Raw genomic sequence first — 72,089 nt, forward strand, 5'->3', positions numbered from 1 at the left:
GAAGGTTAAAATTTAAAACGGGTGAATGAACCAAGCAAATGAACAAAACCAAGAGTACAAACCAACGACAAAAAGCCAACATGGTACAAAAACCCAAATCTGTTGAAAGCGAGCAAATGAGTCCATCTAAATTAGAACCCAAGACCAATAAAAGACTAATGGATGAATTAAACCATGTAATAAGGCCTAACGAGCTTGATTTAAAGCTGATCACGATAGGGAAATGGCCAACTCGAAAGTTATTTTATTTCCAACAACGAGCAGTACACACAAGACAAGGCAAGCCAATAAACATCGAAAGGTCTAGGAAAATAAATTTTGAAAGCAAAAACTACATAAAGCAAAAACACAAACTGGTAGTGGTCGTTCCTACTCATCCTTGTCATCATCCATATGCTCACCAACATTGCATTAAGCCATAAAACACACTGAAAGGAATAATCCATTCCAGGATGTACATTCGAGGGTTGATGAAGCAACCACGAAACACCACAGTCCATATCGAAATTCTACAGATTAACATAGTTCATAGTTCTCTTGATCTCCTTTGCTAGAAATTCAAAGTTAGAGACTTGGGCTTTTGCCTCGTCAAGCTTCATCTACAGGTCCGTTATTTCGCCCTGAGACCTTCTTTTCTCAAACATAAGCTCACGTTGTGTGCTTTCCAGCATGTGGCTTGCTCAGTACATAGAAGTAAGGACTTGGCTTAGCTCGTCTAATTGGAAGATATCACTATGTAGGTGAACACCTAAACAACATAAAAGAACACGAGTCAAAATACAAAAGGGGAGGGGAAAATACTAAGCATGTGATGGAGATAGAGTGATGCCACCCTAGTAAAGATTAGTAAGGCATGAATTGATACCCTGTTGTGGATCAAAATATCTAAAATCTGGTGCAAGGGGTGTTTCACCGACTCCGTACCACAGACTGAACGCCCTTTAAAGGTAGGTCACCTCGCTAGTATCACAAAAGTACGGCTCCTGGATGGAGAAAGCCAAGACCCATGAGGTGCAATATGTATTGCCATGAGAAGAGAGGGGTGGACTCGCAATGAATATAGGCTGAGCGACATGGAGCAATCGAAAGCATCGAAGAATAGGTGTGATAGTGATGGAGTGAAGGCTGATCAGCGGTTAAATCTGTAATATAAATCTTTGAAGCTTGACTCGATCTGACTCAGCATTCATATTGTTACGCATCTGTTCTCGTTCGAACACTGAAGTCAAGCGCCTCAACATCCCTGAAAGTAGTGAGGTTGATAATAGAAGGTCTTCACCAATAGGATGCATAAACAAAACCTAGTAATAGACTCAATGGATACCCAAAGCTCGCCGAGAAGGTACAAGATTAAAGTCAACCAAGTTTTGCTCTTCATGAAAGTCGGACCCCATCAGTCTCATTCGTCAAGGTGGATAACAACATTGTAAGAAGCAAAGACAGCAGGAGTGAGATCTAGATGGCGGGGAACTGTAAAAAAAGAAGCAATATTAATAAATGAAGAAAAAGAATACAACCCTGATAGAGCAAGGGAAGATACCGACCTAAATCCCTACACTCAATCGATACCAAGAAGTGTTGCCCATTTTATTATCATGAGCAAGCCAATCGCCACAAACGAAAAACTACTAGACTTTCCAATTTATTATAAATGAGGGACCAACAATCAAAGCTTGTCTTCGAGAGCTGACATAAAAATGAAGATCGTCCTCATGACTGTGCTTCATATTGTAATGCAGCGTAAAGGTGGTGGCAGTCAAAGAGAGATTGTCCCCAAGGAAGGAACACGAAAAATAACAACTAATCAAAGTGCACCAACCATTAGGAACGATTTGCTCTATAGCAAGTTGATTTAAATTTTAATCACAACGAAGGATATCAAATCTACGGGCTGTTCAATAAAAATGATCAACCCATGAACAACACGGTATTCCAAAACCAAACAAGTACTTTCAATTTAGAAGTCCATCATTTTATCTAAGGTTATTATCTTTTATTTTGAGAGTGGGGGCTATTGTTATGAGAAGAAAAAATTAGACTCGATAGGCAAACAACACCATAAGTCCAAGGCCCAAAGAATGACTAGATCTAGGCATGACCAGACTTAGGGCGTAACCCTCTTGGGTGTGTTGCACTAAACTCGTAGTTTGTATATATGTAAAAATAAATTTATATTCAATAAAGTTATATCCAGTCAATTTGTTGTTGTATTCATAACATCGCATTGTCTAAATCCAATAAGTTAAACATCCAAGGTTATTGTCCCGAGAATAACCTAAAGGGTCTACGGTATAGGGATAAGGCTAGGTACCTTATCCTGACAACACTATGGATATGATCTACTTTGTAAATGTTACCGACGACCCGATCCAGGTCGTTCGTGTGAAAACATGGAAGTGAGAGTATCTTATACAATGAGTTTGTATAAGACTGGATTGCGAAATAGTCAATCTTTAGATGTAACGCCGTTGACTAACAGATTGTTATTTCATAGGATGACCATGCAACTCATTCTCAATCCTGAGTGAGTTATGGACTCCTGCTCGTGAGGGCTCGTCCTTTGATATGTATGAGTGAGAGTGGCCCGAGTCGCTGACTCAACATTCCTACCATATTGGGGACGAGACCGAGTTGGGAGCTGGGAACATAACTTTACGAGATGGAATTCACTCCTCCCCAGTTGTCGGGGAGTAGATAAGTGTTCGCTTAAATGCTTACTTCGGGACTTGAACAAGGGGCCCCGCCCTCTGGCTGGCTCCAGAGGGATTTTCGATTATTGGTCGGACCATAACCGGATTGTTCATTAGTGGAGTAGTGGTATTTAAGGAGTAAGATTTAACTCAGGGGGTAAAACGGTAATTTGACCCAACATGACTTACGAGCACTCGTGAAGGATTGACTTGCTATTAATTGATGTGATCATAATTGGCCTCGAGACCTTGGAACCCGATCATGAGAAAAGGAAGGCACCATCGTGCACGCAACGCCACCAAATGCGTGCCAATCTCGCATGGACAGAGCCCATGCGTAAACGAAAGCGGCTTTCGCACGTGTACCTACGCCACCGACGGCGGGCTAACCTCACAAGAGCTCCCCCGCCCGCGCTCGCCAGCGTCCAGCCCACACACGCGATGTCGCTAACCTCACAGCACGTCCCTACCGCGCACACCGTGCGCCACTAACCTCATAGCGCGCATGACTGCACGCGCTGCCACCCGTCCACGCCTATGCCAGACGCCTCCGCCCGCGCGCCAACACGCCCTACACGGCCAAGCGCCCACGCATTATACCGCCACCCACGCACCCTACCGCCACCCGCGAGCCTATTCCGCTACTAATGCCCATACCCGCGCGCGCCGCACGTTCAACAGCGCCCCTGCCGCCCATTATCAACGCCCGTGCCGTACATCGCCAACACCCTCTGCCACACATCACCAGCGCCCCTGCCGCCCAACGTCAGCGCTTGCCCCAGCACCCAGCGCCCATGCCGCAATGCCTAGCGCCCATGCCGCACACCCAGCGCGTCCCACTCCGACACCCATACGCGTGCGCCACCCTTGCCAGCCATGCCTTGCCGCCCACTTCTCCTAAATAAGGAATGTCTCTCCTTATGAATTTGATTTATTCTTGGAAGATTTGATTTAGGATTTATTGTTTTATTTATCAAATTTAAATTTCATCTTTAGGCAAGTTTTAGACTTTTTAGGAATTTATCAATTTTAATTTTCTTTATAATTTTGTTATTTTATTTTTTAAAAGGCAAACGGCGTAGCCTATAAATAGGCTTATACCCCTTCATTGTAACACACCCTGGGATCATTGAAGTTAAATAGAATAGAGAGTGTTTCTCACCTGTTGCCTCGTGCAAATCCTTCTCAAATTTTGAATCCTTTTGTGTGGTTGAACCTAGGCCTTCGTATTTAAACCCCTTAGAGCATGTTTGTTTCATTGGTCAACAAACTCGTGGACTGTTTCCGGCCTCGAGCATAGTGAGTCATCTGTCTGCTCAAGGTAATGACTGCAAAGGTAATCCCTCTAACCTTGGCCTTCCGGGTTGAACTAACTATATGATTGGATTCAAGTGGCTTGTGGCTCGAGTAGCTCAATACGCTTGGGTTGTCGCGTATCATTTGGTATTAGAGCTTAGGCTCTAGATCGGGATATATGTTTATTTTTTGTCTTTAAATTCCTGTTATTGTCTTTACATTTCTTTATCCAAAAATCTCATAAAAAAAAAATCATTGTCTATTGTCTTCCGCGAGCCAACTTTGTCTATCATTCTTGTAAGGAACTTTTTATTTCGCAAAATTGCTTTAAAGTGTCCGAAACTTGTTTGCTTGTGATTTGCACCTCAAAAGCTTTCCAACAAACCAAGTTTCACTTTAATCCGAGCTCTATAGCCAAAGTTATCAATTTTTCTTCGAACCCCAGATTTTGAGAGAAGCCTGCAGAGAGCACAATCCCAGAGCCAAATTTAAACATCCATAACTTTTTCCTCAGAAGTCCAAATTGAATGAAACTGGTACCATTCGAAAGATCTATACGTTAGCTTTCCATTGAGTCTATAATAGATAATTTTCGATAAGTGGTTTGGGAGTTATTGTTTCTACGAAAACACTGTGCATTATGGAATTCCTGCAGCCACCGAAGAAACAGTGTCCCAACTTCGACGACTCATATCTTACTGACTTTTTTGCTGAATATAGTCAAATCAAAAACCAAATTAAAGGTCTTTGAAAGAGCTTTTCAAGGGAATATAGGCCTCCATCCGAGGTCTGCAGCAGAAGTTATCAGCTAAAGAAGAGAAGGTGTCCAAGTAGAGAACTTTCCAAATTTGAAGCTGGACGTTTTTGGAAAAATTATTTGCGCTATCAAATCTTGTCCAAATCAATTTCTTGTTGACAAATTATTCTAACACTGATTATACTTTGATTTAAAATTATTGTTGGATTATTTTGACCTATTTGGACAGCCCAAAAGATGGAGGAAAGCCGCATAACCCACTGGGCCACCCGAGAGAGTCCAATTGTGCAGCCTCAGAATTTTCTTTGAGAGAGCAGCCCCCTCCAACGAAATTCAAACTTTTTGGTAGCCTACATACTCTAAGTACACTTGTTATGCTTACTTTTGCCACTGGTTGGAGCCTTATTTAAGTTGTATACATCACACGCCCCTCACCCAAAGTTACCTAAATTATCTCAAAGTTCACTGTTTGTGTTGGTAAGTTTATTTGTGTGTGTGTTTTCACTACAATTTTGTTTTGTACATCTTTTTAGTATATTTTTTGACTTCATTGATTTTATTTGCATGTTTATTTCTTTCTTTAGCTTTAACTTCAATTTTCATATTGTAGTTGAGTCCATAGAACCAAGAGCATTAGGCTTAAGGTTGTCCTATCATTCTTGTTCATATCTTGCCATATTCGTTATAAATATCATTTTGTGTCATTATAACCATCATTTGGTATTCCTTTGAGTCTTGTCTTTGTTATCATCTATACCATTGATCTCTTAGTAAAAAAAAAAAAAGAGGATATTTTTGCTGCTTGTAGGCTTATACTCACTTGTTCTAAGACCGATTCTCCACGAACATTCAAGTGAGCATCTCCAAATGGTATCCACACCAAAATCTACCCTACCAAAGGAGAGGAAGCCAAGAGGACAAGTAAGAGAGTGATAGTAAATTATTATTGTTTATATAACCTTTACTTGTGTAGTGATGGCAACAAGAGGCAAATCTGAAGGAGAATGAACAAGTCCACGATGCACAAATTATAATAACCATGTTTTCGATGTACCTTATCAAAGGAAGAAAGATCACAATGCTAGTGGCTACCTTAGACACACAACTCCTAGACTTTCTATGTTGCATGGAAGTACAAAGCCACAAGAATATCTTCATTGGGAAAACCAAGTCGAGAGCATCATTGCACAACACCATTGGAGTGAAAGCATCAAGGTAAATGTTATTATCACTTGTTTTAAAGATTATGCTATAACATGGTGGGATGCTTTGTTTTTTAGTAGGAAAAGGAATCGAGAAAGTCGAATCACCTCATGGAGAGAACTCAAGCCATTAATGAGGAGACAATTTGTTCCTAAGTCATTAGTCAAGTTGAAAAACTTGAGACAAAAGGACAAAAGTGTTGAAGCCTACTATGAAGAGATGTGCTCATTGCTTGAGGAGCTTAACGTTTATGAAGAAGAGGAGATCACCATGGATCGATTTTACAATGGACTCAACGGAGAGATTTCCAAGGTGATTGCAGATAGAAAAGAAATTCAACCTTGTACTAGGTTGGATGAAATGTTACACCTTGCCAAGAGGATTGAAAGAAGGCACCAACAAGAATCTTCAAGGTATGCTAATCCCAAACCTAATAATCATGAAATTCCTACTTTAGGAAAGATTAGCTTGTCTACTTTAGTCCCAATAGTAGAAAGTAAAGAGCATGATATACTTTGTGGAACTAAGTGTGGTATACCTACTACTAGTACTAGAAAGGTATTGCATGACTTTATATCTATTGTTAAGGAAGAAAGTATTAAGATTGAGAATGAAATACTTTGTGATGCTATGCATGCTGATTCTATTTGATTAGATTGCAAAGTATTACATGATTGTATGCCTATTGGTGAAAGGGTAAGTGGAACAATTGAAGATAAAACATCTTGTGAATCCAAGCATGAAATTCCTATGAATTACAAGTTGTTAACAGCATGACATCGTACCTATTGTTCAGGAAAAATGTGGTGAGGTAGAAGAAGAAATTCTTGGAGAAATCGTGCATAAAATTGAAAACCAAGCATCGCATGATAATTTGTCACTTGGTGAGAAGGAGAGTAGCACATTAGAAAATGAGATACTTTGTGATCCTATGCCTAACTTCCCTAGTCATTTAGATAACAAAGTTGTTTTTCATTCTGAGATATTTACTCTTGTACCATTAATGTATGATGAAACATTTGTGGATATATGTGAGCCAAGACATGTGAAACAAAAAGAAGAGTTGAGAAAAGAGTATGTGGATGAGGAGGAAAGGGAAGAGAGCAGGATCCAACATATTTGGCCTTACAAGTCAAATCTCATAGAAGTATTGCATAAAGATCCCTACTTACAAGCCAACATGTTTTATCCCAGCGCTTGTACTCTCCTAAGATTTTTACAGGAAGTTCCAACTCTTCACATTAATCATGGCCGAACACAATTAGAGAAAAAAGCCATGGAGGATCATGATCACATGGAGCTTAAAGGACTCATCCTATCGTCATCTCATAACTTTAAGATCGCCCCTCAAGGTAAATATAAATTAAATCTTAAAGATTTTACTAACTTGATTTTTTTTTTTTTTTGCGTTGATTTTCAGGATTTACATAAAGAAGAATACAATATGATGACATGGAGCCAAATGGAGGACGTCGTGGAGCAAGAGTCAACCTTATCCAAGTTTGAAAACATTAAACCGAATCCAAAGGAAAGCATATTCCTAACATATGCTAAAGACTTCTACCTTGAGTTTGAATGAAAGAGGAGAATTTCTTTCCTAGTGATAGCAATAATGCATGAGGATGACTACAAAATAGCACTTCAACGTGAGTATAGTGTTGATGGTTTGTTACTTACTAGGCTACTTTTATTTATAGGTAACATTTTTTATTCGAGGACGAATCCTTTTCAAGAAGGCGAAGATGATGTGATCATAATTGGCCTCGAGACCTTGGAAGCCCATCATGAGAAGAGGAGAGCACCACCGCACACTCAACGCCACCAACTGTGCACTAATCTCGCATGGACACACCCCATGCGCACATGAAAGCGCCCTCCACGCGTGCACCTACGCCACCAACGATGGGCTAACCTCACAAGAAGCTGCCCCGCACACACTCACCAACGTCCAGCCCGCACACGCCGTGTCGCTAACATCACAGCACGCCCCTTCCGCGCACGACGTGCCACTAACCTCACAGTGCCCATGCCTGTGGGTGCTGCCGCCTGCCCACGCCTGTGCCAGACGCCTCTGCCCGCGCGCCAACACTCCCTGCACGGCCAAGAGCTCGCACATCCTGACGCCACTTGCGCGCCTGTGCCGCCACCAGAGCCAATGCCCGCGCGCGCCGCACACTCAACAGCGCCTCTGTCGCGCATCATCAGCACCCCAGCCACCCAACGTCAGCGCCTGCCCCAGCGCCCAGCGAGCATGCCGTCCGCCCCAACGCGCCTGACTTTGACACCCATGCGCGTGCGCCACCCTTGCAAGCCATGCCTTGCCGCCCACTCCTCCCAAATAAGGAATGTCTTTCTTTATGATTTTATTTTATTCTTGGGAGATTTGATTTAGGATTTATTTTTGATTTATTGTTTTATTTATCAAATTTATATTGGTTATATATTTTGTAACCACCAAAATAATAATAATAATAATAATAATATATAAATATACATATATTTAAATTAGTATTTTTTAGTTGTTTTCTTTTATTTTCTCAAAGATAAACTTTTTTTGTTTTAGAAATTATTTTTAAAAGATAATTTTTTCTTAGAATTTAAAAAATAAAAAGAAAGAGTTTTATTAAATTTCTATCTTTTTATTATCCTTTTTAAATAAGGATTCATTAGGGTTTGTTATAAAAGCCCTTAAACCCTAGGTTTTATTTTCTTAAACTGTTAAACCTAGTTTTCTCTGAAAGAGAAAAACAAAAGAAAGGAAGAAGAGTTTGATATTTTCTCTCAAAGATCGGTAAGATTTTCTTCTCATTGTTTTAGTTTTATTTTTCTTGATTTGTAGTTCTTTAATTCAGTTTATTGGGAAAAGTTTTGAGGTCTTTGTTTTTTAGAATAAAAGATTTTAAGGACATTTGCCCTAAAAATTTTCCAGAATATTTGGTTTGAATCTTTTTGTTTATGAGATTGTTTTTGGGCTATTTTGAGACTCTTTTTGCATAAAAAGTTTACCTATTTGTATCCTATAAATTATAGTTTGTTGTTATGATTTTTAGATGAAAAATTATATATTTTTACCAAGTTTTAAAGGTTTTATATACGGTTTTCAGATCTTATTTTTCTATAAAAATTAGTAAATTGTTAATTGTTTTATGGAAAATTCTTGGAAGTTTTATTTTATAAAACGGAAAATTTTTCAGATTTAAAATCCCCAAATTTTCAATTGTTTAGAAGGTTATTAAGCTGGTTTTATTGAGAAACTTTTTGTAAATTTAGTTCGTATTGATTTACATCGATTCTTCTAATTTTAAAATTTGTTATTGTTGAATTTAGAGGCTTTTTAACCTAGTTTTCAGATTTGGTTTTGTAGCCCCAAATCCATACTTTCCTAATTATTTTACATAAAAAAGTGTCTTGAATGGGAAAATTGGGTAGATAAGATTTGAGTTAGTAATTGGTTGAATTTTAAATCCTTGGATAGGATTTAAGAATTGATTTTTGATATTGGTTGTTTCTAGGCCTCTAAGTTGACAACTACCAAGGAAGAAGTAAATTAGATTCGTAGGATTTCTGAAAGAGGTAAGTAATCTGTCATATCCCTTCGAAAAAGTATTGTAAGTAATTTACTATATCCTTTCGAAAAGTGTCGTAAGTGATTTGTCATATTTCAAAAACTAAAATGTATTTTGGATTTGATAGGAAGATTTGAAATTGATATCTTGCATATGAAATTCAAGTCTTATTATGGATTTGAAAACTAATTTGGCAATTGAAATTATGTTTATTTGCAAAGTATTTGAAGTATTGTTAAATGATTTGATAAAGTTTTGTTTAGATTTATTTAAAGGTTTGACATTGATATTTTGTTTATTTGTGAAATATTTGAAATCACATTTTGGAGGATTGATAAAATTTGTTTTAAATTATTTCAATGTTTTGAATTAATTTAATATTGAAAGTAAGTATTTGTTTTGCATTTTATTTGAAAGATATTTTGATTGATTTGATAGGGCTATCCGGATATGTCATGATTTTGTTTTGAGGAATGTTTTGCTTATTTGGGGTAGCAGCCTAATTATGGATTTCTGTTTTGGCTTATTTTTGGGAAGACACTTTTGTGGTTTGGCATTCCTTGGGAATGAAGATTCATGTGTGTGTTATTCACTCACATGGCCTCACACTTAAGTAACTTTGTTCTGGTCGATATTATTTCGACAACTTTGTTCTGGTCGATATTATTTCGACAACTCTGTTCTGGTCGATATTAATTCGACAACTCTGATAGAAGCTTTTGATTGATTTGGTGTTACCGACGGGTAACCACATATGTTTTGTAGCCTACCCAAATAATGCAACATTCCACTCTGATTTTGAAAGTATGAATGAATGTAAGATTGTTTTGAATGTTTGAATGATTTAGTTATTCAAAAGTTTGAAAGTTGTAACAAGTGTTTTAGAATGAACTTTGAAAGTTTTGAGTGAAAGAAAGTTTGTTTTGAAGGATTTGAAGTTTGATTGAATGAAAGTTTGTTTTGAATGAATGAAAGTTTGTTTTGAAAGAATGAAAGTTTGTTTTGATTGACTGGAAATTTTATCTTATTTGAAGACTTTTGTTTCTGAAAATCTAGTTTATTTTGAAAGTTTTGAAAGTTGTATTAAACATTTTAAAGGACTTTAAAAGTTTTGATTTGTTCATATTTTTGTTTACGAATGTTTTGAAAGGAAAATGAATTTCGAAATTCGATATGGAAATTACTTATTGAGTATTTTTGTACTCATTTTTTTTCTGTTTTCTAAATGTTTTCAGATGAAGGTTCAAGTGACTGCTCAGATAGTGATTGAGGAATAGCATTTTGGCATGAGGAGTTGAAATCTTGAGTATTTTCCATTGTTATTAGCTTATGATAACTTAGTTAGTTCTGGTAGTTATTCTTTGGCTTTATTATAGTGTAGGTTTTTTTTTTCAAAGTTGGACTTGTCCTTATCTTTTGTCATAGTATAGTATTAAATAAAGAAGTCTTTCCGTTAATTTAGTGTTTAGTTGTTTACGCTTCCGCATTTTGTCAGAATGACCGTATTGGAAAATACGGGTTGTTACATATTTGATATACTCCTGATATACGAGGTATATATTTGATATATCCCTGATATACGAGTGGATAATGTCCCGTGAATAACCTAAAGGGTCTGCAGTATATGGATAAGGCTGGGTACCTTATCCTGACAACACTATGGATCTGGCTCACTTTGTAAATGTTACAGACGACTCGATCTAGGTCATTCGTGTGGAGATATGGGAGTTGGGGTATCCTATACAATGAGTTTGTATAAGACTGGACTGCAAAATAGTCAATCTTTAGATATAAGGCCGTTGACTAACAGATTGTTGTTTCATAGGATGACCAAACAACTCATTCTCAATCCTGAGTAAGTTATGGACTCATGCCCGTGAGGGCTTGTCCTTTGATCTGTATGGGTGAGAGCGGCCCGAGTTGCCGACTCAATATTCCTACCATTTTGGCGACGAGACCGAGTGGAGAGCTGGGAACATAAATTCACAAGATGAAATTCACTCCTCCCCAACTTTAGGGGAGTAGATGAGTGTTCTCTTAAATGCTGACTCTAGGACTTGAAAAAGGGGCCCCACCATCTCATTGACCTGAAAGGGACTTTCGTGAAGGGATGTGAATCCCGAAGCGGAAGCGGATTTTCGTTGCTGATTTTTGGGACACAAAACCGAAATAGAAAGAAGAAAAAATACAGGGGAAATTCTACCTTTGAAGAACGTTTCTTCAACGAGTTTCCCTCGAACACCACCACTATGTCTTCCTCGCTATCCTCTTGGGTCTTGGGATCGTGCTGGTGGGAGCAACTTGTTTTGAATGTTAGGGAGAGCTAGATTGAGAGAAAACTGGGAGAGTTCTTGCCATGTTCTGTATTCTGTCTTTTTTGCAGAATAGCAAAGAAAACAAAACAGTGACGTGGGGTAACTCCTCACGTCACACTAACCTCCCACTCCCCTGCAATTTTGTAGGGGAGTTTAATATTATTAATATTAATAATATTAATAATATATATATATTTATATAAATAATTAATATATATATATAATATATATAATAATTAAAATATAAAATTAATTTATTAATTAATAAATAATTATTAATTATTAATCCAATTAATAATTAATATAATATATATATATATAAATCAAATAAATAATTAACACTTAATTATTTATCATAAAAATAGAATCATATTCTATAACATTTCTCTCGTATAACCTATAATTCTAATGTACATCTTATGCACATTATTTTTAACCTATAGTTTTAACATGAATCTTATTCATATTAATTTTATTTGAATCTCATTCAAATAATTTCTCTCATAATATATAGTTTTAATTTATAATTAACTATATATATTATAATGTATCAATATACATATAATCCCTTAAGTAATTTGAACATTGCAAATTCTTCCAAAACCTTGATCCTCGTTGTATCCGTTATGAGCTAGCAAGGGGACCTAATGGACCTACAGATCAGAAGCTCCAACGATGCGAGATTAATCGGCCAAACTCATTGACCGAGTTAATCAAGATTCGTTAACTACGGGTCATTCCACTAAAGACCCGCAGTTGCACTCTTCTCACTGCAGAACGTTTTCGTGTCCACGAATATACGACCATAAATGACGAGTCAATCCTTCACAAGTGTTCGTAACTCAAGTTGGGTCAAATTACCGTTTTACCCCTGAGTTACATCTTACTCTTTAAACACCACTGCTCCTCTAATGAACAACCCGGTTATGGTCCAACCAATAATCGGAAGTCCCTCTCGGCCAATGAGAGGGTGGGGCCCCTTGTTCAAGTCCCGGAGTCAGCATTTAAAGGAACACTCGCCTACTTCCCTAAAGTCGGGAAGGAGTGAATTCCATCTTGTGAAGTTATGTTCCCAGCTCCCCACTCGGTCTCGTCCCCAAAAATGGTAGGAATGTTGAGTCGGCGACTCGGGTCACTCTCACCCATACAGATCAAAGAACGAGCCCTCACGGGCAGGAGTCCATAACTCACTCAAGATTGAGAATCAGTTACCTGGTCATCCTAAGAAATGGCAATCTATTAGTTTACGGTATTACATCTAAAGATTGCCTATTTTGCGGTCCGGTCTTATACAAATTCATTGTACAGGATACCCCCACTCGCATGTCTCCACACGACGACCTGGATCGAGTCGTCTGTAACCTTTACAGAGCGAGCTGTATCCATAGTGTTGCCAGGATAAGGTACCCAGCCTTATCCATATACTATAGACCCTTTAGGTTATTCACGGGACATTATCCATTCATATATCAGGGGTATATCAAATATATACCCCATATATCAACTATATACCCAGTATATACTGTCCCAGTTACATCAAAAATAACCTTGGATGTTTAGTTTATTGGATTTTGGACAATGCAAAGCTATGATTCAACAACAAATTTATTGAATAAAACTTTATTAAATAGACATTTGTTTTTACAATATATAAACGACGAGTTTAAGGCAACATACCCAACATTTCGGTTATTAGTCCGATCATAACCAGGTTGTTCATTATAGGAGCAGTGGTATTTAAGGAGTAAGATGTAACTCAGGGGTAAAACGATAATTTGACCCAACTTGAGTTACAAGCACTTGTGAAGATTGACTTGTCATTAATGGTTGTATATCCATGGACACGAAATTCTGCAGTGAGAAGAGTGCAACTGCGGGTCTTTAGTGGAGTGATCCGTAGTTAACGAATGTTGATTAACTAGGTAAATGAGTTTGACCGATTAATCTCGTATTGTTGGAGCTTCGATCTGTGGGTCCATTCGGTCCCCTTGCTACCTCAAAACAGGTAAAACGAGGATCAAGTTTTTGGCAGAATTTGAGCTGTTCAAAGTACTTAAGGGATTATATTGATACATTATAATATATTGTTAATTCTAAATTAAAACATATATTATGAGATAAATTATTTGAATGAGATTCAAATAAAATTAATATGAATAAGATTCATATTAAAACTGTAACGCCCCGCGTTCTCGGACTCGTTTATTTTTGAATAAATGGTGTCCTTGGATTTTTCCCTAAGTTGATAACTTTAATTCTTGGATCTTCTAACTTTGAAATTCTAATTTTTGGCTAAATTGGAATTAATTTTAATTTCATTGGATTAAGATAATTTAAGTTCTCGACCTGTGTAGGAGATTTTTAGTTAAATCTTAAATTCAGGGGTTTTAGGATTTTCCTTCATAAATTCTACTTTTCTTTGAATTATTATTCTTGGGTTTTAGAGTTTAAGTTAACTATTTTATTTGGGTTGTTGTGAGTTTATTTGTTTTTCTAAAGTGTAGTTTTGGGGCTTCTTGTTTTGGGCCATTGTTTTTAGTTAGTTGTGCCCCTTTAAAATTTGAGAAATAAGGCCTTTGGCTTTAAATGAAGGTTAGTAAATAAAGTAATGAAAAGGGAAAAAGGAAAACAAAACCCTAACAACATCTTGTTCTCTTTTTCCCCTTGCCAGCCGCCAGCCCCCCCCTCCAGATTTCTTCTTCTTCTTCGAGCAACCCAGCCAGCACCTTCTTGTTCTCCGGTGAAGCGGCCCAACAGCGGCACCTCCGACGTGGCGTCCCTCCACAAACATCTCGACGGCAGCAGCGATTTTTTCTCCGACATCGACAACGAGCTCCACGGCGGCGTCTTCCCCGGCGGGTTTTCTCCACGAGCGGTGCCAACATCGATCGGTATCTTCCTCGTACACGGGTAGCGTCGGCGTAACTCCTTAGCAGCATCCACGGCAGCCTGACCGACGACGTCTTCCTTGCGGGTTATTGCGTCGGGTTTGCGGTGGCCTGAGCGTGGAACAGGTGCAGCAGTGACGGGCCATGGCGTCTCGATGATTTTTGTCTCAGTTCGTAGCGTTCAGACATCTTTTGACAGCTGAAACGACAACGCGACACCCTGATTAAGCCATATTTGAAGCCGACAGCCCATCCCAACTCGAGCAGTAGTATTCCGGTTCATTTTGATAGTTACCCATACCAAATTGAAGCTCAATTTGTGATACCCATCCTTGTTCTGAGCTAGAACTAAGTTACCCATTTCTTTTCGGTATCGAACCAGCAAGCTCGAAGCTTCTCGGACCCGAATTTGGAAGCTCAAGCCTCCTTGGCGTCGACTCACTCCTTACCCAAGAGGTTTTATGGTGAGATAGTAGGTAACGGATCATCTAAACTCACTTTCGATGCAAACTAAGTGTTTCTAACATGAATTCTAATCAAGTTTGGTTTGCTTTTGGATTTAGGAACCCTTCGGTGAACTTGGTAGCGCATTAGAACTTTGTTGTAAGTAGTTTCTTACTGGAGGGATTGGTTGTTGTGTGCTGATATGATATGGTTGTTTGCTCGTGTGCCCATGTGTGATACTTGCATGTCGCTTGTCGTTGTTATCATTTAGTAAACGTCATTGTTGATAAAACTGTTGATATATCTTGGGAAAAGTATGTGGTTGTGTGAATAAATTGTACCCAGGTAATCCTGGATGACTATGATTGAATTGCTATTATGTTCTAATTGGTTTTCATGATGAAATTTGTATACCGGTACTATAATCTATTGTTTCGAAAGCGTATTGAATATTTATGAGAAATCGGTTGTGTTTGATGTATGCTGGGTATTTATCAATTATATTTTGGCTAAGTGGTTGATTGTGCTTTTTCTGTGAACGATACCTGCTGGAGCTGTTAGATCATGTTGGACTATTTTAGATTGATTGGCTTTTACATATGATCATTTTGGTGTATCGCATATTGGACTGTTATGAGATTGTTAATGCATGAGGCATGGCGTAGTAGCAAGTAGAGCTCTTAAGAGAATTTTGGGACATAACAAAGTAGTAGCACGGGGGCGGGTGCGTGCGTTGATGTTTGTTATTTTGTTGCCGATGTGTTGTTTATGATGCTTAATATTGGTTTTGATACGTGGTTGTGCAGTGTAACTCTTGTTTATGTTGTTTTGTATGCCTGGTTAGTGTTGAATGTCCGTCGGTGATAATAGTGGGAATTTTGTATTGTTGAACTGCTGAGATTTGTTGTAGAATGATGTATGATTGTAGGGAATGTTCGTTAGAGTGAATTTATTTTGGAAATGTTTGTTGTCTGAATTTGTATGAAGTGTTTGGCGTGTCTCATGAGTTTTTATTATATCTAGCAGTGCTTATTGAATATGGACGTTGGATATTAAGTGTTTGGATGAATTGTGTTGGGCTCCAATCATTTGCAATTTGTTGACTATGCTTTGTTATGACTGAACTCATTGTGGCGCTGTTGTTAAGATTTGGTATGTTGTGAAAGCATGTTTGGTTTATTGTTTTGCTATTAGAATGATGTTTATGTTGTGGAAGCATGCTGAATTGTGTTGGTGAGCTGAGAGATGCATTGAAATCATACTAGTGGTGGTGTTGTTGATGGGCATTGTGGTGGTTGGTGTTATTAGGGAGTTAGTACTGGAATCTTGGTTGGAGGCTAGAAATGATATGTGGAGTTTTGGAAATTATGAAGTGAATGGGTGAGTGTCAGGGCCTCGGGTATAAATGGTCGGGGGCTGATACGTCACTAATTGGGTATCGAGGCCTCGGGTATAAATGGTCGGGGGTCGATACGCCAATATTGGATAAAGATGAGTGTCGAGGCCTCGGGTATAAATGGTCGGGGGTCGATGCGAGGAGTCTTTCGAAAGGAGAACTATTGGGGCCTTGGGTATAAATGGTCAAGGGCCAATATATTGTAAGACATCGAGGCCTCGGGTATAAATGGTCGAGGGTCGATGCAGAGTTCAAGGCCTCGGGTATAAATGGTCGAGGGCTGATGCTGCAGGGTCGGGGCTCTGGGTATAAATGGTCAGGGGCCGACTCTGCTCGAAGGAGTTAACTGTGGAAGGGTATGATAACTGAGATAAGCTTAGAGGTACTGGTAATGTTAGAGAGAGTAGAGGTCGGTAGTTAATGTGTTACTGGTTGTGGTTGTCACCGAAGTTTATAGAATGTGTCCATGTTTGAATGCATAATGTGATGAAAAGCATGACTGTGAATGTTTCATGATTTGGTTGAGCATGATGTGTATGTGTTGATTCTTTAATAAGCATGACATGTTGTTCCTTGATAAGTATGCTGTTTGTGCGTGACCCTTCAGATAAGGGCTGTTTACTGAGTACTGTGGTTGTACTCATCCCTCTTTTTTTCCCCTCCAGTTTGCAGGTATCGAGCTAGCTCTTGGGATGGTGATGGCGAGGAGGAGACTTGATCGGAAAGACCATTAGCTATGCTGCGTGCAATTAATTTCTTTTAGTTGGGATAGTTGTGGCTATTTAATCGTGTAGTTGAGTTGTTAGCGGTTGGTCTTGTTTAGTTTTATGGTCTAAAAGATGTTGTAAGGTTGCCGATTCATTATGCTCTTTTAGAGCATTAATTTTGTTACCTTCTTGAACTACGAGATCGTAACCCACTCAGGATATTTATGAATACATTTGTTTAAGTTGATCGTACTTGAATTAGCTTTTGCTTCATTGTCATTCGAGATGTTAATATTCATTTAGTAGATGGTTTATAGTTAGTAAGGTTTCCTTGAAGGGTTTGTTTAACGTGAAGTCGGTATTAAATGGTTTATCTGTATAGGATGTGAGTTTCTCTTAAAACATTAGTGTTGTTGTTCTAATTGTTCAAGCTCTCGTGAGTGTTGGAAATCAGAGTAGCACAGCATAAGCGTGGTAGTTTTATTGCTTAGTGTTGTTGTGAAGAAAATTCTCTTGTTTATGTGAGAATTTCAGGTAGGCTTGGTAACGGTCCCTGTTTGGAAATGGTGAAATTCCTGGGCGTTACAAAAACTATAGGTTAAAAATACAAGATGTACATTAGAACTATAGGTTATACGAGAGAAATGCTATTGAATATGATTATATTTATGTGATAAATAATTAAGTATTAATTATTTGATATATATATATATGTTAATTAATTATTAATAAGATTAATAATTAATTAATCTGATTAATTAATTATTTATATATATATTAATTATTATATAAATATATATATATATATATATATTAATTATTAATATTAATATCAAACTCCCCTACAATTTTGCAGGGGAGTGGGAAGTTAATGTGACGTGGAGAGTTACCCCACGTCATTTTCTTTTTTCTATTTTGGTTCAGTAGTGTGTGAAGGGATGTGAATCCCGGAGTGGAAGCGGACTTTCGTTGCTGATTTTCGGGATACAAAATCGTATTTTACAGAGGGAAAATAGAGGGGAAACCATTACTTTGAAGAACGTTTCTTCAACTTTTTCCCAACGAACACCACCAAAATATCTTCCTTGCTATCCTCTTGGGTTTCGAGAACCGTGCTTGTGGGAGCACCTTGTTTGGAATGAGAGGGAGAGTTTGAGAGAGTGATCTTGAGAGAGAAATTGGCAGTGCCTTTTTTGTGTTCTGTACATCTTTTTTTTTTCTGCAGAACTGCAAAGGAAGAAGAACAAAAAGCAGTGACGTGGGGAGTTACCCCACATCACTTAACTGCCCACTCCCCTGCAATTTTGCAAGGGAGTTAATTATTAATTTATATATTAATTAATAATAATAATTAATATATATATATAATAATTAATATTATATATATTAATTTATTAATTGATCATATTAATTAATAAATATAATTAATTATTAATCCAATTAATAATTAATTAATATATAAATATATAAATCAAATAAATAATTAACACTTAATTATTTATTATAAAATTAGAATCATATTCTAAAAAATTTCTCTCGCATAACCTATACTTGTAATGTACATCTTATGCACATTATTTTTAACCTATAGTTTTAATATGATTCATATTCATATTAATTTTATTTGAATCTCATTCAAATAATTTCTCTCATAATATATAGTTTTTAATTTATAATTAACTATATATTATAATGTATCAATATACATATAATCCCTTAAGTAATTTACCCGTTATGAGCTAGCAAGGGACCTAATGGACCTACAGATCCGAAGCTTCAACGATGCAAGATTAATCAGTCAAACTCATTGACCAAGTTAATCTAGATTCGTTAACTACGGGTCATTCCACTAAAGACCCGCAGTTGCACTATTCTCACTGCAGAATGTTTCGTGTCCATGGATATACGACCATTAATGACGAGTCAATCCTTCACGAGTGTTCGTAACTCAAGTTGGGTCAAATTACCGTTTTACCCCTGAGTTACATCTTACTCCTTAAATACCACTGCTCCTCTAATGAACAACTCGGTTATGGTCCAACAAATAACCGGAAGTTCCTCTCGGCCAATGAGAGGGTGGGGCCCCTTGTTCAAGTCCCGGAGTCAGCATTTAAGGGAACACTCATCTACTCTCCTAAAGTCGGGGAGGAGTGAATTCCATCTTGTGAAGTTATGTTCCCAGCTCCCCACTTGGTCTCGTCCCCAAAATGATAGGAATGTTGAGTCGGCGACTCGGGCCACTCTCACCCATATAGATCAAAGGACGAGCCCTCACGGGCAGGAGTCCATAACTCACTCAGGATTGAGAATGAGTTGCTTGGTCATGCTAAGAATTAGCAACCTATTAGTTAACGGTGTTACATCTAAAGATTGCCTATTTTGTGGTCCGGTCTTATACAAACTCATTGTACAGGATACCCCCACTCGCATGTATCAACACGAACGACCTGGATCGAGTCGTCTGTAACCTTTACAGAGTGGGCCGTATCCATAGTGTTGCCAGGATAAGGTACCCAGCCTTATCCATATACTATAGACCCTTTAGGTTATTCACGGGATATTATCCATTCATGTATCAGGGGTATATTAAATATATATATCCCGTATATCAACTATATACCCAGTATATATACTGTCCCGATTACATCAAAAATAACCTTGGATGTTTAGTTTATTGGATTTTGGACAATGCAAAGCTATGATTCAACAACAAATTTATTGAATATAACTTTATTAAATAGACATTTGTTTTTACAAAATACAAACTACGAGTTTAGGGCAACACACCCAACAGTGTGCTGTAACACAAAGAAAATTGAGAATTCTCAGCATCTCTCTCAATCTCATGCACTCTCACCTCCCTCTTTTTCCAAACAAATTGCTCCCACAAGCCCGATCCCTGTACCCAAAGGATAGCACGGAAGACCATTTGGTGTTGTTCGGGAGATTGAATCGTTGAAGAAGAGTTCTTCAAATGTAAGGAAAAACTAGTTTCCCCCTGTATTTTCATTCATGAACGTTTTGATTTTGTTTCCCAAAAATCATGAACGATGGTCCGCTTCCGCTCTGGGATTCACATCCCTTCAGTATATATGTGGACACGAAAACATTCGGCAGTGAGAAGAGTGCAGTTGCAGGTCTTTAGTGGAGTGACCCATTGTTAACGAATGTTTGTTAACTCGGTTAAGGAGTTTGACCGATTAATCTTCAATTGTTAGAGCTTCTGATCTGTAGGTCCATTCGGTCCCCTTGCTTTCTCACAACGGGTAAAAACGAGGATCAAGAATTACGAAATAATATGAAATTTTCAAATTAGATTAGGGAATGTATATATATGTATATTATGAGATTAAAACTATATATTATGAGAAAAATTATTTGAATGAGATTCAAAGAAAATTAATATGAATAAGATTCATATTAAAACTATAGGTTAAAAATAGCATGCATAAGATGTATATTATGACTATAGCCTTGCATGTGACAAATATTTTTTTTTCTTTAATTTGAAGACCTCTTTAATACACAGTTGTTGCACTATATAAAATTAGGATTTTTTTTTGACAAATAAGATATTAATTTTTTTTAACTTATCACTAATCGCCCTTAATTTATCCTTAAGTTATATTAGGATGACGCTATACACTATGACATCATCAAATAAGTTTGATCAAAACTAAAGTTAAAATGTATCAATTAGAACCTCATTATTATTAAAGCCACAAATATTTGAATGACTTAAAAAGATGAGGAGACACCCTCCAACACCGACATTATAATGTATTAAAGTGGTAACAAAGAGGGACACATACAACCCTACAAAATAGAGATTCATTATTTAAATCGTTAAAAAAAATTGTTATCCAATTGGCTCTAATTTTTATTTCTATGTTATCCAACATTTAACTCTTAAATTAAAGGCAATATGCGCCTATACTCACAAATAAATGGCATCTACTAATTACATTGAGGTTAGAGGTTCCAATCCTTAAACTTCATACCCATCGATAAATGACATCGACTCATTTATTGAGGTCAGGGTTTAAACCTTCGTACTGTCGATATGTTGTACTTTAAGGGGGAAAAAACCCTTAAATGAAAGATCCATCTTTTAACAATGAGATATAGACATGTAACTTTTTCACACAAAGTGTCTTTACCTAGTATAAACAATTTGGTCTCCTTCGCTAGCGAGGAGCCTATCCTTCGATCCTTGGCCTCAACATCGACATTGTAAAATACTAATGATTACAAAATTTATAATATTTATGTTAATAAATTAATTAATAATACTCTAGATTAAACTACATATTTATAGGAACCAACAACTTATAAATATGTTAATAAAACACCTAAGATTATTTATATTTTAAAAAAGAATTTCTACCAAAATCATATTTGAAAACATAAAATAAGTTCCTTTTAATTGAATGAATCTCTGATTCTCTGTTTTCACATCAATAACCATCCTAAATTTTACATGGTAGTTTTAATTTGACAAAGTAATAAGGTTACATGAGAAAAATTCTTCTTCAAAGAAACTGTAATGCTTAAGATTTGATCTTGATCCCTCGCTCTAGATGCAACTATTTTTTAGTTATTTATAATTAATATTAATATTTTTGAAGAAATTGTTGTTGGACATTTTTCTTTTCAATAGTTGATGTTTCTATTTTTGCCATTCTAATGATTGTTTTAGATTATGATTGTTTTGAATTTAAATAAAAATGTAACATATTAGAAAAATGTATGAAATATAAATTTTAATACAATTAAATTACTAAAATTATATACTTAATGCACATGTGTATTTATGTATTTAACTTTATATGTTTATGTTTCACACTTACTGTAATGGAAGTTCGATGTCTTTAGAAAAAAAATTGTATTTATGTTTGATTTTTTTATGCTAAAGTTTGCTCTTGCCATTCTATTTTGTAATATCACGTATTTCAAATGTTTATTCATGTTTAAATTTTTTTTTTCGGAAAATTTGTTAATTTCATTTTTACTATATTAATTGTATTCAAATCTAGCGTTAGTTTTTTATATCAAGTTTTATTGTTTTGTTGAAAAAATATCAATACATTTTCATCTTTAAAAATAAAATTAATCTTCATAAGTTAGATAAAATTAAAAAGATGAAAATTGTAATGTATGGGTGAAAAGACTAGTTTATTTAAAAATGCAAACCAGCCAAATTTTCTATATATAAATAATATAATGTGCTAATTGGTTGGATAGTTTTTTTCAGGTAGAACATGTGGGGTCCGAAATCGAACTCACTACCTCTCGATTAAGATATACGTCAATTACCGCTGAGTTGTTTAGATAGTGGTTTACTTTCCTGGATCATTATTAATGAGCGAAGAAATGACCCAAGACTCTATGAAAGCTAGCTCTCTTGTTTAATTAAAAACGACATAGAATTTTTTTAGTTCTGATTTATTATCAATATTATATTATAAAATCATCTATTTTCATCTTTTATGCTTGACATCATGCATATTTTTCATTTTATTTTATCTTTTAGATTGGTTTTTTTAGTACAACAAATTATGTGTATAGGTATTTGAATCTCTCATATCTCAAGGGAAGGAGTAGATACCAATTTCTTTCGTTTTCTTTTTTTTTTTTTTTATCTTTCACTAGGTGCTTGTTCTTTTTATTTCACTTGTGTTTACACGCACTTAGTTATAGTTTAATATTTTAGAAACAAACAAATATTTGTTTGGTTATCGATTTCCCAAGTTAAGGTGTAACGTGAAACAATGGTGCAATGTCCGTAGGGACAATCTCTTATCACTTGTGTTGCAATCTCGTTTGTGTACACTCTCACATGCTTAGCATGAGGATTGCGGTTTGCAAGAACAACACCTATTCTTCCCTTTCTGGTAGTGATTGGACAAAGTTCCAGTGCACTCTACCTATTTACTATGGGTTGGTGGAGTCTATCGCACACCTGAATTCCACATGGCACTTTGTAGGCTTCTCTTCAACAATTAACCATTCCATATTTTTTAATTTAAAAAATGCTTTTTTAATTTATAAATAAAATTTGAAAACATACAAAATTGGTTGAAATTTTATGTGACATATTTAAGGTAGACTTTAATGTAGTTATTTCGTTATATGGAATTGGGAAATTAATTTTTTTAGGATTCATTATTAATAAACATTTAATTAGTCCTTAAGCTATGTTAGAATAATAATCATAAACAACATGACATTGTAATATAAGTTAAACTAAAGTTAGACGTGTATTAATTAGAGCCTAATTATTAAATTCACAAATATTTGAATGATTTAAGGAAAAGTAATTAAGCAGACAATTTGTGACACGGACATGGTAACGTGTCAAAGTCGTAATTAAGAGACCCTGTTTGGGATTTTGGATTCAAAATAAATGAGAGCGCAAGTGTACACCCGTCACAAGTAGTAAAACCGGAATGAATATTCCGAGTATCGATCCTCAGGGACAAATGAAGTCTTTTTATAGGAAATGTTAATGATCGGTGACTTTGTAATTGGATTTGGGGTGACAAATAATATGGATAATGTTGGTTTTGATATTTAAAAACTCAATGCAATAAACCCAGCCCAGTTACTTCAAATTAACTAAAAATACACAAACTTTTTCCAACTAGGCGCCAGGCGCCTCTTATAAATTTTCTTCGGTTTTACTTCGCCATCTTCTTATGTCTAAGTTATTTTGAAGGTTTAAGTCCATTCCTAATATGTCTATTAGAAAAAAGAACTTAATTTAGTAAAAACGAACCGTAACCTTAGGTCGAGGTCCTATGTCTAGGCTACCCGAGCGAAATCTTTATGTCTAAAGTATTTCTCTCTAAAGTTAAATCAGTAAAGTTGTGAAAACGTATCAACCTTTTTAGTATTGATGCTTGGTTAAAACATTAATTGGCCAAATCAAGCTCCAACTTATGGAAACAACTTTAAGTGATAAAAGAGGAGAAAAACGCCTTTTGCCTTGTTGGATTTTAAAAACTTTAACTAACTATCCATAACCGGGCTTGGGAAAAATAATTTATCTCATGATGATAAAGGAAAAACAGAATTTAATGTTGATGGAAGTAGACGACATAATTAAAAGATGAGTAAAATTAAAACAAGCTGGAAATTGTGGAGTTGCAACCCAAATGACCCTAACCTGTTCTCTTTCAAGATTGGGGAGCAGTGCTGGGTCGATTTCTCAAGGTTGAGTGATTACAACTTCGTAATGAGAATGAGAGAGATAAGAGTAACAAAGAACTTGCGGAAATTTTAATTAAACAAGACTAAAACTTACAATTCTAGTCTAACAGGCTAGAAATAAAGGGTAAACTAGAAATTAACAAGGTTTAAAGCAATAACAACTCAAAGGCTAAAAGAGAAAACGTAAATAGGCATAGAAGGAATGTCTAAAGCTAAAATGATCACTCCGGGATGATGAATGAAGAGAATGAGTTGCTGAATTTATAGGGACTTCAAGGTGGTTAGGAGGTTGAGAGCTTTGTGGAGAGCCATCCATTTCAAACACCTTTTTGTTGGGTAGTTGTTGAATTGGCAACCTTTAATGGACGGACGACACGTGGCAGAGCTTGGGAAGGCTTCAAATCACACCAAAACATGCGTTTTACATTAAGGGCAATCTCGGGATTGGGGAAGGCGCCAGGTGTCTAGCTCGAAATGTTTCTGCAAAAAAGTGTAATTTCCGTTAGAATCAACTCTAAATGATGTAAAAACGTCCTATGTGCATGTATAACATAAGTTAACTTAAAATGAAAGGTTTTGGATACTATACCAAGCTTAAAACACGGTTTCCGAGTTTAAAACGTTACAAAACGGCACACATTCAGCTTATTTTTACCCTTATGAACAAGGGAAATCAGACCCATAAAATAATAACTCAAAATAAATAATTTTCGAATTATCTCTCTTTTTTATTTTTACGTTTTAAAAATTTTAAGATAGTTTATTCTCAATTTCATTGTTTCATATGTACATTTGTTTCATACATTTTTTAGTTTTCCAACAAAATATTAAAAGTTAATTTTTTTTTATTTTTCTTGCTTGACAAAATTAAGACTTGAACCGATGACCTGATTGTAAAAGATAGAAGAAAGTTCAAGGCCCTACCACTACACCATCCAAGAGACGAAAGAAATGATATTAAAAACTTACTTTTTTAGTTTATAAAATCTTGATAAAAATTCTAAAAACATTTTTGAAAGTATATATACCACAAATAAACAAACAAATTAAAAGTAATAAAGTTATTATTAAAAAAAGGAGATAATATAATCAAAACCAATTTTAAATTATCAATTCCATTTTAGTTGTTTATGGTGCAATTTATGTGTCTATTATTTTTTGACAAAAAATTAAATAGATAAAAGTAACTGCCAACGCCTCTATCTTCCTTACACACACCAAGCACCATTATTAGAGAATAAAATATTAAAAGAGAAGCAGATGCAGATCAAAGTTCTCTCTTAAAACGAACATTTAACTATTAAATAAAAGATCATTTTTAAACAATGCCACGGACATCGAACTTCGTATCACAAATTTGTCATTATCATGGTTCAGAACGTCGATATCGACTGAAATGTCTCGATCTTGGTTTGAATGAAATGTCGATAGAGTGTAGATCTCGACAAATATTTAAAAAAAAAGTTATGAGAATCATACAAATTGATGGAAATTGTTTAAAAAACTTAATTGTGACTTAATTAGGTTACAATTGTTCGTTTTTAATCAGCATATCTAAAAATACAGGTAATGTTTATATAAAAATATTGGTGTTAAAGAAAATTTCAAAAAACAAATAGTAGTATATTAATGAAAATTATTTGAATCATAAATCAAACTTGAATTGTAATTTCATATGATATGAAATCTTCATATATATGACAAAGTTGCTGCCATTTTTTAACAACGTTATTTCTTTATAAAATTCTCTATTGATTGGATGACTTGGTTTGACGAGTTTAGCTCAATTACCTACTATTTTCAATAAGAGTTAATTTAAATAGATCCAAATCACTGAATTTTTTTAGATATGGTATGTGCATGACTTTATGATATATTTGCATGTAGTGCTCGGAAACGATTCCATACACTACTAATGAGTACGAGCGTGGATTTATGGGACAAGATTTTCAACCTATAAATGATTGATCTATTCACAAGTCCTTGAATTGTATTGTTTGGTTGATCAAAACTAAACATGTTAAAACTTTAAGAATTTGAGCATTCCCCGTTACTGTACAAACAGTTTGTTTATTATTGAAGACAAAAGGAGAGAAGAAAGCTGATGAAAAGGAAATCGAGTAGCAATTTTATTGAATGGTAGGAAATACAATAAGTGAAAGAAGATAGCAATAGCATGAAGCTAAATAGTGTTTAGAATTAAAAGGCAATGTAGCATGTAGCATAGCATAGCATGCTGATTTTATTGAACGATTTGAAAGCTGATTGAAGATGGGAAGAAAAATAGAGGAAATGAAATTAGGACCAATTGGTTTGGGCTGCGTTAGCAAGAGTGTTGACTTCGTCGTCAGCAGCAATATTCCAAGCAAAGTAACCAAGCACCTTGCTTGACTTTGCAGATGAAATTTTATCCGGAATGGTGTATTCACTTTCGTATGCAATCCAAGTGGTACCAGCATAGGCGTAGGAGATTGAATATCGGGAGTCATCTTTCACATATTGAGCATGGTTCTGTTTTATAAACCTTTTGACATTGGAATAATCGATTTGGCCGTTTTGAGAAATATATTGATCTCCCTTAGCTGGGCCAAGAGCCTTTGAAAAGACGTCGTGCTTGTCGGGGTTGGCGAGCTTCCATGCCCAGCCGTGGAAAGGGATTCCAAATACAATCTGCTTACGAGGCAAATTGGCAAGACTTTGAATCCAAGCGTCAATTCCAAAATTTGCGGACAAGGATCTGGCCATGCGGTTGTGGAGTGCAGAGGATGGTCCAGTAGCAGAGGGGGAGGAAGCTGGGGTGTAAAAGTCGTAAGAAATGAGGTTTACCCAATCCAAGTTTTGTTTGATTTCTTCAACTGGGTACACAATACTGCTCTCAACATAGGGTAAGTTGGAGACGGAAGCAACAAGGATCCATTGTGGTCGATGGTAGGTTTTAGCATCATCCACAGCAGCTTGGCGCCATGCACCAAGGAGAATTTCAAAGTTTTGCATTTCTTCTTCAGAAGATGGGTACAACCACTGGAGATCCAGACCGTTGAACTTGCCTTTTGCTGCTACTTCAATGGAGGATTGAATAAATCCATCACGATAGGTGGGTTCGCTAGCCATTTTAGCAAATACGTCTCTGTCTCCTCGAATGGACAACAGTGTCTTCACATCAGGATTGCTCATTCTGACAGTTGAAGAAAATTGATTGATTAGGGTCGCTTGCGAAGCAGGAACGGTAACTTCATAGCTATTTCGGTCGATCTCAGCAAAGCCACAAAATAAATGGGTGAAGAGTTTAGCATCGATATTGGAAGGAGGAAGTTGCTGGTTTGTGCTGCTCAGCCAATAACCACCGTTCACACAGCTTGTGGGTTTTGACGGGGGAGCCATTTCAATGAATCTAGGAAAACACAACAAGAAAACGACTAGTTTTGTTGATATTAATCAAGAAAATGCACTTGACTACTTCTTGCTAGCTTGTGATTATATTTCCATACCAATGCCATATATATACTACTCCATCTCATCTCCATCTAAATTTTTTATTATTATTATTTTTTATTTCTTTTATTTTTGAAGAGATACCATCGTCACTAAGTCTCCCTCTCCATCTCTACCTTCCCTACTTCTATTTCTTTATATTATATCCACTTGTTGATTACCTTAATTAATACATCTGGCCTATTAGCACTATTTCTACTACATTATATTTAATTATTACTTATCTAACTTTATTTTGTCCTATTACACTTCCATTAATTTTACTTGTAAACTCCTTTGTCTTGTATTGGAGCTATTCAAGTAAAGTATGTTATTAATTGTTATGTTCTCAAATGAGTAATCAACATCTTTGGACTAACTATTTGTGCTATTAATGTTGGGAAAAACTTGATGCACGTGTGTAGCTTTACTTGGTGTTAGATCTATAAATTTTAATAGATGCTTGGACATAGCTATTAATGTTTAGCTTTACGTATAGGATTAACGCCTATAGTGCTACCTAAGAACTAGATCAATTCTTTATTTAAGCAATGAAAGTTGTGGATGGTTCGAAACCATATCATGTTTGTTTAGCTAGTAGCAGTTTCGATTACGAGGCTACAGCTTCGACTGCATGGAGTTGAGTAAAATTAATTAACCTCTCCCATTATCATTTCTTGCGAAATTCACTGTCATTTTTTTTACTAGCTTATTGTTCGTATGTTTTTACTTGTGTGTACATGCATTTAGTTATAGTTTAACGTTTTAGAAACAACTAATTATTTATTTGGTTATCGATTTCCCAAGTTAAGGTCTAGAGTGAAATATAATAGCGGTACAATCCTTGTGGAGACAAGCTTTTATTCACTTGGTGCAAGCTCATTTGGGTACACTGTCATGTGCTTAGCAGTAGGGTTGCTAGGACAACACTTGACCTTCTCAGGTGTGCTCGGCACTGTTCCAGTGCACTGTTCCTACCTACTTTTTAAGTCAGTGTTGCCTATCCAACAACTCTAGACGAATGCTCATGGCGCTCTATAGCTTCCCCAACAACAATTAACCACTCCATTGTTTTGTTGTTTTTTTAATTTCATAATGAAAATTCAAGAACATAAAAAATTGGTTTTGAAAACTGTATTTCCAAATTTTCTGCATACAATATATAATATAGTGTTTAGTTAGATATATCTCTCATGTGTCATTATTGACGAGGGACCCCTTTCTTTCCTTTTCTTTTTCTTTCTTTTTTTTATTTTCGTACAACATGTGAGGGTGGAGATCGAACTCACAACCTCTTGATTAGAAATATAGGCCAATTACCGCTAAGTTATCTCGCTTTAACTTTTTCTTTCTAGTTCACACTTATTATCATAATTCTATTATAAAATTAATATTTTTCATATGTTATGCTGACATTATTCACATTTTTCCTTTTAGTTTATATCTTAGATCGTCTACTCTTAAGTTTTCAATATATATTTAATTATACATTTTTCTATGGACTAAGTATTTAAGTTAATACTTAAAGACAAAACTGGAGTATAACTAGATGTTTGCATGTGAAATCTTAATCTTTTTTATTTAAACTAAACTTTAATCAATATATTTGTTTCATTATATGAAATTAGAAAATTAATTTTTTAGTCTTATAATGATGATATACAACATGTCTTTCATCAAATAAGTTGGATCAAAATTAAAGTGAAAAGTGAATTAATTAGAGACTAATTATTACAGCCACAAATATTTGAATAAATTAATGAAAACTAAATAGCCACTTTGTGTCAACAAGATTGTAATGTGTCAAAGTTGTAATTGAGAGACCGATAAAATAATATTGCAAAATGGAGAATAAGTATTTAAACACGAAAAATAATTATTGAATTGTCTCTCATAAGATAATTTATTATCTATTTATTTCTTTTCTATATACTTCATTTGAAAACATATTTTGGTTCTCCAACAAAATTTCAAAAGTAAAAATATAATTTTTTTTTATTTCACAAGTTTATGTTGTAGATAACACGAAGCTCGTTGCCTGACTAGCGTTGGACTTGAAGTTAACGACCTTATGGAACCAAAGAAATAATATTGAAAACATGCTTTTTGAGTTTAAAAACTCTTGATAAGAATTATAAAAACATTTTAAAAAGTATACTACACATAAACAAACAAAGTAAAAGTAAGTAAATTGTTTTTGGAAAAAAAATGATAATTAAAGCAGGTATACACACGCACTTAGTTGTAGTTTGGTTTTTAAATTTTCGTAGTTATAGTTTGGTAATTAACTTTCCAATATATTTAATTATATATTGCTCTATTGACTCAGTATCCAAGTCAATTTAGTATTATAGGAGACATCGAGAGTATAACAAGGATCCTTGCATGTGAGTGACAATTTTTTTTTCTTTAATTTGAAGTCTTCTTTAATACATTCATTATATAAAATTAGTATATCATTTTTTTGATAAATAAGATATTAATTTTTTTTATACTTATCATTAGTCACCCTTTAATTTGTTCTTAAGCTATATTAGGATGACGATGTACACTATGACTTCATCAAATAAGTTTGATCTAAACTAAAGTTAAAGTATATTAATTAGAACCTAATATTATTTAAGTCACAAATATTTGAATGACTTAAATAGATAAGGAGACACCCTCTAACACCAACATTGTAATATATCAAAGTGGTAACAAAGAGGGATACATCCGACCATGCAAAATAGATATTCATTATTTCAAACGAACTAATAATAATTTTTCTTTCAAAATATTGTTATCGAATCGGCTATAATTTTTATTTTTATGTTATCCAACATTTAACTCTATGTGGGAATTTTCAAAATAGATATAATTTACTGGTTCCTAATTTTTACTGTGGGAACTTGTGAGCAATACTAGCTAGATATATACTAATAATTGCTTTCACACTACATGTGCAATTTATGGTCAACCTAAACTTATGTTCACAACTAATTTTAGGGTTTGTAAACGGTAGAAAAGATATGTTTTAGTTTTTAATATCATCCATTAAGAATATATTAAGCAGCAATTTCAAAATGTCCGTGTCATATATTACGAAATCTTATATATACATAATAAAATTTATCTTGTAAGTATTTGAGGAAATTTTTAATAAACAAAATATAAATTAATCTAAATTTAGTTGTGAGCAAATAAAAACTTAACTTAAATGCATCATAAGTTTGGTAAACATTTGGAATCACAAAGACTTGAATACAAAAAGTTTTGTCAAATTCAAATATATTTATATCAATTTTAATTAAGGATAAAATTTCATAAGTTTTATAACATTTCAATGGACTCTAAAAAAGGTATTAGTCTACAATATTTTTCTCACCAACCACTTCAGCTCCATTTATTCTCTATTTGTTGCCTCTCGTTTTTCTTTTATGAATTCATACAGTGGTATTTTTCTACCCGTTACCAAACCAGAGGTAAGCCTATTTTAAAAAACTTATATGCATAGACATGATTTGATTGTTTTCTTTTATGATATTGTGTTACTTTTCATTTTGTAATTAATTTTTTTTTTGTTCAAAATACTTGTGAAATTGCCAGTAAATATATTTTTTAATATCAGCATGTTTATTAAATTACAAATTTCTATTTTGTAAATTTAAAATTTTCAAGTTATTAATTCGATACTGAACTTCACTTATATTTCAGTGTAGTGATCCTAATGGAGAAGATCACTCGTGCCTTCTCTGAAGGTTCACCAATTTGTCATCTACGGATGTCAGGGTTGATATTAACCCAATTATCCATTTCAACTACTTTAGTAATTCAGATGATGTGGAAGCGACATTATACCGTACCCATAAGATTGGTGATGTACAAAGAAAGCTATAAATAGTTTGTTGGACTGAGATTATTGAAGTTAATATTATTGTTACACTACTTTTAACAATTTATATTATTAAGAAATGTAATTCAATTTATTTTAGTCTTTATTTAATTATAAGATAAAATAAATTAAACATATATATTACTTGCATTGCACATGATGATAAAACTCATAGTAATAAAAGGCTAAAACAACTCAACAAAAATATGATAATTCGTAGCTAGTCAAGTTTGAAAGAGATCGAAATTCAAGTTTTAATCAAATGATGTAATATATATAATTTTTTTTTTTACTAAAAATGAGAATAGTAAGTATGGCAAGTACAATATATATACCATAAAATAAGGTATAACCCTATTTTGTAGATGGTTTGCAATTTTTTTTGACAAGTCTTGCCATTGTTAGTAAAGAAATACAATTTTTTTAAAATTTTGTAGGGAGAGAATAAAATCTAAAGACTGAGAACTATGCCTGCAGGAGAAAGCAAAACTACATGTTACTTAGAAAAGATAGAAAAGACCTAAAGTAAAGTTTTGGAGAGTATGAAACATGCTTCAAAAAAATCTAATAGAGAGAAAAAGTTAAAAAGAAAAATTTTCGTGAGAAAAATGAGAGAATAAAAATTATAATTTTACATTTCTCTATTGACTTAGTATGCTGACCTCATGCACTTTTTTTTTTATTATTATTTTATAGTTTAGATTTGTTTTGTTTTTAACTTTACAAGACATTTAATTATAAATTGCTCCATTTAATTATAAATTGCTCTATCCACTAAGTATAAGTCAATTTAGTATTAATAAAAAAAAAGTCAATTTAGTATTATAGGAAACATCAAGAAGTAAAACACGGATCCTTTCATGTGTCTTAATATTTTTGTTTCCTTCAACTTAAAATAATTTTTCGAAAATAATATTTTTGTTTCGTTATATAAAATTAGGATATTGATTTTTTTTGGACAAATAGGACATTAATTTTTTTCAACTTATCATCAATCCCCTTTAATTTATCCTTAAGCCATATTAGGATGACGACATACACCATGACATCATCAAATAAGTTTGATCTTAATTAATGTTAAAGTGAATTAATTAGAATTACGTAATTATTATAAATGCCAAGTTAAAGTGAATTAATTAGAACCTAACTATTATAAAGGCCTCAAATATTTGAACGACTTAAAAAGATAAGCATTCACTCTCTAATACCATACGTTGTAATGTATCAAAGTGTGACAAAGAGAAACATAAACAACCAAGCCAAAAAATAGAGATTCATTATTTAAAACGAACAAATAATAATTTTTCTTTTAATTTTTTTTATATAATTCGATTCTGCTTTTTATTTTTACGTTATCCAACATTTAACTCTTAAATTAAAGGTAATAAGAACTTAACTCACCGAAAAATTAATCTACTTGTTACTTTGAGGTCGTCTGTTCAAATGCAAATAACTTCAAGCTCATTGAGAAATGATATCTTGTCATTCCTTTGTGTAAAAAAAAAAAATTTCTCTTAAATGAATGAACCATTTTGACAATGTCATGGACATGTTATTGAGGTGGTATCCTTCTACCAAGGACATTTTGACAGTGTATAATATATTTAATTATACATTTCTCTATTGACTAATTATTTAAGTTAAATGTGTAAAAAAAGTATTTAAGTTAATACTTGAGAGTATAACTATGATCTTTGTATGTAAAATCTTAATCAGAGAGTATGACTAGGATCTTTGCATGTGACATCTTAATCTTTTTATTTAAACTTAACTTTAATCAATATAGTTGTTTCATTATATGAAATTAGGAAATTAATTTTTTAGTCTTTATCATTAATAAACCTTTAGTTTGTCCTTAACCTATGTTAGAATGATGATATACAACATGAATTCATCAAATAAGTTTAATCAAAATAAAAGTTTCAAGTGAATTAATTAGATACTAATTATTAAGGCCACAAATATTTGAATAAATTCAAGAAAACTAAGTAGTCAGTTTGTATCACCAACATTGTAATGTGTCAAAGTTGTAATTAAAAGAGACCGATACAATAATAATGCAAAATTGATAATAATTATTTAAAGAGACCCATAAAACCTTTATTTTTAGGTTTTTAAAAGATAAGTCAGTTTGATCTCAATTTATTTGTTTTCTATGTAATTCAGTTTAAAACATTTTTTAGTTCTCGAGCAAAATTTCGAAAGTAGAAGTATAATTGTTTCTGATTTCACACGTTGATTTTACAGATAACACGGAACTCGTTACCTTACTACCATAGAAGTTCTTTTTTCTTTTTTTCCTTTGATTACCTAAGAGTCGGCGGTCCTTTGGTCATTATGCCCTCATACCTGGGGCGGTATGCACACTGTCCCCATACTCGTACATACGCAAGATGTTATTGTTTTATTAGAATAGTGTAGGATTTGAAGCTAGGACCTGAAGGAGTTGGAGCTCGTTACCTAACTAGCGTAGGAGACTTGAAGCTATGACCTCAAGAAGTTGGAGCTCGTTACCTAACTAGTGTAGAACTTGAAGCTACGACCTCATGGAACGAAAAAAATATTGAAACTATCTTTTTGAGTTTAAAAAATCTTGATTGAATTCTAAAAACATTTTATAAAGTATACAACAAATATAAAAACAAATTAAAAGTAAGTAAATTAATTTTTGGAAAAAGAAAAGATAATTAAAGTAAGTATCCACACCACTAGCTATAGTTTGGTTTTTAAATTTCCAAAATATTTGATAATATATTGCTCTATTGACTAAGTATTCAAGTAAATTTAGTATTATGGGAGACATTGAGGAGTATAACAAGCATCCTTGCATGTGACAATATTTTTTTTTCTTTAATTTGAAGTCCTCTTTAATACACAGTTGTTGAACTATTTAAATTTAGGATTTTTTTTTACAAATAAAATATTAATTTTTTTTAACTTATCACTAATCGCCCTTTAATTTATCCTTAAGTTATATTAGGATGACGTTATACACTATGACATCATCAAATAAGTTTGATCTAAACTAAAGTTAAAATGTATCAATTAGAACCTCATTATTATTAATGCCACAAATATTTGAATGACTTAAAAAGATGAGGAGACACCCTCCAACACCGACATTATAATGTATTAAAGTGGTAACAAAGAGGGACACATACAACCCTGCAAAATAGAGATTCATTGTTTAAAACGTTAAAAAAAATTGTTATCCAATTGGCTCTAATTTTTATTTTTATGTTATCCAACATTTAACTCTTAAATTAAAGGCAATATGAGCCTATACTCACAAATAAATGGCATCTACTAATTACATTGAGGTTAGAGGTTCCAATCCTTAAACTTCATACCCATCGATAAATGACATCGACTCATGTATTGAGGTCAGGGTTTAAACCTTCGTACTGTCGATATGTTGTACTTTAAGGGAAAAAAAAAAACCCTTAAATGAAAGATCCATCTTTTAACAATGAGATATAGACATGTAACTTTTTGACACAAAGTGTCTTTACCTAGTACAAACAATTTGGTCTCCTTCGCTAGCGAGGAGCCTATCCTTCGATCCTTGGCCTCGACATCGACATTGTAAAATACTAATGACTACAAAATTTATAATATTTATGTTAATAAATTAATTAATAATACTTTAGATTAAATTACATATTTATAGAAACCAACCACTTATAAATATGTCAATAAAACACCTAAGATTATTTATATTTTAGAAAAGAATTTCTACCAAACTCATATTTGAAAACATAAAATACAGTTCCTTTTAATTGAATGAATCTCTGATTCTCTGTTTTCACATCAATAACCATCCTAAATTTTACATGGTAGTTTTAATTTGACAAAGTAATAAGGTTACATGAGAAAAATTCTTCTTCAAAGAAACTGTAATGCTTAAGATTTGATCTTCATCCCTTGCTCTAGATGCAACTGTTTTTTAGTTATTTATAATTAATATTAATATTTTTGAAGAAATTGCTGTTGGACATTTTTTTTTCAAGAGTTGATGTTTATTTTTTTGCCATTCTAATGATTGTTTTAGATTATGATTGTTTTGAATTTAAATAAAAATGTAACATATTAGAAAAAATTATGAGATATAAATTTTAATACAATTAAATTACTAAAATTATATACTTAATGCACATGTGTATTTATGTATTTAACTTTATGTTTATGTTTCACACTTAGTGTAATGGAAGTTTGATATCTTTAGAAAAAAAAGTGTATTTATGTTTGATATTTTTATGCTAAAGTTTGCTGTTGCCATTCTATTTTGTAATATCACGTATTTCAAATGTATAATCATGTTTAAATTTTTTTTTTCTTCGGAAAATTTGTTAATTTGATTTTTACTATATTAATTGTATTCAAATCTAGTGTTAGTTTTTTATGTCAAGTTTTATTGTTTTGTTAAAAAAATATAAATACATTTTCATTTTTAAAAATAAAATTAATCTTAATAAGTTAGATAAAATTAAAAAGATGAAAATTGTAATGTATGCGTGAAAAGACTAGTTTATTTAAAAATGCAAACCAGCCAAATTTTCTATATATAAATAATATAATGTCCTAATTGTTTGGATAGTTTTTTTCAAGTAGAACAGGTGGGGTCCGAAATCGAACTCACTACCTCTCGATTAAGATATACGTCAATTACCGCTGAGTTGTTTAGATAGTGGTTTACTTTCTTGGATCATTATTGATGAGCGAAGAAATGACCCAAGACTCTATGAAAGCTAGCTCTCTTGTTTAATTAAAAACGACATAGAATTTTTTTAGTTCTGATTTATTATCAATATTATATTATAAAATCATCTATTTTCATCTTTTATGCTTGACATCATGCATATTTTTCATTTTATTTTATCTTTTAGATTGGTTTTTTTAGTACAACAAATTATGTGTATAGGTATTTGAATCTCTCATATCTCAAGGGAAGGAGTAGATACCAATTCCTTTCGTTTTCTTTTTTTTTTTTTTTATCTTTCACTAGGTGCTTGTTCTTTTTATTTCACTTGTGTTTACACGCACTTAGTTATAGTTTAATATTTTAGAAACAAACAAATATTTGTTTGGTTATCGATTTCCCAAGTTAAGGTGTAACGTGAAACAATGGTGCAATGTCGGTAGGGACAATCTTTTATCACTTGTGTTGCAATCTCGTTTGTGTACACTCTCACATGCTTAGCATGAGGATTGCGGTTTGCAAGAACAACACCTATTCTTCCCTTTCTGGTAGTGATTGGACAAAGTTCCAGTGCACTCTACCTATTTACTGTGGGTTGGTGGAGTCTACCGCACACCTGTAGACGAATTCCACATGGCACTTTGTAGGCTTCTCTTCAACAATTAACCATTCCATATTTTTTAATTTAAAAAATGCTTTTTTAATTTATAAATAAAATTTGAAAACATACAAAATTGGTTGAAATTTCATGTGACATATTTAAGGTAGACTTTAATGTAGTTATTTCGTTATATGGAATTGGGAAATTAATTTTTTTAGGATTCATTATTAATAAACATTTAATTAGTCCTTAAGCTATGTTAGAATAATAATCATAAACAACATGACATTGTAATATAAGTTAAACTAAAGTTAGACGTGTATTAATTAGAGCCTAATTATTAAATTCACAAATATTTGAATGATTTAAGGAAAAGTAATTAAGCAGACAATTTGTGACACGGACATGGTAACGTGTCAAAGTCGTAATTAAGAGACCCTGTTTGGGATTTTGGATTCAAAATAAATGAGAGCGCAAGTGTACACCCGTCACAAGTAGTAAAAACGGAACGAGTATTCCGAGTATCGATCCTCAGGGACAAATGAAGTCTTTTTATAGGAAATGTTAATGATCGGTGACTTTGTAATTGAATTTGTGGTGACAGATAATAAGGATAATGTTGGTTTTGATACTTAAAAACTCAATGCAATAAACCCAGCCCAGTTACTTCAAATTAGCTAAAAATACACAAACTTTTTCCATCTAGGCGCCAGGCGCCTCTCATAAATTTTCTTCGGTTTTACTTCGCCATCTTCTTATGTCTAACTGATTTTGAAGGTTTAAGTCCATTCCTAATATGGCTATTAGAAAAAAGAACTTAATTTAGTAAAAACCAACCGTAACGTTAGGTCGAGGTCCTATGTCTAGGCTACACGAGCGAAATCTTTTTGTCCAAAGTATTCCTCTCTAAAGTTAAATCAGTAAAGATGTGAAAACGTATCAAACTTTTCAGTATTGATGCTTGGTTAAAACATTAATTGGCCAAATCAAGTTCCAACTTATGGAAACAACTTTAAGTGATAAAAGAGGAGAAAAACGCCTTTTGCCTTGTTGGATTTTAAAAACTTTAACTAACTATCCATAACCGGGCTTGGGAAAAATAATTTAGCTCATGATGATAAAGGAAAAACAGAATTTAATGTTGATGGAAGTATACGACATAATTAAAAGATGAGTAAAATTAAAACAAGCTGGAAATTGTGGAGTTGCAACCCGAATGACCCTAACCCGTTCTCTTTCAAGATTGGGGAGCAATACTCGGTCGATTGCTCAAGGTTGAGTGATTACAACTACGTAATGAGAATGAGAGAGATAAGAGTAACAAAGAACTTGCTGGAATTTTAATTAAACAAGACTAAAACTTACAATTCAAGACTAACAAGCTATAAATAAAGGGTAAACTAGAAATTAACAAGGTTTAAAGCAATAACAACTCAAAGGCTAAAAGAGAAAACCCAAATAAGCTGAGAAGGAATGTCTAAAGCTAAAATGATCACTCCGGGATGATTAATGAAGAAAATGAGTTTGCTGAATTTATAGGGACTTCAAGGTGGTTAGGAGGTTGAGAGCTTTGTGGAGAGCCATCCATTTCAAACACCTTTTGGTTGGGTAGTTGTTGAATTGGCAACCTTTAATGCATGGACGACACGTGGCAGAGCTTGGGAAGGCTTCAAATCACACCAAAACATGCGTTTTACATTAAGGGCAATCTCGAGATTGGGGAAGGCGCCAGGTGCCTAGCTCGAAATTTTTCTGCACAAAAGTGTAATTTTCGTTAGAAATCAACTCTAAATGATGTAAAAACGTCCTATGTGCATGTATAACATAAGTTAATTTAAAATGAAAGGTTTTGGATACTATACCAAGCTTAAAACACGGTTTCCGAGTTTAAAACGTTAGAAAACGGAACACATTCAGCTTATTTTTACCCTTATGAACAAGGGAAATCAGACGCATAAAATAATAGCACAAAATAAATAATTTTCGAATTATCTCTCTTTTTTATTTTTACGTTTTAAAAATTTTAAGATAGTTTATTATCAATTTCATTGTTTCATATGTACATTTGTTTCATACATTTTTTAGTTTTCCATCAAAATATTAAAAGTTAATTTTTTTTTATTTATCTTGCTTGAAAAAATTAAGACTTGAACCGAAGACCTGATTGTAAAAGATGAAAGAAAGTTCAAGGCCCTACCACTACACCATCCAAGAGACGAAACAAATGATATTAAAAACTTACTTTTTTAGTTTATAAAATCTTGATAAAAATTCTAAAAACATTTTTGAAAGTATATATACCACAAATAAACAAACAAATTAAAAGTAATAAAATTATTATTAAAAAAGGAGATAATATAATCAAAACCAATTTTAAATTATCAATTCCATTTTAGTTGTTTATGGTGCAATTTATGTGTCTATTATTTTTTGACAAAAAATTAAATAAATAAAAGTAACTACCAACGCCTCTATCTTCCTTACACACACCAAGCACCATTATTAGAGAATAAAATATTAAAAGAGAAGCAGATGCTGATCAAAATTCTCTCTTAAAACGAACATTTAACTGTTAAATAAAAGATCATTTTTAAACAATGCCACGGACATCGAACTTCGTATCACAAATTTGCCATTATCATGGTTCAGAACGTCGATATCGACTGAAATGTCTCGATCTTGGTTTGAAAGAAATGTCGATAGAAGTGTAGATCTCGACGAATATTTAAAAAAAAATTATGAAAATCATACAAATTGATGGAAATTGTTTAAAAAACTTAATTGTGACTTAATTAGGTTACAATTGTTCGTTTTTAATCAGCATATCTAAAAATACAGGTAATGTTTATATAAAAATATTGGTGTTAAAAGAAAATTTTAAAAAACAAATAGTAGTACATTAGTGAAAATTATTTGAATCATAAATCAAACTTGAATTGTAATTTCATATGATATGAAATCTTCATATATATGACAAAGTTGCTGCCATTTTTTAACAACGTTATTTCTTTATAAAATTCTCTATTGATTGGATGACTGGTTTGACAAGTTTAGCTCAATTACCTACTATTTTCAATAAGAGTTAATTTAAATAGATCCAAATCACTTAGATATGGTATGTGCATGACTTTATGATATATTTGCATGTAGTGCTCGGAAACGATTCCATACACTACTAATGAGTACGGGCGTGGATTTATGGGACAAGATTTTCAACTTATAAATGATTGATCTATTCACAAGTCCTTGAATTGTGTTGTTTGGTTGATCAAAACTAAACATGTTAAAACTTTAAGAACTTGAGCATTCCCCGTTACTGTTCAAACAGTTTGTTTATTATTGAACATAAAAGGAGAGAAGAAAGATGATGAAAAGGAAATCGAGTAGCAATTTTATTGAATGGTAGGAAATACAATAAGTGAAAGAAGATAGCAATAGCATGAAGCTAAATAGTGTTTAGAATTAAAAGGCAATGTAGCATGTAGCATAGCATAGCATGCTGATTTTATTGAACGATTTGAAAGCTGATTGAAGATGGGAAGAAAAATAGAGGAAATGAAATTAGGACCAATTGGTTTGGGCTGCGTTAGCAAGAGTGTTGACTTCGTCGTCAGCAGCAATATTCCAAGCAAAGTAACCAAGCACCTTGCTTGACTTTGCAGATGAAATTTTATCCGGAATGGTGTATTCACTTTCGTATGCAATCCAAGTGGTACCAGCATAGGCGTAGGAGATTGAATATCGGGAGTCATCTTTCACATATTGAGCATGGTTCTGTTTTATAAACCTTTTGACATTGGAATAATCGATTTGGCCGTTTTGAGAAATATATTGATCTCCCTTAGCTGGGCCAAGAGCCTTTGAAAAGACGTCGTGTTTGTCGGGGTTGGCGAGCTTCCATGCCCAACCGTGGAAAGGGATTCCAAATACAATCTGCTTACGAGGCAAATTGGCAAGACTTTGAATCCAAGCGTCAATTCCAAAATTTGCGGACAAGGATCTTGCCATGCGGTTGTGGAGTGCAGAGGATGGTCCAGTAGCAGAGGGGAGGAAGCTGGGGTGTAAAAGTCGTAAGAAATGAGGTTTACCCAATCCAAGTTTTGTTTGATTTCTTCAACTGGGTACACAATACTGCTCTCAACATAGGGTAAGTTGGAGACGGAAGCAACAAGGATCCATTGTGGTCGATGGTAGGTTTTAGCATCATCCACAGCAGCTTGGCGCCATGCACCAAGGAGAATTTCAAAGTTTTGCATTTCTTCTTCAGAAGATGGGTACAACCACTGGAGATCCAGACCGTTGAACTTGCCTTTTGCTGCTACTTCAATGGAGGATTGAATAAATCCATCACGATAGGTGGGTTCGCTAGCCATTTTAGCAAATACGTCTCTGTCTCCTCGAATGGACAACAGTGTCTTCACATCAGGATTGCTCATTCTGACAGTTGAAGAAAATTGATTGATTAGGGTCGCTTGCGAAGCAGGAACGGTAACTTCATAGCTATTTCGGTCGATCTCAGCAAAGCCACAAAATAAATGGGTGAAGAGTTTAGCATCGATATTGGAAGGAGGAAGTTGCTGGTTTGTGCTGCTCAGCCAATAACCACCGTTCACACAGCTTGTGGGTTTTGACGGGGGAGCCATTTCAATGAATCTAGGAAAACACAACAAGAAAACGACTAGTTTTGTTGATATTAATCAAGAAAATGCACTTGACTACTTCTTGCTAGCTTGTGATTATATTTCCATACCAATGCCATATATATACTACTCCATCTCATCTCCATCTAAATTTTTTATTATTATTATTTTTTATTTCTTTTATTTTTGAAGAGATACCATCGTCACTAAGTCTCCCTCTCCATCTCTACCTTCCCTACTTCTATTTCTTTATATTATATCCACTTGTTGATTACCTTAATTAATACATCTGGCCTATTAGCACTATTTCTACTACATTATATTTAATTATTACTTATCTAACTTTATTTTGTCCTATTACACTTCCATTAATTTTACTTGTAAACTCCTTTGTCTTGTATTGGAGCTATTCAAGTAAAGTATGTTATTAATTGTTATGTTCTCAAATGAGTAATCAACATCTTTGGACTAACTATTTGTGCTATTAATGTTGGGAAAAACTTGATGCACGTGTGTAGCTTTACTTGGTGTTAGATCTATAAATTTTAATAGATGCTTGGACATAGCTATTAATGTTTAGCTTTACGTATAGGATTAACGCCTATAGTGCTACCTAAGAACTAGATCAATTCTTTATTTAAGCAATGAAAGCTGTGGATGATTCGAAACCATATCATGTTTGTTTAGGTAGTAGCAGTTTCGATTACGATGCTACAGCTTCGACTGCATGGAGTTGAGTAAAATTAATTAACCTCTCCCATTATCATTTCTTGCGAAATTCACTGTCATTTTTTTTACTAGCTTATTGTTCGTATGTTTTTACTTGTGTGTACATGCATTTAGTTATAGTTTAATGTTTTAGAAACAAGTAATTATTTATTTGGTTATCGATTTCCCAAGTTAAGGTCTAAAGTGAAATATAATAGCGGTACAATCCTCGTGGAGACAAGCTTTTATTCACTTGGTGCAAGCTCATTTGGGTACACTGTCATGTGCTTAGCAGTAGGGTTGCTAGGACAACACTTGACCTTCTCAGGTGTGCTCGGCACAGTTCCAGTGCACTCTTCCTAGCTACTTTTTAAGTCAGTGTTGCATAGCCAACAACTCTAGAGGAATTCCCATGGACCTTCTCAGGTGTGCTCGGCACAGTTCCAGTGCACTCTTCCTAGCTACTTTTTAAGTCAGTGTTGCATATCCAACAACTCTAGAGGAATTCCCATGGCGCTCTATAGCTTCCCCAACAACAATTAACCACTCCATTGTTTTGTTGTTTTTTTAATTTCATAATGAAAATTCAAGAACATAAAAAATTGGTTTTGAAAACTGTATTTCCAAATTTTCTACATACAATATAGTGTTTAGTAAGATATATCTCTCTTGTGTCATTATTGACGAGGGAAAAAAAGGACCTAAAGCTCTATAGAACTAATTCTTATTTAATTATAGAACACCTAGACTCCTTTCCTTTTCCTTTTCTTTTTCTTTCTTTTTTTTATTTTAGTACAACATGTGAGGGTGGAGATCGAACTCACAACCTCTTGATTAGAAATATAGGCCAATTACCGCTAAGTTATCTCGCTTTAACTTTTTCTTTCTAGTTCACACTTATTACCATAATTCTATTATAAAATTAATATTTTTCATATGTTATGCTGACATTATGCACCTTTTTCCTTTTAATTTATATCTTAGATTGTCTACCTTCAAGTTTTCAATATATATTTAATTATACATTTTTCTATTGACTAAGTATTTAAGTTAATACTTAAAGACAAAACTGGAGTATAACTAGGATTTTGCATGTGAAATCTTAATCTTTTTTATTTAAACTAAACTTTAATCAATATATTTGTTTCACTATGTGAAATTAGAAAATTAATTTTTTAGTCATATAATGATGATATACAACATGTCTTTCATCAAATAAATTGGATCAAAATTAAAGTTAAAAGTGAATTAATTAGAGACTAATTATTACAGCCACAAATATTTGAATAAATTAAAGAAAACTAAATAGCCACTTTGTGTCACCAAGATTGTAATGTGTCAAAGTTGTAATTGAGAGACCCATAAAATAATATTGCACAATGGAGAATAAGTATTTAAACACGAAAAATAATTATTGAATTGTCTCTCATAAGATAATTTATTATCTATTTATTTCTTTTCTATATACTTCATTTGAAAACATATTTTGGTTCTCCAACAAAATTTCAAAAGTAAAACTATAATTTTTTTTTATTTCACAAGTTTATGTTGTAGATAACACGAAGCTCGTTGCCTGACTAGCGTTGGACTTGAAGTTAACGACCTTATGGGACGAAAGAAATAATATTGAAAACATGCTTTTTGAGTTTAAAAAAATCTTGATAACAATTATAAAAACATTTTAAAAAGTATACAACACATAAACAAACAAAGTAAAAGTAAGTAAATTGTTTTTGGAAAAAAAATGATAATTAAAGCAGGTATACACACGCACTTAGTTGTAGTTTGGTTTTTAAATTTCCGTAGTTATAGTTTGGTAATTAACTTTCCAATATATTTAATTATATATTGCTCTATTGACTCAGTATCCAAGTCCATTTAGTATTATAGGAGACATCGAGAGTATAACAAGGATCCTTGCATGTGAGTGACAATTTTTTTTTCTTTAATTTGAAGTCTTCTTTAATACATTCATTATATAAAATTAGTATATCATTTTTTTGATAAATAAGATATTAATTTTTTTTATACTTATCATTAGTCACCCTTTAATTTGTTCTTAAGCTATATTAGGATGACGATATACACTATGACATCATCAAATAAGTTTGATCTAAACTAAAGTTAAAGTATATTAATTTTTTTGATACTGATCCTTAGTCACCCTTTAATTTGTTCTTCAGCTATATTAGGATGACGGTATACACTATGACATCATCAAATAAGTTTGATCTAAACTACAGTTAAAGTATATTAATTAGAACCTAATATTATTTAAGTCACAAATATTGGAATGACTTAAAAAGATAAGTAGACACCCTCTAACACTAACATTGTAATATATCAAAGTGGTAACAAAGAGGGATACATCCGACCATGCAAAATAGATATTCATTATTTCAAACGAACTAATAATAATTTTTCTTTCAAAATATTGTTATCGAATCGGCTATAATTTTTATTTTTATGTTATCCAACATTTAACTCTATGTGGGAATTTTCAAAATAGATATAATTTACTGGTTCCTAATTTTTACTGTGGGAACTTGTGAGCAATACTAGCTAGATATATACTAATAATTGCTTTCACACTACATGTGCAATTTATGGTCAACCTAAACTTATGTTCACAACTAATTTTAGGGTTTGTAAACGGTAGAAAAGATATGTTTTAGTTTTTAATATCATCCATTAAGAATATATTAAGCAGCAATTTCAAAATGTCCGTGTCATATATTACGAAATCTTATATATACATAATAAAATTTATCTTGTAAGTATTTGAGGAAATTTTTAATAAACAAAATATAAATTAATCTAAATTTAGTTGTGAGCAAATAAAAACTTAACTTAAATGCATCATAAGTTTGGTAAACATTTGGAATCACAAAGACTTGAATACAAAAAGTTTTGTCCAATTCAAATTTATTTATATCAATTTTAATTAAGGATAAAATTTCATAAGTTTTATAACATTTCAATGGACTCTAAAAAAGGTATTAGTCTACAATATTTTTCTCACCAACCACTTCAGCTCCATTTATTCTCTATTTGTTGCCTCTCGTTTTTCTTTTATGAATTCATACAGTGGTATTTTTCTACCCGTTACCAGACCAGAGGTAAGCCTATTTTAAAAAACTTATATGCATAGACATGACTTGATTGTTTTCTTTTATGATATTGTGTTTCTTTTCATTTTGTAATTAAATTTATTTTTTTGTTCAAAATACTTGTGAAATTGCCAGTAAATATATTTTTTAATATCAGCATGTTTATTAAATTACAAATTTCTATTTTGAAAATTTAAAATTTTCAAGTTATTAATTTTATACTGAACTTCGCTTACTCTTTAGTGTAGTGATCCTAATGGAGAAGATCACTCGTGCCTTCCCTCAAGGTTCACCCAGTTGTCATCTACGGATGTCAGGGTTGGTATTAAACCAATTATCCATTTCAACTACTTTAGTAATTCAGATGATGTGGAAGCGACATTATAGGGTACCCATAATGTCATGATGTACAAAGAAAGCTATAAATAGTTTGTTGGACTGAGATTATTGAAGTTAATATTATTGTTACACTACTTTTAACAATTTATATTATTAAGAAATGTAATTCAATTTATTTTAGTCTTTATTTAATTATAAGATAAAATAAATTAAACATATATATTCTTTCATTGCACATGATGATAAAACTCGTAGTAATAAAAGGCTAAAACAACTCAACAAAAATATGATAATTCGTAGCTAGTCAAGTTTGAAAGAGATCGAAATTCAAGTTTTAATCAAATGATGTAATATATATAATTTTTTTTTATTGAAAATGAGAATAGTAAGTATGGCAAGTACAATATATATACCATAAAATAAGGTATAACCCTATTTTGTAGATGGTTTGCAATTTTTTTTTGACAAGTCTTGCCATTGTTAGTAAAGAAATACAATTTTTTAAAATTTTGTAGGAAGAGAATAAAATTTAAAGACTGAGAACTATGCTTGCACTTTTTTTATTATTATTATTTTATAGTTTAGATTTGTTTTGTTTTTAACTTTACAAGACATTTAATTATAAATTGCTCTATCGACTAAGTATAAGTCAATTTAGTATTAATAAAAAAAAAGTCAATTTAGTATTAATAAAAAAAAAAGTCAATTTAGTATTATAGGAAACATCAAGAAGTAAAACACGGATCCTTTCATGTGTCTTAATATTTTTGTTTCCTTCAACTTAAAATAATTTTTCGAAAATAATATTTTTGTTTCGTTATATAAAATTAGGATATTGATTTTTTTTGGACAAATAGGACATTAATTTTTTTAAACTTATCATCAATCTCCTTTAATTTATCCTTAAGCCATATTAGGATGACGATATACACCATGACATCATCAAATAAGTTTGATCTTAATTAAAGTTAAAGTGAATTAATTAGAATTACGTAATTATTATAAATGCCAAGTTAAAGTGAATTAATTAGAACCTAACTATTATAAAGGCCTCAAATATTTGAACGACTTAAAAAGATAAGCATTCACTCTCTAATACCATACGTTGTAATGTATCAAATTGTGACAAAGAGAAACATAAACAACCAAGCCAAAAAATAGAGATTCATTATTTAAAACGAACAAATAATAATTTTTCTTTTAATTTTTTTTATATAATTCGATTCTGCTTTTTATTTTTACGTTATCCAACATTTAACTCTTAAATTAAAGGTAATAAGAACTTAACTCACCGAAAAATTAATCTACTTGTTACTTTGAGGTCGTCTGTTCAAATGCAAATAACTTCAAGCTCATTGAGAAATGATATCTTGTCATTCCTTTGTGTAAAAAAAAAAATTTCTCTTAAATGAATGAACCATTTTGACAATGTCATGGACATGTTATTGAGGTGGTATCCTTCTACCAAGGACATTTTGACAGTGTATAATATATTTAATTATACATTTCTCTATTGACTAATTATTTAAGTTAAATGTGTAAAAAAAGTATTTAAGTTAATACTTGAGAGTATAACTATGATCTTTGTATGTAAAATCTTAATCAGAGAGTATGACTAGGATCTTTGCATGTGACATCTTAATCTTTTTATTTAAACTTAACTTTAATCAATATAGTTGTTTCATTATATGAAATTAGGAAATTAATTTTTTTAGTCTTTATCATTAATAAACCTTTAGTTTGTCCTTAACCTATGTTAGAATGATGATATACAACATGAATTCATCAAATAAGTTTAATCAAAATAAAAGTTTCAAGTGAATTAATTAGATACTAATTATTAAGGCCACAAATATTTGAATAAATTCAAGAAAACTAAGTAGTCAGTTTGTATCACCAACATTGTAATGTGTCAAAGTTGTAATTAAAAGAGACCGATACAATAATAATGCAAAATTGATAATAATTATTTAAAGAGACCCATAAAACCTTTATTTTTAGGTTTTTAAAAGATAAGTCAGTTTGATCTCAATTTATTTGTTTTCTATGTAATTCAGTTTAAAACATTTTTTAGTTCTCGAGCAAAATTTCGAAAGTAGAAGTATAATTTTTTCTGATTTCACACGTTGATTTTACAGATAACACGGAACTCGTTACCTTACTACCATAGAAGTTCTTTTTTCTTTTTTTCCTTTGATTACCTAAGAGTCGGCGGTCCTTTGGTCATTATGCCCTCATACCTGGGGCGGTATGCACACTGTCCCCATACCCGTACATACGCAAGATGTTATTGTTTTATTAGAATAGTGTAGGATTTGAAGCTAGGACCTGAAGGAGTTGGAGCTCGTTACCTAACTAGCGTAGGAGACTTGAAGCTATGACCTCAAGAAGTTGGAGCTCGTTACCTAACTAGTGTAGAACTTGAAGCTACGACCTCATGGAACGAAAAAAAATATTGAAACTATCTTTTTGAGTTTAAAAAATCTTGATTGAATTCTAAAAACATTTTATAAAGTATACAACAAATATAAAAACAAATTAAAAGTAAGTAAATTAATTTTTGGAAAAAGAAAAGATGATTAAAGTATCCACACCACTAGCTATAGTTTGGTTTTTAAATTTCCAAAATATTTGATAATATATTGCTCTATTGACTAAGTATTCAAGTAAATTTAGTATTATGGGAGACATTGAGGAGTATAACAAGCATCCTTGCATGTGACAAATATTTTTTTTTCTTTAATTTGAAGTCCTCTTTAATACACAGTTGTTGAACTATTTAAATTTAGGATTTTTTTTTACAAATAAAATATTAATTTTTTTTAACTTATCACTAATCGCCCTTTAATTTATCCTTAAGTTATATTAGGATGACGTTATACACTATGACATCATCAAATAAGTTTGATCTAAACTAAAGTTAAAATGTATCAATTAGATACTCATTATTATTAATGCCACAAATATTTGAATGACTTAAAAAGATGAGGAGACACCCTCCAACACCGACATTATAATGTATTAAAGTGGTAACAAAGAGGGACACATACAACCCTGCAAAATAGAGATTCATTGTTTAAAACGTTAAAAAAAATTGTTATCCAATTGGCTCTAATTTTTATTTTTATGTTATCCAACATTTAACTCTTAAATTAAAGGCAATATGAGCCTATACTCACAAATAAATGGCATCTACTAATTACATTGAGGTTAGAGGTTCCAATCCTTAAACTTCATACCCATCGATAAATGACATCGACTCATGTATTGAGGTCAGGGTTTAAACCTTCGTACTGTCGATATGTTGTACTTTAAGGGAAAAAAAAAAACCCTTAAATGAAAGATCCATCTTTTAACAATGAGATATAGACATGTAACTTTTTGACACAAAGTGTCTTTACCTAGTACAAACAATTTGGTCTCCTTCGCTAGCGAGGAGCCTATCCTTCGATCCTTGGCCTCGACATCGACATTGTAAAATACTAATGACTACAAAATTTATAATATTTATGTTAATAAATTAATTAATAATACTTTAGATTAAATTACATATTTATAGAAACCAACCACTTATAAATATGTCAATAAAACACCTAAGATTATTTATATTTTAGAAAAGAATTTCTACCAAACTCATATTTGAAAACATAAAATACAGTTCCTTTTAATTGAATGAATCTCTGATTCTCTGTTTTCACATCAATAACCATCCTAAATTTTACATGGTAGTTTTAATTTGACAAAGTAATAAGGTTACATGAGAAAAATTATTCTTCAAAGAAACTGTAATGCTTAAGATTTGATCTTCATCCCTTGCTCTAGATGCAACTGTTTTTTAGTTATTTATAATTAATATTAATATTTTTGAAGAAATTGCTGTTGGACATTTTTTTTTCAATAGTTGATGTTTATTTTTTTGCCATTCTAATGATTGTTTTAGATTATGATTGTTTTGAATTTAAATAAAAATGTAACATATTAGAAAAATTTATGAGATATAAATTTTAATACAATTAAATTACTAAAATTATATACTTAATGCACATGTTTATTTATGTATTTAACTTTATGTTTATGTTCCACACTTAGTGTAATGGAAGTTTGATATCTTTAGAAAAAAAAGTGTATTTATGTTTGATATTTTTATGCTAAAGTTTGCTGTTGCCATTCTATTTTGTAATATCACGTATTTCAAATGTATAATCATGTTTAAATTTTTTTTTTCTTCGGAAAATTTGTTAATTTGATTTTTACTATATTAATTGGATTCAAATCTAGTGTTAGTTTTTTATGTCAAGTTTTATTGTTTTGTTGAAAAAATATAAATACATTTTCACTTTTAAAAAGAAAATTAATATTAATAAGTTAGATAAAATTACAAAGATGAAAATTGTAATGTATGCGTGAAAAGACTAGTTTATTTAAAAATGCAAACCAGCCAAATTTTCTATATGTAAATAATATAATGTCCTAATTGTTTGGATAGTTTTTTTCAAGTAGAACATGTGGGGTCCGAAATCGAACTCGCTATCTCTCGATTAAGATATACGTCAATTACCGCTGAGTTGTTTAGATAATGGTTTACTTTCATGGATCATTATTAAAGAGCGAAGAAATGACCCAAGACTCTATGAAAGCTAGCTCTCTTGTTTAATTAAAAACGACATAGAATTTTTTTAGTTCTGATTTATTATCAATATTATATTATAAAATCATCTATTTTCATCTTTTATGCTTGACATCATGCATATTTTTCATTTTATTTTATCTTTTAGATTGGTTTTTTTAGTACAACAAATTATGTGTATAGGTATTTGAATCTCTCATATCTCAAGGGAAGGAGTAGATACCAATTCCTTTCGTTTTCTTTTTTTTTTTTTTTTTATCTTTCACTAGGTGCTTGTTCTTTTTATTTCACTTGTGTTTACACGCACTTAGTTATAGTTTAATATTTTAGAAACAAACAAATATTTGTTTGGTTATCGATTTCCCAAGTTAAGGTGTAACGTGAAACAATGGTGCAATGTCCGTAGGGACAATCTTTTATCACTTGTGTTGCAATCTCGTTTGTGTACACTCTCACATGCTTAGCATGAGGATTGTGGTTTGCAAGAACAACACCTATTCTTCCCTTTCTGGTAGTGATTGGACAAAGTTCTAGTGCACTCTACCTATTTACTGTGGGTTGGTGGAGTCTATCGCACACCTGTAGACGAATTCCACATGGCACTTTGTAGGCTTCTCTTCAACAATTAACCATTCCATATTTTTTAATTTAAAAAATGCTTTTTTAATTTATAAATAAAATTTGAAAACATACAAAATTGGTTGAAATTTCATGTGACATATTTAAGGTAGACTTTAATGTAGTTATTTCGTTATATGAAATTGGGAAATTAATTTTTTTAGGATTCATTATTAATAAACATTTAATTAGTCCTTAAGCTATGTTAGAATAATAATCATAAACAACATGACATTGTAATATAAGTTAAACTAAAGTTAGACGTGTATTAATTAGAGCCTAATTATTAAATTTGAATGATTTAAGGAAAAGTAATTAAGCAGACAATTTGTGACACGGACATGGTAACGTGTCAAAGTCGTAATTAAGAGACCCTGTTTGGGATTTTGGATTCAAAATAAATGAGAGCGCAAGTGTACACCCGTCACAAGTAGTAAAACCGGAATGAGTATTCCGAGTATCGATCCTCAGGGACAAATGAAGTCTTTTTATAGGAAATGTTAATGATCGGTGACTTTGTAATTGGATTTGGGGTGACAAATAATATGGATAATGTTGGTTTTGATATTTAAAAACTCAATGCAATAAACCCAGCCCAGTTACTTCAAATTAACTAAAAATACACAAACTTTTTCCAACTAGGCGCCAGGCGCCTCTTATAAATTTTCTTCGGTTTTACTTCGCCATCTTCTTATGTCTAAGTTATTTTGAAGGTTTAAGTCCATTCCTAATATGTCTATTAGAAAAAAGAACTTAATTTAGTAAAAACGAACCGTAACCTTAGGTCGAGGTCCTATGTCTAGGCTACCCGAGCGAAATCTTTATGTCTAAAGTATTTCTCTCTAAAGTTAAATCAGTAAAGTTGTGAAAACGTATCAACCTTTTTAGTATTGATGCTTGGTTAAAACATTAATTGGCCAAATCAAGCTCCAACTTATGGAAACAACTTTAAGTGATAAAAGAGGAGAAAAACGCCTTTTGCCTTGTTGGATTTTAAAAACTTTAACTAACTATCCATAACCGGGCTTGGGAAAAATAATTTATCTCATGATGATAAAGGAAAAACAGAATTTAATGTTGATGGAAGTAGACGACATAATTAAAAGATGAGTAAAATTAAAACAAGCTGGAAATTGTGGAGTTGCAACCCAAATGACCCTAACCTGTTCTCTTTCAAGATTGGGGAGCAATACTTGGTCGATTTCTCAAGGTTGAGTGATTACAACTTCGTAATGAGAATGAGAGAGATAAGAGTAACAAAGAACTTGCGGAAATTTTAATTAAACAAGACTAAAACTTACAATTCTAGTCTAACAGGTTAGAAATAAAGGGTAAACTAGAAATTAACAAGGTTTAAAGCAATAACAACTCAAAGGCTAAAAGAGAAAACGTAAATAGGCATAGAAGGAATGTCTAAAGCTAAAATGATCACTCCGGGATGATGAATGAAGATAATGAGTTGCTGAATTTATAGGGACTTCAAGGTGGTTAGGAGGTTGAGAGCTTTGTGGAGAGCCATCCATTTCAAACACCTTTTTGTTGGGTAGTTGTTGAATTGGCAACCTTTAATGGACGGACGACACGTGGCAAAGCTTGGGAAGGCTTCAAATCACACCAAAACATGCGTTTTACATTAAGGGCAATCTCGGGATTGGGGAAGGCGCCAGGTGTCTAGCTCGAAATGTTTCTGCAAAAAAGTGTAATTTCCGTTAGAATCAACTCTAAATGATGTAAAAACGTCCTATGTGCATGTATAACATAAGTTAACTTAAAATGAAAGGTTTTGGATACTATACCAAGCTTAAAACACGGTTTCCGAGTTTAAAACGTTACAAAACGGCACACATTCAGCTTATTTTTACCCTTATGAACAAGGGAAATCAGACCCATAAAATAATAACTCAAAATAAATAATTTTCGAATTATCTCACTTTTTTATTTTTACGTTTTAAAAATTTTAAGATAGTTTATTCTCAATTTCATTGTTTCATATGTACATTTGTTTCATACATTTTTTAGTTTTCCAACAAAATATTAAAAGTTAATTTTTTTTTATTTTTCTTGCTTGACAAAATTAAGACTTGAACCGATGACCTGATTGTAAAAGATAGAAGAAAGTTCAAGGCCCTACCACTACACCATCCAAGAGACGAAAGAAATGATATTAAAAACTTACTTTTTTAGTTTATAAAATCTTGATAAAAATTCTAAAAACATTTTTGAAAGTATATACCACAAATAAACAAACAAATTAAAAGTAATAAAGTTATTATTAAAAAAGGAGATAATATAATCAAAACCAATTTTAAATTATCAATTCCATTTTAGTTGTTTATGGTGCAATTTATGTGTCTATTATTTTTTGACAAAAAATTAAATAAATAAAAGTAACTGCCAACGCCTCTATCTTCCTTACACACACCAAGCACCATTATTAGAGAATAAAATATTAAAAGAGAAGCAGATGCAGATCAAAGTTCTCTCTTAAAACGAACATTTAACTATTAAATAAAAGATCATTTTTAAACAATGCCACGGACATCGAACTTCGTATCACAAATTTGTCATTATCATGGTTCAGAACGTCGATATCGACTGAAATGTCTCGATCTTGGTTTGAATGAAATGTCGATAGAGTGTAGATCTCGACAAATATTTAAAAAAAAAAGTTATGAGAATCATACAAATTGATGGAAATTGTTTAAAAAACTTAATTGTGACTTAATTAGGTTACAATTGTTCGTTTTTAATCAGCATATCTAAAAATACAGGTAATGTTTATATAAAAATATTGGTGTTAAAGAAAATTTCAAAAAACAAATAGTAGTATATTAATGAAAATTATTTGAATCATAAATCAAACTTGAATTGTAATTTCATATGATATGAAATCTTCATATATATGACAAAGTTGCTGCCATTTTTTAACAACGTTATTTCTTTATAAAATTCTCTATTGATTGGATGACTTGGTTTGACGAGTTTAGCTCAATTACCTACTATTTTCAATAAGAGTTAATTTAAATAGATCCAAATCACTGAATTTTTTAGATATGGTATGTGCATGACTTTATGATATATTTGCATGTAGTGCTCGGAAACGATTCCATACACTACTAATGAGTACGAGCGTGGATTTATGGGACAAGATTTTCAACCTATAAATGATTGATCTATTCACAAGTCCTTGAATTGTATTGTTTGGTTGATCAAAACTAAACATGTTAAAACTTTAAGAATTTGAGCATTCCCCGTTACTGTACAAACAGTTTGTTTATTATTGAAGACAAAAGGAGAGAAGAAAGCTGATGAAAAGGAAATCGAGTAGCAATTTTATTGAATGGTAGGAAATACAATAAGTGAAAGAAGATAGCAATAGCATGAAGCTAAATAGTGTTTAGAATTAAAAGGCAATGTAGCATGTAGCATAGCATAGCATGCTGATTTTATTGAACGATTTGAAAGCTGATTGAAGATGGGAAGAAAAATAGAGGAAATGAAATTAGGACCAATTGGTTTGGGCTGCGTTAGCAAGAGTGTTGACTTCGTCGTCAGCAGCAATATTCCAAGCAAAGTAACCAAGCACCTTGCTTGACTTTGCAGATGAAATTTTATCCGGAATGGTGTATTCACTTTCGTATGCAATCCAAGTGGTACCAGCATAGGCGTAGGAGATTGAATATCGGGAGTCATCTTTCACATATTGAGCATGGTTCTGTTTTATAAACCTTTTGACATTGGAATAATCGATTTGGCCGTTTTGAGAAATATATTGATCTCCCTTAGCTGGGCCAAGAGCCTTTGAAAAGACGTCGTGCTTGTCGGGGTTGGCGAGCTTCCATGCCCAGCCGTGGAAAGGGATTCCAAATACAATCTGCTTACGAGGTAAATTGGCAAGACTTTGAATCCAAGCGTCAATTCCAAAATTTGCGGACAAGGATCTGGCCATGCGGTTGTGGAGTGCAGAGGATGGTCCAGTAGTAGAGGGGGAGGAAGCTGGGGTGTAAAAGTCGTAAGAAATGAGGTTTACCCAATCCAAGTTTTGTTTGATTTCTTCAACTGGGTACACAATACTGCTCTCAACATAGGGTAAGTTGGAGACGGAAGCAACAAGGATCCATTGTGGTCGATGGTAGGTTTTAGCATCATCCACAGCAGCTTGGCGCCATGCACCAAGGAGAATTTCAAAGTTTTGCATTTCTTCTTCAGAAGATGGGTACAACCACTGGAGATCCAGACCGTTGAACTTGCCTTTTGCTGCTACTTCAATGGAGGATTGAATAAATCCATCACGATAGGTGGGTTCGCTAGCCATTTTAGCAAATACGTCTCTGTCTCCTCGAATGGACAACAGTGTCTTCACATCAGGATTGCTCATTCTGACAGTTGAAGAAAATTGATTGATTAGGGTCGCTTGCGAAGCAGGAACGGTAACTTCATAGCTATTTCGGTCGATCTCAGCAAAGCCACAAAATAAATGGGTGAAGAGTTTAGCATCGATATTGGAAGGAGGAAGTTGCTGGTTTGTGCTGCTCAGCCAATAACCACCGTTCACACAGCTTGTGGGTTTTGACGGGGGAGCCATTTCAATGAATCTAGGAAAACACAACAAGAAAACGACTAGTTTTGTTGATATTAATCAAGAAAATGCACTTGACTACTTCTTGCTAGCTTGTGATTATATTTCCATACCAATGCCATATATATACTACTCCATCTCATCTCCATCTAAATTTTTTATTATTATTATTTTTTATTTCTTTTATTTTTGAAGAGATACCATCGTCACTAAGTCTCCCTCTCCATCTCTACCTTCCCTACTTCTATTTCTTTATATTATATCCACTTGTTGATTACCTTAATTAATACATCTGGCCTATTAGCACTATTTCTACTACATTATATTTAATTATTACTTATCTAACTTTATTTTGTCCTATTACACTTCCATTAATTTTACTTGTAAACTCCTTTGTCTTGTATTGGAGTTATTCAAGTAAAGTATGTTATTAATTGTTATGTTCTCAAATGAGTAATCAACATCTTTGGACTAACTATTTGTGCTATTAATGTTGGGAAAAACTTGATGCACGTGTGTAGCTTTACTTGGTGTTAGATCTATAAATTTTAATAGATGCTTGGACACAGCTATTAATGTTTAGCTTTACGTATAGGATTAACGCCTATAGTGCTACCTAAGAACTAGATCAATTCTTTATTTAAGCAATGAAAGTTGTGGATGGTTCGAAACCATATCATGTTTGTTTAGCTAGTAGCAGTTTCGATTACGAGGCTACAGCTTCGACTGCATGGAGTTGAGTAAAATTAATTAACCTCTCCCATTATCATTTCTTGCGAAATTCACTGTCATTTTTTTTACTAGCTTATTGTTCGTATGTTTTTACTTGTGTGTACATGCATTTAGTTATAGTTTAACGTTTTAGAAACAACTAATTATTTATTTGGTTATCGATTTCCCAAGTTAAGGTCTAGAGTGAAATATAATAGCGGTACAATCCTTGTGGAGACAAGCTTTTATTCACTTGGTGCAAGCTCATTTGGGTACACTGTCATGTGCTTAGCAGTAGGGTTGCTAGGACAACACTTGACCTTCTCAGGTGTGCTCGGCACTGTTCCAGTGCACTGTTCCTACCTACTTTTTAAGTCAGTGTTGCCTATCCAACAACTCTAGACGAATTCTCATGGCGCTCTATAGCTTCCCCAACAACAGTTAACCACTCCATTGTTTTGTTGTTTTTTTAATTTCATAATGAAAATTCAAGAACATAAAAAATTGGTTTTGAAAACTGTATTTCCAAATTTTCTGCATACAATATATAATATAGTGTTTAGTGAGATATATCTCTCATGTGTCATTATTGACGAGGGACCCCTTTCTTTCCTTTTCTTTTTCTTTCTTTTTTTTATTTTCGTACAACATGTGAGGGTGGAGATCGAACTCACAACCTCTTGATTAGAAATATAGGCCAATTACCGCTAAGTTATCTCGCTTTAACTTTTTCTTTCTAGTTCACACTTATTATCATAATTCTATTATAAAATTAATATTTTTCATATGTTATGCTGACATTATTCACATTTTTCCTTTTAGTTTATATCTTAGATCGTCTACTCTTAAGTTTTCAATATATATTTAATTATACATTTTTCTATGGACTAAGTATTTAAGTTAATACTTAAAGACAAAACTGGAGTATAACTAGATGTTTGCATGTGAAATCTTAATCTTTTTTATTTAAACTAAACTTTAATCAATATATTTGTTTCATTATATGAAATTAGAAAATTAATTTTTTAGTCTTATAATGATGATATACAACATGTCTTTCATCAAATAAGTTGGATCAAAATTAAAGTGAAAAGTGAATTAATTAGAGACTAATTATTACAGCCACAAATATTTGAATAAATTAATGAAAACTAAATAGCCACTTTGTGTCAACAAGATTGTAATGTGTCAAAGTTGTAATTGAGAGACCGATAAAATAATATTGCAAAATGGAGAATAAGTATTTAAACACGAAAAATAATTATTGAATTGTCTCTCATAAGATAATTTATTATCTATTTATTTCTTTTCTATATACTTCATTTGAAAACATATTTTGGTTCTCCAACAAAATTTCAAAAGTAAAAATATAATTTTTTTTTTATTTCACAAGTTTATGTTGTAGATAACACGAAGCTCGTTGCCTGACTAGCGTTGGACTTGAAGTTAACGACCTTATGGAACCAAAGAAATAATATTGAAAACATGCTTTTTGAGTTTAAAAACTCTTGATAAGAATTATAAAAACATTTTAAAAAGTATACTACACATAAACAAACAAAGTAAAAGTAAGTAAATTGTTTTTGGAAAAAAAATGATAATTAAAGCAGGTATACACACGCACTTAGTTGTAGTTTGGTTTTTAAATTTTCGTAGTTATAGTTTGGTAATTAACTTTCCAATATATTTAATTATATATTGCTCTATTGACTCAGTATCCAAGTCAATTTAGTATTATAGGAGACATCGAGAGTATAACAAGGATCCTTGCATGTGAGTGACAATTTTTTTTTTCTTTAATTTGAAGTCTTCTTTAATACATTCATTATATAAAATTAGTATATCATTTTTTTTTTGATAAATAAGATATTAATTTTTTTTATACTTAGTCACCCTTTAATTTGTTCTTAAGCTATATTAGGATGACGATGTACACTATGACTTCATCAAATAAGTTTGATCTAAACTAAAGTTAAAGTATATTAATTAGAACCTAATATTATTTAAGTCACAAATATTGGAATGACTTAAATAGATAAGGAGACACCCTCTAACACCAACATTGTAATATATCAAAGTGGTAACAAAGAGGGATACATCCGACCATGCAAAATAGATATTCATTATTTCAAACGAACTAATAATAATTTTTCTTTCAAAATATTGTTATCGAATCGGCTATAATTTTTATTTTTATGTTATCCAACATTTAACTCTATGTGGGAATTTTCAAAATAGATATAATTTACTGGTTCCTAATTTTTACTGTGGGAACTTGTGAGCAATACTAGCTAGATATATACTAATAATTGCTTTCACACTACATGTGCAATTTATGGTCAACCTAAACTTATGTTCACAACTAATTTTAGGGTTTGTAAACGGTAGAAAAGATATGTTTTAGTTTTTAATATCATCCATTAAGAATATATTAAGCAGCAATTTCAAAATGTCCGTGTCATATATTACGAAATCTTATATATACATAATAAAATTTATCTTGTAAGTATTTGAGGAAATTTTTAATAAACAAAATATAAATTAATCTAAATTTAGTTGTGAGCAAATAAAAACTTAACTTAAATGCATCATAAGTTTGGTAAACATTTGGAATCACAAAGACTTGAATACAAAAAGTTTTGTCAAATTCAAATATATTTATATCAATTTTAATTAAGGATAAAATTTCATAAGTTTTATAACATTTCAATGGACTCTAAAAAAGGTATTAGTCTACAATATTTTTCTCACCAACCACTTCAGCTCCATTTATTCTCTATTTGTTGCCTCTCGTTTTTCTTTTATGAATTCATACAGTGGTATTTTTCTACCCGTTACCAAACCAGAGGTAAGCCTATTTTAAAAAACTTATATGCATAGACATGATTTGATTGTTTTCTTTTATGATATTGTGTTACTTTTCATTTTGTAATTAATTTTTTTTTTGTTCAAAATACTTGTGAAATTGCCAGTAAATATATTTTTTAATATCAGCATGTTTATTAAATTACAAATTTCTATTTTGTAAATTTAAAATTTTCAAGTTATTAATTCGATACTGAACTTCACTTATATTTCAGTGTAGTGATCCTAATGGAGAAGATCACTCGTGCCTTCTCTGAAGGTTCACCAATTTGTCATCTACGGATGTCAGGGTTGATATTAACCCAATTATCCATTTCAACTACTTTAGTAATTCAGATGATGTGGAAGCGACATTATACCGTACCCATAAGATTGGTGATGTACAAAGAAAGCTATAAATAGTTTGTTGGACTGAGATTATTGAAGTTAATATTATTGTTACACTACTTTTAACAATTTATATTATTAAGAAATGTAATTCAATTTATTTTAGTCTTTATTTAATTATAAGATAAAATAAATTAAACATATATATTACTTGCATTGCACATGATGATAAAACTCATAGTAATAAAAGGCTAAAACAACTCAACAAAAATATGATAATTCGTAGCTAGTCAAGTTTGAAAGAGATCGAAATTCAAGTTTTAATCAAATGATGTAATATATATAATTTTTTTTTTTACTAAAAATGAGAATAGTAAGTATGGCAAGTACAATATATATACCATAAAATAAGGTATAACCCTATTTTGTAGATGGTTTGCAATTTTTTTTGACAAGTCTTGCCATTGTTAGTAAAGAAATACAATTTTTTTAAAATTTTGTAGGGAGAGAATAAAATTTAAAGACTGAGAACTATGCTTGCAGGAGAAAGCAAAACTACATGTTACTTAGAAAAGATAGAAAAGACCTAAAGTAAAGTTTTGGAGAGTATGAAACATGCTTCAAAAAAATCTAATAGAGAGAAAAAGTTAAAAAGAAAAATTTTCGTGAGAAAAATGAGAGAATAAAAATTATAATTTTACATTTCTCTATTGACTTAGTATGCTGACCTCATGCACTTTTTTTTTATTATTATTTTATAGTTTAGATTTGTTTTGTTTTTAACTTTACAAGACATTTAATTATAAATTGCTCCATTTAATTATAAATTGCTCTATCCACTAAGTATAAGTCAATTTAGTATTAATAAAAAAAAAGTCAATTTAGTATTATAGGAAACATCAAGAAGTAAAACACGGATCCTTTCATGTGTCTTAATATTTTTGTTTCCTTCAACTTAAAATAATTTTTCGAAAATAATATTTTTGTTTCGTTATATAAAATTAGGATATTGATTTTTTTTGGACAAATAGGACATTAATTTTTTTCAACTTATCATCAATCCCCTTTAATTTATCCTTAAGCCATATTAGGATGACGACATACACCATGACATCATCAAATAAGTTTGATCTTAATTAATGTTAAAGTGAATTAATTAGAATTACGTAATTATTATAAATGCCAAGTTAAAGTGAATTAATTAGAACCTAACTATTATAAAGGCCTCAAATATTTGAACGACTTAAAAAGATAAGTATTCACTCTCTAACACCATACGTTGTAATGTATCAAAGTGGTGACAAAGAGAAACATAAACAACCAAGCAAAAAAATAGAGATTCATTATTTAAAACGAACAAATAATAATTTTTCTTTTAATTTTTTTTATATAATTCGATTCTCCTTTCTATTTTTACGTTATCCAACATTTAACTCTTAAATTAAAGGTAACAAGAACTTAACTCACCGAAAAATTAATCTACTTGTTACTTTGAGGTCGTCTGTTCAAATGCAAATAACTTCAAGCTCATTGAGAAATGATATCTTGTCATTCCTTTGTGTAAAAAAGAAAAATTTCTCTTAAATGAATGAACCATTTTGACAATGTCATGGACATGTTATTGAGGTGGTATCCTTCTACCAAGGACATTTTGACAGTGTATAATATATTTAATTATACATTTCTCTATTGACTAATTATTTAAGTTAAATGTGTAAAAAAAGTATTTAAGTTAATACTTGAGAGTATAACTATGATCTTTGTATGTAAAATCTTAATCAGAGAGTATGACTAGGATCTTTGCATGTGACATCTTAATCTTTTTATTTAAACTTAACTTTAATCAATATAGTTGTTTCATTATATGAAATTAGGAAATTAATTTTTTAGTCTTTATCATTAATAAACCTTTAGTTTGTCCTTAACCTATGTTAGAATGATGATATACAACATGAATTCATCAAATAAGTTTAATCAAAATAAAAGTTTCAAGTGAATTAATTAGATACTAATTATTAAGGCCACAAATATTTGAATAAATTCAAGAAAACTAAGTAGTCAGTTTGTATCACCAACATTGTAATGTGTCAAAGTTGTAATTAAAAGAGACCGATACAATAATAATGCAAAATTGATAATAATTATTTAAAGAGACCCATAAAACCTTTATTTTTAGGTTTTTAAAAGATAAGTCAGTTTGATCTCAATTTATTTGTTTTCTATGTAATTCAGTTTAAAACATTTTTTAGTTCTCGAGCAAAATTTCGAAAGTAGAAGTATAATTGTTTCTGATTTCACACGTTGATTTTACAGATAACACGGAACTCGTTACCTTACTACCATAGAAGTTCTTTTTTCTTTTTTTCCTTTGATTACCTAAGAGTCGGCGGTCCTTTGGTCATTATGCCCTCATACCTGGGGCGGTATGCACACTGTCCCCATACTCGTACATACGCAAGATGTTATTGTTTTATTAGAATAGTGTAGGATTTGAAGCTAGGACCTGAAGGAGTTGGAGCTCGTTACCTAACTAGCGTAGGAGACTTGAAGCTATGACCTCAAGAAGTTGGAGCTCGTTACCTAACTAGTGTAGAACTTGAAGCTACGACCTCATGGAACGAAAAAAAATATTGAAACTATCTTTTTGAGTTTAAAAAATCTTGATTGAATTCTAAAAACATTTTATAAAGTATACAACAAATATAAAAACAAATTAAAAGTAAGTAAATTAATTTTTGGAAAAAGAAAAGATAATTAAAGTAAGTATCCACACCACTAGCTATAGTTTGGTTTTTAAATTTCCAAAATATTTGATAATATATTGCTCTATTGACTAAGTATTCAAGTAAATTTAGTATTATGGGAGACATTGAGGAGTATAACAAGCATCCTTGCATGTGACAAATATTTTTTTTTCTTTAATTTGAAGTCCTCTTTAATACACAGTTGTTGAACTATTTAAATTTAGGATTTTTTTTTACAAATAAAATATTAATTTTTTTTAACTTATCACTAATCGCCCTTTAATTTATCCTTAAGTTATATTAGGATGACGTTATACACTATGACATCATCAAATAAGTTTGATCTAAACTAAAGTTAAAATGTATCAATTAGAACCTCATTATTATTAATGCCACAAATATTTGAATGACTTAAAAAGATGAGGAGACACCCTCCAACACCGACATTATAATGTATTAAAGTGGTAACAAAGAGGGACACATACAACCCTGCAAAATAGAGATTCATTGTTTAAAACGTTAAAAAAAATTGTTATCCAATTGGCTCTAATTTTTATTTTTATGTTATCCAACATTTAACTCTTAAATTAAAGGCAATATGAGCCTATACTCACAAATAAATGGCATCTACTAATTACATTGAGGTTAGAGGTTCCAATCCTTAAACTTCATACCCATCGATAAATGACATCGACTCATGTATTGAGGTCAGGGTTTAAACCTTCGTACTGTCGATATGTTGTACTTTAAGGGAAAAAAAAAAACCCTTAAATGAAAGATCCATCTTTTAACAATGAGATATAGACATGTAACTTTTTGACACAAAGTGTCTTTACCTAGTACAAACAATTTGGTCTCCTTCGCTAGCGAGGAGCCTATCCTTCGATCCTTGGCCTCAACATCGACATTGTAAAATACTAATGACTACAAAATTTATAATATTTATGTTAATAAATTAATTAATAATACTTTAGATTAAATTACATATTTATAGAAACCAACCACTTATAAATATGTCAATAAAACACCTAAGATTATTTATATTTTAGAAAAGAATTTCTACCAAACTCATATTTGAAAACATAAGGTTACATGAGAAAAATTCTTCTTCAAAGAAACTGTAATGCTTAAGATTTGATCTTCATCCCTTGCTCTAGATGCAACTGTTTTTTAGTTATTTATAATTAATATTAATATTTTTGAAGAAATTGCTGTTGGACATTTTTTTTTCAAGAGTTGATGTTTATTTTTTTGCCATTCTAATGATTGTTTTAGATTATGATTGTTTTGAATTTAAATAAAAATGTAACATATTAGAAAAAATTATGAGATATAAATTTTAATACAATTAAATTACTAAAATTATATACTTAATGCACATGTGTATTTATGTATTTAACTTTATGTTTATGTTTCACACTTAGTGTAATGGAAGTTTGATATCTTTAGAAAAAAAAGTGTATTTATGTTTGATATTTTTATGCTAAAGTTTGCTGTTGCCATTCTATTTTGTAATATCACGTATTTCAAATGTATAATCATGTTTAAATTTTTTTTTTCTTCGGAAAATTTGTTAATTTGATTTTTACTATATTAATTGTATTCAAATCTAGTGTTAGTTTTTTATGTCAAGTTTTATTGTTTTGTTAAAAAAATATAAATACATTTTCATTTTTAAAAATAAAATTAATCTTAATAAGTTAGATAAAATTAAAAAGATGAAAATTGTAATGTATGCGTGAAAAGACTAGTTTATTTAAAAATGCAAACCAGCCAAATTTTCTATATATAAATAATATAATGTCCTAATTGTTTGGATAGTTTTTTTCAAGTAGAACAGGTGGGGTCCGAAATCGAACTCACTACCTCTCGATTAAGATATACGTCAATTACCGCTGAGTTGTTTAGATAGTGGTTTACTTTCTTGGATCATTATTGATGAGCGAAGAAATGACCCAAGACTCTATGAAAGCTAGCTCTCTTGTTTAATTAAAAACGACATAGAATTTTTTTAGTTCTGATTTATTATCAATATTATATTATAAAATCATCTATTTTCATCTTTTATGCTTGACATCATGCATATTTTTCATTTTATTTTATCTTTTAGATTGGTTTTTTTAGTACAACAAATTATGTGTATAGGTATTTGAATCTCTCATATCTCAAGGGAAGGAGTAGATACCAATTCCTTTCGTTTTCTTTTTTTTTTTTTTTATCTTTCACTAGGTGCTTGTTCTTTTTATTTCACTTGTGTTTACACGCACTTAGTTATAGTTTAATATTTTAGAAACAAACAAATATTTGTTTGGTTATCGATTTCCCAAGTTAAGGTGTAACGTGAAACAATGGTGCAATGTCGGTAGGGACAATCTTTTATCACTTGTGTTGCAATCTCGTTTGTGTACACTCTCACATGCTTAGCATGAGGATTACGGTTTGCAAGAACAACACCTATTCTTCCCTTTCTGGTAGTGATCGGACAAAGTTCCAGTGCACTCTACCTATTTACTGTGGGTTGGTGGAGTCTACCGCACACCTGTAGACGAATTCCACATGGCACTTTGTAGGCTTCTCTTCAACAATTAACCATTCCATATTTTTTAATTTAAAAAATGCTTTTTTAATTTATAAATAAAATTTGAAAACATACAAAATTGGTTGAAATTTCATGTGACATATTTAAGGTAGACTTTAATGTAGTTATTTCGTTATATGGAATTGGGAAATTAATTTTTTTAGGATTCATTATTAATAAACATTTAATTAGTCCTTAAGCTATGTTAGAATAATAATCATAAACAACATGACATTGTAATATAAGTTAAACTAAAGTTAGACGTGTATTAATTAGAGCCTAATTATTAAATTCACAAATATTTGAATGATTTAAGGAAAAGTAATTAAGCAGACAATTTGTGACACGGACATGGTAACGTGTCAAAGTCGTAATTAAGAGACCCTGTTTGGGATTTTGGATTCAAAATAAATGAGAGCGCAAGTGTACACCCGTCACAAGTAGTAAAAACGGAACGAGTATTCCGAGTATCGATCCTCAGGGACAAATGAAGTCTTTTTATAGGAAATGTTAATGATCGGTGACTTTGTAATTGAATTTGTGGTGACAGATAATAAGGATAATGTTGGTTTTGATACTTAAAAACTCAATGCAATAAACCCAGCCCAGTTACTTCAAATTAGCTAAAAATACACAAACTTTTTCCATCTAGGCGCCAGGCGCCTCTCATAAATTTTCTTCGGTTTTACTTCGCCATCTTCTTATGTCTAACTGATTTTGAAGGTTTAAGTCCATTCCTAATATGGCTATTAGAAAAAAGAACTTAATTTAGTAAAAACCAACCGTAACGTTAGGTCGAGGTCCTATGTCTAGGCTACACGAGCGAAATCTTTTTGTCCAAAGTATTCCTCTCTAAAGTTAAATCAGTAAAGATGTGAAAACGTATCAAACTTTTCAGTATTGATGCTTGGTTAAAACATTAATTGGCCAAATCAAGTTCCAACTTATGGAAACAACTTTAAGTGATAAAAGAGGAGAAAAACGCCTTTTGCCTTGTTGGATTTTAAAAACTTTAACTAACTATCCATAACCGGGCTTGGGAAAAATAATTTAGCTCATGATGATAAAGGAAAAACAGAATTTAATGTTGATGGAAGTATACGACATAATTAAAAGATGAGTAAAATTAAAACAAGCTGGAAATTGTGGAGTTGCAACCCGAATGACCCTAACCCGTTCTCTTTCAAGATTGGGGAGCAATACTCGGTCGATTGCTCAAGGTTGAGTGATTACAACTACGTAATGAGAATGAGAGAGATAAGAGTAACAAAGAACTTGCTGGAATTTTAATTAAACAAGACTAAAACTTACAATTCAAGACTAACAAGCTATAAATAAAGGGTAAACTAGAAATTAACAAGGTTTAAAGCAATAACAACTCAAAGGCTAAAAGAGAAAACCCAAATAAGCTGAGAAGGAATGTCTAAAGCTAAAATGATCACTCCGGGATGATTAATGAAGAAAATGAGTTTGCTGAATTTATAGGGACTTCAAGGTGGTTAGGAGGTTGAGAGCTTTGTGGAGAGCCATCCATTTCAAACACCTTTTGGTTGGGTAGTTGTTGAATTGGCAACCTTTAATGCATGGACGACACGTGGCAGAGCTTGGGAAGGCTTCAAATCACACCAAAACATGCGTTTTACATTAAGGGCAATCTCGAGATTGGGGAAGGCGCCAGGTGCCTAGCTCGAAATTTTTCTGCACAAAAGTGTAATTTTCGTTAGAAATCAACTCTAAATGATGTAAAAACGTCCTATGTGCATGTATAACATAAGTTAATTTAAAATGAAAGGTTTTGGATACTATACCAAGCTTAAAACACGGTTTCCGAGTTTAAAACGTTAGAAAACGGAACACATTCAGCTTATTTTTACCCTTATGAACAAGGGAAATCAGACGCATAAAATAATAGCACAAAATAAATAATTTTCGAATTATCTCTCTTTTTTATTTTTACGTTTTAAAAATTTTAAGATAGTTTATTATCAATTTCATTGTTTCATATGTACATTTGTTTCATACATTTTTTAGTTTTCCATCAAAATATTAAAAGTTAATTTTTTTTATTTATCTTGCTTGAAAAAATTAAGACTTGAACCGAAGACCTGATTGTAAAAGATGAAAGAAAGTTCAAGGCCCTACCACTACACCATCCAAGAGACGAAACAAATGATATTAAAAACTTACTTTTTTAGTTTATAAAATCTTGATAAAAATTCTAAAAACATTTTTGAAAGTATATATACCACAAATAAACAAACAAATTAAAAGTAATAAAATTATTATTAAAAAAGGAGATAATATAATCAAAACCAATTTTAAATTATCAATTCCATTTTAGTTGTTTATGGTGCAATTTATGTGTCTATTATTTTTTGACAAAAAATTAAATAAATAAAAGTAACTACCAACGCCTCTATCTTCCTTACACACACCAAGCACCATTATTAGAGAATAAAATATTAAAAGAGAAGCAGATGCTGATCAAAATTCTCTCTTAAAACGAACATTTAACTGTTAAATAAAAGATCATTTTTAAACAATGCCACGGACATCGAACTTCGTATCACAAATTTGCCATTATCATGGTTCAGAACGTCGATATCGACTGAAATGTCTCGATCTTGGTTTGAAAGAAATTTCGATAGAAGTGTAGATCTCGACGAATATTTAAAAAAAAATTATGAAAATCATACAAATTGATGGAAATTGTTTAAAAAACTTAATTGTGACTTAATTAGGTTACAATTGTTCGTTTTTAATCAGCATATCTAAAAATACAGGTAATGTTTATATAAAAATATTGGTGTTAAAAGAAAATTTTAAAAAACAAATAGTAGTACATTAGTGAAAATTATTTGAATCATAAATCAAACTTGAATTGTAATTTCATATGATATGAAATCTTCATATATATGACAAAGTTGCTGCCATTTTTTAACAACGTTATTTCTTTATAAAATTCTCTATTGATTGGATGACTGGTTTGACAAGTTTAGCTCAATTACCTACTATTTTCAATAAGAGTTAATTTAAATAGATCCAAATCACTTAGATATGGTATGTGCATGACTTTATGATATATTTGCATGTAGTGCTCGGAAACGATTCCATACACTACTAATGAGTACGGGCGTGGATTTATGGGACAAGATTTTCAACCTATAAATGATTGATCTATTCACAAGTCCTTGAATTGTGTTGTTTGGTTGATCAAAACTAAACATGTTAAAACTTTAAGAACTTGAGCATTCCCCGTTACTGTTCAAACAGTTTGTTTATTATTGAACATAAAAGGAGAGAAGAAAGATGATGAAAAGGAAATCGAGTAGCAATTTTATTGAATGGTAGGAAATACAATAAGTGAAAGAAGATAGCAATAGCATGAAGCTAAATAGTGTTTAGAATTAAAAGGCAATGTAGCATGTAGCATAGCATAGCATGCTGATTTTATTGAACGATTTGAAAGCTGATTGAAGATGGGAAGAAAAATAGAGGAAATGAAATTAGGACCAATTGGTTTGGGCTGCGTTAGCAAGAGTGTTGACTTCGTCGTCAGCAGCAATATTCCAAGCAAAGTAACCAAGCACCTTGCTTGACTTTGCAGATGAAATTTTATCCGGAATGGTGTATTCACTTTCGTATGCAATCCAAGTGGTACCAGCATAGGCGTAGGAGATTGAATATCGGGAGTCATCTTTCACATATTGAGCATGGTTCTGTTTTATAAACCTTTTGACATTGGAATAATCGATTTGGCCGTTTTGAGAAATATATTGATCTCCCTTAGCTGGGCCAAGAGCCTTTGAAAAGACGTCGTGCTTGTCGGGGTTGGCGAGCTTCCATGCCCAGCCGTGGAAAGGGATTCCAAATACAATCTGCTTACGAGGCAAATTGGCAAGACTTTGAATCCAAGCGTCAATTCCAAAATTTGCGGACAAGGATCTGGCCATGCGGTTGTGGAGTGCAGAGGATGGTCCAGTAGCAGAGGGGGAGGAAGCTGGGGTGTAAAAGTCGTAAGAAATGAGGTTTACCCAATCCAAGTTTTGTTTGATTTCTTCAACTGGGTACACAATACTGCTCTCAACATAGGGTAAGTTGGAGACGGAAGCAACAAGGATCCATTGTGGTCGATGGTAGGTTTTAGCATCATCCACAGCAGCTTGGCGCCATGCACCAAGGAGAATTTCAAAGTTTTGCATTTCTTCTTCAGAAGATGGGTACAACCACTGGAGATCCAGACCGTTGAACTTGCCTTTTGCTGCTACTTCAATGGAGGATTGAATAAATCCATCACGATAGGTGGGTTCGCTAGCCATTTTAGCAAATACGTCTCTGTCTCCTCGAATGGACAACAGTGTCTTCACATCAGGATTGCTCATTCTGACAGTTGAAGAAAATTGATTGATTAGGGTCGCTTGCGAAGCAGGAACGGTAACTTCATAGCTATTTCGGTCGATCTCAGCAAAGCCACAAAATAAATGGGTGAAGAGTTTAGCATCGATATTGGAAGGAGGAAGTTGCTGGTTTGTGCTGCTCAGCCAATAACCACCGTTCACACAGCTTGTGGGTTTTGACGGGGGAGCCATTTCAATGAATCTAGGAAAACACAACAAGAAAACGACTAGTTTTGTTGATATTAATCAAGAAAATGCACTTGACTACTTCTTGCTAGCTTGTGATTATATTTCCATACCAATGCCATATATATACTACTCCATCTCATCTCCATCTAAATTTTTTATTATTATTATTTTTTATTTCTTTTATTTTTGAAGAGATACCATCGTCACTAAGTCTCCCTCTCCATCTCTACCTTCCCTACTTCTATTTCTTTATATTATATCCACTTGTTGATTACCTTAATTAATACATCTGGCCTATTAGCACTATTTCTACTACATTATATTTAATTATTACTTATCTAACTTTATTTTGTCCTATTACACTTCCATTAATTTTACTTGTAAACTCCTTTGTCTTGTATTGGAGCTATTCAAGTAAAGTATGTTATTAATTGTTATGTTCTCAAATGAGTAATCAACATCTTTGGACTAACTATTTGTGCTATTAATGTTGGGAAAAACTTGATGCACGTGTGTAGCTTTACTTGGTGTTAGATCTATAAATTTTAATAGATGCTTGGACATAGCTATTAATGTTTAGCTTTACGTATAGGATTAACGCCTATAGTGCTACCTAAGAACTAGATCAATTCTTTATTTAAGCAATGAAAGTTGTGGATGATTCGAAACCATATCATGTTTGTTTAGGTAGTAGCAGTTTCGATTACGATGCTACAGCTTCGACTGCATGGAGTTGAGTAAAATTAATTAACCTCTCCCATTATCATTTCTTGCGAAATTCACTGTCATTTTTTTTACTAGCTTATTATTCTTATGTTTTTACTTGTGTGTACATGCATTTAGTTATAGTTTTAATGTTTTAGAAACAAGTAATTATTTATTTGGTTATCGATTTCCCAAGTTAAGGTCTAGAGTGAAATATAATAGCGGTACAATCCTCGTGGAGACAAGCTTTTATTCACTTGGTGCAAGCTCATTTGGGTACACTGTCATGTGCTTAGCAGTAGGGTTGCTAGGACAACACTTGACCTTCTCAGGTGTGCTCGGCACAGTTCCAGTGCACTCTTCCTAGCTACTTTTTAAGTCAGTGTTGCATAGCCAACAACTCTAGAGGAATTCCCATGGACCTTCTCAGGTGTGCTCGGCACAGTTCCAGTGCACTCTTCCTAGCTACTTTTTAAGTCAGTGTTGCATATCCAACAACTCTAGAGGAATTCCCATGGCGCTCTATAGCTTCCCCAACAACAATTAATCACTCCATTGTTTTGTTGTTTTTTTAATTTCATAATGAAAATTCAAGAACATAAAAAATTGGTTTTGAAAACTGTATTTCCAAATTTTCTACATACAATATATAATATAGTGTTTAGTAAGATATATCTCTCTTGTGTCATTATTGACGAGGGAAAAAAAGGACCTAAAGCTCTATAGAACTAATTCTTATTTAATTATAGAACACCTAGACTCCTTTCCTTTTCCTTTTCTTTTTCTTTCTTTTTTTTATTTTAGTACAACATGTGAGGGTGGAGATCGAACTCACAACCTCTTGATTAGAAATATAGGCCAATTACCGCTAAGTTATCTCGCTTTAACTTTTTCTTTCTAGTTCACACTTATTATCATAATTCTATTATAAAATTAATATTTTTCATATGTTATGCTGACATTATGCACATTTTTCCTTTTAATTTATATCTTAGATTGTCTACCTTCAAGTTTTCAATATATATTTAATTATACATTTTTCTATTGACTAAGTATTTAAGTTAATACTTAAAGACAAAACTGGAGTATAACTAGGATTTTGCATGTGAAATCTTAATCTTTTTTATTTAAACTAAACTTTAATCAATATATTTGTTTCATTATGTGAAATTAGAAAATTAATTTTTTAGTCATATAATGATGATATACAACATGTCTTTCATCAAATAAATTGGATCAAAATTAAAGTTAAAAGTGAATTAATTAGAGACTAATTATTACAGCCACAAATATTTGAATAAATTAAAGAAAACTAAATAGCCACTTTGTGTCACCAAGATTGTAATGTGTCAAAGTTGTAATTGAGAGACCCATAAAATAATATTGCACAATGGAGAATAAGTATTTAAACACGAAAAATAATTATTGAATTGTCTCTCATAAGATAATTTATTATCTATTTATTTCTTTTCTATATACTTCATTTGAAAACATATTTTGGTTCTCCAACAAAATTTCAAAAGTAAAACTATAATTTTTTTTTATTTCACAAGTTTATGTTGTAGATAACACGAAGCTCGTTGCCTGACTAGCGTTGGACTTGAAGTTAACGACCTTATGGGACGAAAGAAATAATATTGAAAACATGCTTTTTGAGTTTAAAAAAATCTTGATAACAATTATAAAAACATTTTAAAAAGTATACAACACATAAACAAACAAAGTAAAAGTAAGTAAATTGTTTTTGGAAAAAAAATGATAATTAAAGCAGGTATACACACGCACTTAGTTGTAGTTTGGTTTTTAAATTTCCGTAGTTATAGTTTGGTAATT

At 32.0% G+C, this 72,089-nt stretch overlaps 1 long non-coding RNA gene and 4 pseudogenes across 1 annotated transcript; 1 reads left to right on the forward strand and 4 right to left on the reverse strand.

Moving 5' to 3' along the window:
* The first annotated feature begins 14,715 nt into the window (after positions 1-14,715).
* Positions 14,716-17,408, forward strand: LOC148212261 (uncharacterized). Its single transcript, XR_015789952.1, has 3 exons — positions 14,716-15,191; positions 15,279-15,318; positions 17,221-17,408. It is a non-coding gene; the product is annotated as an uncharacterized LOC148212261 (long non-coding RNA).
* Positions 17,409-26,597: 9,189 nt separating this feature from the next.
* On the reverse strand, positions 26,598-28,002 carry LOC148212262 (class V chitinase pseudogene; annotated as a pseudogene).
* Positions 28,003-40,505: 12,503 nt separating this feature from the next.
* On the reverse strand, positions 40,506-41,913 carry LOC111025768 (class V chitinase pseudogene; annotated as a pseudogene).
* Positions 41,914-54,488: 12,575 nt separating this feature from the next.
* On the reverse strand, positions 54,489-55,896 carry LOC148212263 (class V chitinase pseudogene; annotated as a pseudogene).
* A 12,400-nt stretch (positions 55,897-68,296) lies between these two features.
* On the reverse strand, positions 68,297-69,701 carry LOC148212264 (class V chitinase pseudogene; annotated as a pseudogene).
* Between the last annotated feature and the right edge of the window lie 2,388 nt (positions 69,702-72,089).

This window comes from Momordica charantia, assembly GCF_013281855.1.
Source record: "Momordica charantia cultivar OHB3-1 chromosome 3 unlocalized genomic scaffold, Mcharantia_2.0 BLBB01000003.1, whole genome shotgun sequence".
Lineage (NCBI taxonomy): Eukaryota > Viridiplantae > Streptophyta > Magnoliopsida > Cucurbitales > Cucurbitaceae > Momordica > Momordica charantia.